This window comes from Euphorbia lathyris, chromosome 9 (genome assembly GCF_963576675.1).
Source record: "Euphorbia lathyris chromosome 9, ddEupLath1.1, whole genome shotgun sequence".
NCBI lineage: Eukaryota > Viridiplantae > Streptophyta > Magnoliopsida > Malpighiales > Euphorbiaceae > Euphorbia > Euphorbia lathyris.
Window position 1 is genome coordinate 42,404,643 of NC_088918.1, and position 72,089 is coordinate 42,476,731.

At 35.2% G+C, this 72,089-nt stretch overlaps 1 protein-coding gene across 2 annotated transcripts; it reads right to left on the reverse strand.

Moving 5' to 3' along the window:
* Positions 1-31,223: 31,223 nt before the first annotated feature.
* Positions 31,224-41,717, reverse strand: LOC136206744 (phospholipid-transporting ATPase 1-like). Of its 2 annotated transcripts, none has more exons than XM_065997891.1 (10): positions 41,255-41,717; positions 40,753-40,936; positions 38,692-40,680; positions 37,154-37,487; positions 36,233-36,983; positions 35,980-36,103; positions 35,530-35,749; positions 32,279-32,737; positions 31,896-32,184; positions 31,224-31,712 (listed from the first exon to the last, which is right to left on the reverse strand). In XM_065997891.1, exons 3-9 carry the CDS (start codon positions 40,472-40,474, stop codon positions 31,983-31,985), a joined length of 3,873 nt encoding a protein of 1,290 aa, XP_065853963.1. In that variant the 5' UTR covers positions 40,475-40,680; positions 40,753-40,936; positions 41,255-41,717; the 3' UTR covers positions 31,224-31,712; positions 31,896-31,982. The 2 variants fall into 2 exon arrangements, with proteins under 2 accessions (XP_065853963.1, XP_065853962.1); XM_065997890.1 differs by having other exon boundaries at positions 40,753-40,987.
* Between the last annotated feature and the right edge of the window lie 30,372 nt (positions 41,718-72,089).

Below are 72,089 nucleotides of genomic sequence, written 5' to 3' on the forward strand. Positions count from 1 at the left end.
AAACCCTAGTTAGATAGAATTAGGTTACCTATTAAGAGTTATATTCGGAATAATACTCTTGTTATTATTATCTATAATTATATCTAAATATATAAAGATAATATTAACTTATTTAATAGGATAATAATTAAAAGCAATTTAATCTCAATAAACCTTATAACTTAATTATCATATATATATAAATTTTAATTTTCTGAAAACAAAGTATTTGGAAAAATTAAAACAGAAAATACACATGACGGGGACGAAAACTGGTTCGTCCCTGTCGCGGATCTCATCCGCGACGATGGGCGGCATCACTGCCAAAGAGGCAGCAAGCCGCGCAAGTCGAATTGGGACAGCAGCTCAAAAGAGTTGATGTCCAACATGATGGGATTCGAACCCTGAACCCTTCCATCTACACTCCACCATACTTACCACTGAGACAATTGTTTCTCTTGTACATTATATCACGCGCGCTGCTTAATATACCATTATGCTAGTAGCTTCTATTGTTTAATTTTTTTTGAAAGGACTATTATTTAATATTTGACACATGCACTTATTAATATCGATTAAATATGCATAATAATGAATTATTAATAAAAAAGAAATGTGCATAATAGTAAATTATTAATAGAAAAAAAATCAAAAAACGTGCTCCAATTTCTTATTTATTTAATTCCTTTATATTTTTATAATTTATGTTATATAAGAAAATATATTTTTTAAAACATATGTTAGAACATATATTTTAACTTTTAAAACATGAACTATGAAGTTTAGAACGTACGACATATTTTTTAGAATATACGTTATGTTTTTTAGAACATGTGTTATGTTTTTTCGAACATGAGTTAATTATATTATAGAACAAATAAAAAAAACGATCCAGATATCTACTGATTTTTTTAGAACATTATACTTAATTTTTGGAACACAAACTATAAACTTTAGAACATACGTTATGTTATTTAGAACATATGTTATGTTATTTAGAATATGAGTTATAAATTATATTATAGAACAAATGCAAAAATGGTCCATATATTTACTGATTTTTTTTAAACATTATACTTAATTTTTAGAACATAAATTATAAAGTTTAGAACATATGTAACAATATTTAGAACATCGTCCTTAACATTTTAAAACATAAATTATAAAAATATAGAGAAATTAAATATAAGAAATTAGAGCATGTTGTTTGATTTTTTTTTCTATTAATAATTTATTATTATGCACATTTAATCGATATTAATAAGTGCATGTTGTTGGTCCCGTATAACGTGACAAGGTTAGTTCCAATGGGGGATAGGAACTATTTAAAATTTTGTCCGTTAAGGCTGACTTCTTTTCTTTAAGAAAATGTTTACACAGCGGCGCTAAGTAGTTTTAAGACACAAGCTTAGTCAACTGGTGACTAAGTTTGTTTCTTTCCTTGAGTCAGGAGATAGCACTTAAGTCTATTCCTGAACTCAGCTTCTTAGTGCACTCAACTCAGCGTGAGTTCGTTACTTAGTCAGTTTTATAGCAAGCAATATATAAAGGAGTTTAAAGGTTAGAAATATGTTACTCAGCAGACATATCCTAGTTCGGCCTCTCCGCCTACATCCAGTCTCCGGAACTCGTTCCGAGCTTTTTGAATCCTCTACTGAGCTCTTTAAAGGTGGAGCACGAAACCTTTTACAACAGAAGCTGAGTATACAAGAGTACCTTCCTCTATTCCTTTACTCACTCTTATAACTACCGCTGAGTACTATAACCGAGTACTCAGCTTCTCCTTTCTATTCTTCTAGAAATGTTAAGTGTTTGTCCTAAACAACAATTGCTAAGACACTTTAGATGAATGAAATCACTCTAGACTTTTACACAATGATTGGAATTGGTGTAAGATTTGCTTTGCTTTTCTCACAGAACTTCAAGTATGAATTTGGTCAGCGTTTCGACTTGATTGAAGATCTGCATAGAATGAAGCATTTGAAAGGCCTATTTATAGTGACACTTCAAGCACCGGTGATTTCGAATTTCGAAATAACCGTTGGAGGCTAACGGCTTCCTATCGCTTTCACTCTGGACGTGCTCAGTGTCGTTGGCCAATGAGATTCTTGTATCTTTTGTCTACGGCAGTGCTCAGCAGCTTTTCGCCAGATGAACAGAATGTTTCGACATTTATAGTAAAGTCTTCCAGACAGCTTCCTGCGTCTTCTGAGCTTTACCCAAAGTAGAAATACTTTGTCTCTAAGTTGATTCCGTTCTGCCACTGACTTGTACTTCTTGTCGTTTAACTCAGCAGCTTCATCTTGAAGCAATTGATAGAAGGCTTCTCGATCCTTCTTCATGCTGAGCTAGCGATTTGCTTAGAACGACTGCGTTTTGTCTTCCTGGGCCGTGAGGTCTTGATCTGTTGACTTGGGCTTGACTTCCTCTTATGGGCCTTTAGGCTTTTTATCTTAATGTCTTATAAATCAATTAACTCAACATTGGACAAACACATTAGTGTGAATAAATCAAAGCATTTAAATTTAATGTGTTAGAATATTTTTATCATTCACATAAATAATTTTGTCAAATCAAAATCATGTGGAAAGGTGTTTCAACAAACTCCCCCATTTTGATGTTGGTAAAAATATTCGGTAAGGAACTCAGTGTTGAGCTCCCCCATGATAGTTGACCTTGTTTTTCTCAAGATACTCCCCCGTAAGGGTTGAGCTACTGACTTAGTTTTACTTTAAACATTTCAAGGTTTAATCAAGTAAGTCTAAGGTCAGTTTTCAGAAATAGGTCAGCTCATGGAACATATTCTTGTTAAATCAGTTAAGATGAGCAGAAGATTTAGATATCAGAGTACGCTGAGTATATCTTTGTTCAATGAGTTTTAGTTAGGAGGACATATAAAAGAGGTCAACTTATAGATCAACATAGCAGACAATCATGAAGCAATGTAGGCACATAACACAGTTGATTTGATGAAGATACGTTAAATGTTTAGTAAATTTGAAAAAGGTAGATGCATGCATAGCTTTGAATTGATGGTCAGCACAACAAAATATATTAGCCTACATCTAGCAATTCTAGTCAAGCTATTTTTTCTTGTAGTTGATGTGGGCAGAATGCTCTTTGGCTTTTCCCTTTTGTTTCTGCTGACTTCCAGATGCTTCTCCTGTATGTTGAGTTCTACCAGCTTGTTCTTTCTCCCCCGTTTTGCCAGCATCAGGGAGAGGAGGAATAAAGGTGTCGTTGAGGGTAGCACGAGTTAACCGTATAGAGAATGCATTAAGCTTGCGCGTGCTTTCATTTATACCATCAAAAACAGGAACACCATCATCCAAGACAGAACGGGAACCCTGACCGAGGCACTAAGCATACTCAGAATGTATTCTTGAGATTTCCCAACCCAGGTGATACTGTCAGTCAGCATGGCAAAAGCTTGATGAAACATTTTAAGCAGAGCCGAGTCATAATACTGACGTTGAGCATTCGAATGACGCACATGTTTGAAGATGGATTGGGAGTTTTGCAGAAGCTCATTTGTTTTGAGTTGGTCAGTTTCCATCTCTTCCTTACTCAAGTTGAGTAGACGGACAACCTCACTAATTTGCTCAATGGAGCATTGGGAGGTGGAAGAGAGTTGCTCGTTGGTTCTGGCTTGCTCAGAGTGAAGCTGGTTGAAGAGTTGATGAACTTCAGCAGAAGTTGCATACATGGAGTTCGCAGCTGACATGTTTTGAAGTTGATCCTAGAGAGAGTTCATGTGACTGACCATTGTCAGCTGGAGTTTGGCCAACTTTACTATTGATTCCTGCTTGGGCTGTTGAGACTGGAGTGATGTCATGACACTCAGAAGATCCTTAAGACCTTTGATTTCTGTGAGAAGCTGAGTGACAGAGGAAAGTTGAGTTGGCTCAACAGGAACTGACCCAGCGCCGTCGACATTGGTTTGATGGAGGTCCTGGAGGAGAGCTTGAGCTGAGTCAATGATTCTTCGACCAAACTCAGTAGCGTGCAAGTAGTTGTAGGATCCATCAATGTTTGGCCCAAATGCCGGAATATGAGTGGAACCGGATAGAGGAGGTGTTTGGTTCATTTCATTATTGGAAGTGCCAGCAAGATCAGCGGCTGGACTTGAGTTCAGATTGCCAGCAGAAGCTGACTGGTTGATATTCTGCACTTGAGGATATGGAAGAGGATGATCAGCAGAATTATCTACTTGCTCAGAGTCAGGCTGAAGCTGACTGGTTTGAGGAGGTTGAGGTGTTTCAGCACTGACCTGAGCAGGTGTTTCCTTTGCTATCTCAGTATGTTGAGGAGCAGGAACTTCGAGGATTTGCTCGGTATTATCTTGGCTTAGAGTAGCAATTGAGTCGGCATGTTCCTTTGGTTGAGAAACAGAGGCTTGCTTTTCCTGGTGCTCTCTTGGAGGAGACTCAGTGGGATTGGAGAAGAACTTAAACTGCATATCAGAGAGATCAGTGATCGGATCCCATAGTGGTGAGTCATCCATAAGATCAATCACTGGGGATTTATGAGCCATCTTTTTAAGTCTCCTTAATCTCTTAGTCTTTTGAGGAGAGGGGTCAGCAGGAATGGACTCAATTGAGTTAGTAGGTGAAGTTTCCCCTTGATCAGCATGATCCTTTGCTGTTTGCTCAGCTTCTTCTTCAACCAGCTCAGTGTTGGTTGGTTCATGTTGCTCAACATCTGCTGTCTCATGTTGCTCAACATCTACTGTCTCCTCAGTATCAAACTGACCACCCAATTCTTCTTCATCTTGGTCAGTGGGGTTTTTCTCAAGATCAATGCCCTGACTTCACACAAAATGAGAGTCTTCAGAGATTACGACGTCAAGTGGAGGTGCATTGATAGGACTTAACCCAGAAGAGATCTTCTTCTTCTTTCTCAGTGGTTGCTCAGGAGTGTCCTCTTTTTCTTCTTCTTCCTCAGGCTCAGCTTGCCTTTTGAGGTTTTCTGCTGACTTAGGTCCAAACTGACCTTGTGCAACTTGAGGCTTTGTTCCTTTGGACACAAACCGAAGCTTTTTCGGTGGAGCGTCAGCGTCCTTGGAAGGGCTTTGAACAGCTTTCCTCTTTCTGTCCTGCTTGTCAGCTTGAGCTTTCCTCTTTTTCTTTCCTTCTCTGGTCTGCATCCCGTCTGTTTCCTGAATAGCGGCCCCTTTTCCTTTCTTAGGGACAATGGGTTGATCGTAGACCAAGCCGAATAGTGCAGCTGCAGTAATTTCAGTCCCCAAGACATTAATTTCCTCAACCAAATTCACCTTGTGATCTTTGAGGATTCTGGTAATAAGGGAGCCTAACCTAAGGGTTCTAGTACTCCTTTGAAAACCACCGATTAAAAAGACTGGCATGTTGATCGGCTGGTAGGTCAGCATGTGCCAGATGAAGCACGCTCGAAGTTCGACGCTGAGGAAGTGGAGTTGACCTTTGGAAAGAGGAAGTTGGTCAGTAGTAATGAGCCATCTTTTGATTCTGACCCATGGAGGTGCTCGAGATTTCCCTGACATGACCGACAGGTTTGCAAAACTCAGCGGGATAATCAATTTTATCTTGGTCACCTGATTTTCTAAGTTGAGCTCCTTCGGTTTTCAGCTTTAGCAGTTTGGCAAGGTAAGGAGGGTTGATGAAGATATCTTTGCCTTGAACCTTGGTGACCATGTAGTCCTGGTTATCATCAGCGGCTCTTAGGTTAGTGTAGAAATCCTTCACTAACTCAGGGTAAGTGGCTTCTCGAGTCGAGAACAACTCGGTCCAGCCGTTCTTTGAGATCCACTCACAGAAGGGTTGCTCAGCTTCCACAAATCCCTTCGAGAACCAGCGGGAGTGGTCAACTTTATATCCCCTTACACTGTTGTATATAAGGGAGTAGGTGCATTCCATCAGTTTCTTTCCCTTGTCCTTTTGTTTCTTTGACGATGTAGCTTGGTCAGCCTGGGTTTTCTTGCTCGGGGTCGTGACCTTAGAATGGTCACGCTGACCAGGTTCTTGAGACTTCATGGGAGTCTCGCTATATTCCTGCTGAGCAGGAGATGGAGGGATTTCATCGGAGTGGTTATCGTCGTAACCGGCACCGGAGACGTTCTGAGAATCGTTAGACATGATCCTTAGAGAAATTTGAGAAGTTTGGGAATTTTAGAAAAGAGAGGATTTGAATACCAGAAATTTCTGAGCGTAAAGAGGTACAAGTGGGAATTCGTCCACTATTTATAGAGGTGTCGAGTTGATCTGAAGCATTGAGGTGGCCGTTTGACCTCGAGATACTCAACCGACAAGGATTCTGGCATTTATGACACAATCGGCGCATGTATTTTCTAATTATTGCGCTTACATCATCCTAGGTGGCTATTTAATTCGCGTGTTTAGCATTAATTTGTGCAACGGATCTTTTACTCAGTGTTGAGAATTCTAAACGTATAATGTTCTGAGTAGTCAGTTCTACGCAAAGGAATTATTCGTATGCTTAGTAACTCAGCTTAAGATAACCGCTCAGCGTGTATATCTACTCAGTATGTAATAGACATTGATTTAGCATAAATCACTCAGCATGGTAATCAACTCAGCATGCATATATCACATATTATACTTGGAATTTATTGAAGAGGATTAAACATACCAATGGCTTCTCTAAGTATGTTGAATTGCTCACGAGCCAGTGGCTTTGTGAAGATATCAGCAAGCTGCTCATCCGTTGGGACATAGGTCAGCTTTATCTATCCCTTGAGTATATGATCTCTGATGAAGTGATGTCTTATGCTGACGTGCTTCATCCTGCTGTGCTGGATTGGGTTCTTTGATAGGTCAATGGCACTCTTGTTGTCACATTTGACTTCAATTGTTTTAGTCTGAACGCCATAATCTTCTAGCTGTTGCTTAATCCAAAGGACTTGAGCAACACAGCTTCTAGTAGCAATGTACTCAGCTTCAGTGGTTGACAGGGATACTGACGACTGCTTCTTACTGAAGCAAGACACAAGACAGCTTCCAAGGAAGTGACATCCTCCTGAGTTACTCTTTCGTTCAAGCTTGTCTCGTCCGTAGTCAGCGTCAGTGTATCCAATGAGTGTGAAATCATAAGTATTGGGATACCATAAACCTGCATTCACTGAGCCTTGCAAATATCTAAGGATTCTTTTTACAGCTATGTAATGAGATTCCTTAGGGTTAGATTGATATCTAGCACAATAACATACTGAGAACTGAATGTCCGGCCTACTAGCAGTTAAGTAGAGTAGAGAGCCAATCATACCTCGGTACAGTTTGCTGTCTACTGACTTACCATTTTCGTCAGCGCAGAGGACATTGTCAATGCCCATAGGGGTAGATATTGGCTTGGAGTTTTCAAGTTCATACTTCTTCAATATCTCCTTAGCATACTTAGTTTGACTGATGAAGATGCCATTTTTCCCTTGTTTGATTTGAAGTCCAAGGAAGAAGTTGAGTTCTCCCATCATTGACATTTCAAACTCAGTCTGCATCTGCTTACTAAATTCCTTGCACATGGACTCATTAGTGGCACCAAAAATAATGTCATCAACATATATCTGAGCCAGTAGGGTATCTTTACCCTTCCTCTTAATGAATAAGGTTGTATCAGATTTACCTCTGACATAATTTCTAGTCAGCAGGAAACTAGTCAGCCTCTCATACCAAGCACGTGGTGCTTGCTTGAGACCATACAGAGCCTTTTTGAGTTTATAAACGTGGTTTGGGAACTTGGGATCCTCAAACCCTGGAGGCTGATTAACATAGACTTCCTCGTTTATAACTCCATTAAGGAATGCACTCTTAACATCCATTTGAAATAATTTAAAGTTCATATAACTTGCATATGCACATAAAATTCTTATAGCCTCTAGCCTTGCCACTAGGGCGAAGGTCTCACCGTAGTCAATACCTTCTTGCTGACTATAGCACTGAGCTACAAGTCTTGCTTTGTTCCTGACCACGTTCCCTTGTTCATCCAGCTTGTTGTGGAAGACCCATCTTGTTCCTATGGTCTTCTGGCTTCTTGGATTTGGCACTAAGTCCCACACTTCATTTCTTCTGAACTAATCAAGTTCTTCTTGCATTGCACTCATCCAGAACTCATCGTGCTCAGCTTCAGCGAAGTTCTTTGGTTCCTGAACTGAGATGAATGCTACGTTGCTGAGGTATCTCCTGAGTTGATTTCTTGTCATCAGCGTGTTTTCAGCAGCATCAAGAATGGCACTCTCTGAGTGTCCTCTTGGTATTCTGATCTCTTTTGGTAGAGTGATGTCTTGAGCTGGTTGTGTTTCAACAATCTCTGCAGGTATAGATTGGTCAGTAAAAACAATTTGAGTTTCGCTTTTACCTTTGGTCAGCCCTTGAGGTAGTGACTCAGCGGCTGTTTCTTGGTCAGTGGGTGCTGAGTATGGATCATCCTCAGTCAGCTGCTTGTCTTTTCCTATAGGGTTAGTTTCATCGAACTCAACGTGTACTGACTCTTCTAAGACCTGAGTTCGTTTATAGAAAACTCTATATGCTTTGATGTTTGTTGAGTAGCCTAAAAAGATAGCTTCATCAGCTTTTGAATCAAACTTAGCAAGGCTGTCTTTAGTATTTAGAATAAAACATTTATAGCCGAAGGCATGAAAATATCCAATGTTGGGTTTTTGTCCTTTCCAAAGTTCGTAGGGAGTCTTCTTTAATATGGGTCTGACTAGAGCCCTATTAAGTATGTAGCAAGCTGTGTTGACAGCTTCTCCCCAAAAGTACTTTGGAAGCCTATGCTCACTCAGCATTGTCCTAGCTATTTCAACCAAGGTTCTGTTTTTCCTTTCAACTACCCCATTCTGTTGAGGCGTCCTAGGAGCAGAAAAGTTATGGTCAATGCCGCTGGCTTCACAGAATTCAACAAACTATTGGTTTTTGAATTCTCCACCATTATCACTTCGGATGTGAGCTAACTTTAGGTCTTTATCATTTTCAAGTTTTCTTACTAGTGTTGAAAATGTCTCAAAGGTTTCATCCTTGCTACTCAGCAAGATGATCCAAGTGTACCGAGAAAAGTCATCTACAATGACCAAGGAAAATCTCCTACCACCCAAGCTCAGCGGCTGGACTGGTCCGAAGAGATCCAAGTGTAGCAACTCAAGTGGACGCTTGGTTGAGACAATGTTTTTACTATGAAAAGATGTTTTAGTTTGTTTTCCAGCCTGACAAGCATTGCATAATTGATCCTTTTCGAACTTAAGTTCTGGCAGTCCCTCAACTAATTGCTTTCTTGCTAATTTGGCCAGGAGGTCCATGCTTACATGACCAAGTCTCCTGTGCCATAGCTAAGAATTTTCTTCCTTTGACACTAAGCATACATTTTTCGAAAATTTCTTTTCCAAATTCAGCATAAAGACATTATCAATACGAGGGGCAGTTAAAATCAATTCATTTGTTTCTCCCTCGAGTATTTTACATCCAGTGTCATCAAATATAACTTTTCTCCCATTATCACATAGCTGAGCTACGCTGAGTAAGTTATATTTAAGTCCACTGACTAGGGAGACAGACTCAATAGTAGGATTACCACCAACGGTTCCTGACCCTACTATCTTACCATTTTTGTTGTCTTCGAAACTTACGCTTCCACCTCGTTTACGCACAAGTGTGATGAACTGAGTTTCATCACCAGTCATATGCCTCGAGCATGCACTGTCAATGTACCACATATTTGACTTCTCAGCGCACCTCAGGCTTACCTGCAATATAGCTAGTTATCTTTAGGTACCCAAGTCTTTTTGGGTCCTTGTTTGTTAGGCTCAGCAGGTAAAGCATCATATTTAATCTTATGACGACACACTTGGACAGTGTGTCCATTTTTCCCACAGAAGTCACAACTGACCTTCCGTTTAGGATATCTCACTGACTGGTCAGCACCCCAGTGCTGAGCATGTCAGCACACCTTTGTGGTGTGTCCCTTCTTCCCATAGAAGTCACACTGGACATTCCACTGAGGATTCCATCTCTGCTGACGAGTACTTCGGTACTGAGTGTTCAGAGGAATATTTCTTTTATTTGGAATCTTGAGTTGATTCTGAATAGATGTGATGTCCTTTCTCAGTTTCTTAGAATCTGATTGGACCTCTGAGACAAACGTGTGCATAGTTTCTACGTTGCTATGCAAAGTTGAGTTGTCTTGGAGGAGATATCGAAGGTCACTCAGTTTGACCTCTTCAATCTCGTCACATCATCTGCTGGGTGCTCTAACCTTCTTGTTACACTTTTTGATAAGTGTGTAGAGGTCACTCAGGGCATTTATCATTTCATTTCTGAGCAGGGGTAATGATATTACCTCAGTTGAGTGTGCCTCATCATCAGATGCAACGGAGGGGTCAGCATGCTCAGAAACACAAGGCTCAGCAAGCTCATCTGCCATGAAGCAGATCTTTGCTGACTCAGTGGCATCAGCTCCTGATGATGATGACTCATCACTATCACTCCAGGTTGCCACCATTGCCTTCTTGCTGTTCCTCTTTTCCTTCTTTAAGGTAGGACAGCTTGATTTGATATGGCCAGTTTGATGACATTCAAAGCATGTGATTGGCTTTGAGATATCCTTCTTGTACTTGCTGTCGCTGGACTCAGCTTTGTACTTGTCAAACTTCTTGTAAGGCTTCTTTGAATACTTATCATTCTTTCTGAACAGCCTTTTCATTTTTCTAGTGAACATGGCCATCTCTTCATCGTCTGTTGAGCTCCCGTCAGTGGAGTCAGCTTTCATGACAAAAGACTTTTGCTTCTTGTCCTCAGACTTCTCCTTCACCTCAAAATTCTTCATTGAGATCTCATGGGTCAGCAGAGATCCAATGAGTTCATCATACTTGTAGGTGGTCAAGTCTTGAGCTTCCTCAACAGCTGTTTTCTTGGCTTGCCAGTTTTTGGGAAGGCTCCTCAGTATCTTCTTGACTTGCTCTTCCTCAGTAAAGATCTTGCCAAGTCTTTTGAGCTCGTTGATTATGTTTGTGAATCTTGAGTTCATTTCAGAGATTCCTTCATCATCATTCATTTCAAACAGCTCGTACAACCTCATGTGCTGGTTCACCTTGGACTCCTTAACTTTGTTGGTTCCTTCATAGGTGACCTCCAGTTTCTTCCAGATTTCCTACGTTGACTCACAACCTGCAGCATCTAACGCACAGTGAAGCATGTTTATAGCCGAAGCATGATTTTGTAGCTTCTTGAGGTCATCTTCTGTCCACTTAACCTCAGCTTTGACAACCGTTTGGCCGTCAACAGTTTCAACAGGAACAAATGGGTCTTGGACTATAGAAAGCCATGCACTCATATTTGTTGCCTGAATGAAATTTTTCATTTTGTTCTTCCAAAAGGTGTAGTTAGACCCGAAGAACAGAGGAGGCCGAGTAATGGACAGTCCCTCAGGAAGAATCTGAGTTGTCTGATTTCCTGGGAGGAAACGAGTGCTGTTCTCAGCCATTGTGGGGATCAGCTCAAGATAGTTATATCTTGCTCATTGAGCTTTTAAGCTCTGATACCACTTGTTTCGACATTTATAGTAAAGTCTTCCAGACAGCTTCCTGCGTCTTCTGAGCTTTACCCAAAATAGAAATACTTTGTCTCTAAGTTGATTCCGTTCTGCCGCTGACTTGTACTTCTTGTCGTTTAACTCAGCAACTTCATCTTGAAGCAATTGATAGAAGGCTTCTCGATCCTTCTTCATACTGAGCTAGCGATTTTCTTAGAACGACTGCATTTTGTCTTCCTAGGCCGTGAGGTCTAGATCTGTTGACTTGGGTTTGACTTCCTCTTATGGGCCTTTAGGCTTTTTTATCTTAATGTCTTATAAATCAATTAACTCAACATTGAACAAACACATTAGTGTGAATAAATCAAAGCATTTAAATTTAATGTGTTAGAATATTTTTATCATTCACATAAATAATTTTGTCAAATCAAAATCATGTGGAAAGGTGTTTCAACACATGCGTCAAATATTAAACAATAGAAGCTACAAGGGCAGTAGTGTATTAAGCACCGCGCGACATAATACATAATCAGTGGTAAGTAGTGTGGAGTGTAAATGAAGGGTCCAAGGTTTGAATCCCCTCATCAGCAGCAGCGATTTTTGTTGATTTTTATACTCAAAACGACGTAGTTTTGAGTGTCCTCACCATAAGAAAGTGTCCTCACCTAAAAAAGGGTTCTCACAAGAGCCATCTTATATATATATATATATATATATATATATATATATATATATATATATATATATAAACTATTTTAATTTTAAAACAAATTAAAACTCTTTTAACTTAATTCGTTTATATCAAATTAGAACTCTAATTCTAATTTACATAAAACTCTTATATATAAATCTATAAACTGATTTATAATTTATATATAGTTATTAATAAATATATATCCATAATTAATCGATTCTAACCGTTTCGTTTAAATCGTTTAACAAAATCAAATTTTCAAAGATTAATCTAATTAACTCTTTTAACGATTCAAACTGTTAAACCCTTAATCCACAAAAACACGTATATCACATATACAACCATTGTTTTAATCAACCGTTTAATTCTACAAACCCCTTTGTTAATTAACCGAATCATAAAACATCTTAATCTCATCTTAACCATTTATCCTTAGATTAATTAACCAAATCAAATTTATTAATTAACCTAACAATAAATCTATTCAATCTGATTGAAAACCCTTTTATTTACATATATGAAATAACAGATTTAACGCAGGCTCTGATACCACTGAAGGAAAATAGGCAAACGTATGACAACGGAAATATAAAATTTTTACCTATTTCCTTTTTTCAAGATCCGTTAATTGTTATTTCATATAAGGAGGGATTGAACATAAATACCTTTATGACGATCAATCTACCGTTGCAAACGAAGTGCCCACAAATTCAAAAAGAGATGGAAACTGTCAACCAATCTGTCCCTACCCGAACAGACCTTCTAGACCTCCGAACGACAATCCCAACGGTCGTGACGATCCGACAGTTCAAACTCCGGGAATCCGCAAAATCGTGAACTGACCCGATGTGGGAGTAGCAAAACGAATTTCTCCTTTTGTATGTCTTTTCTACTTTCATGAACATAACAAAACATATAAGTAAATGATTAGAACTCAACCAAGTAATAGCAATCAAGATAGATTGCCTCTAATTAATCAACACAAGATCAAGGAGAAAGAGGAAGAGATAAAATCAATTGAATGGAAGCAATCGGTGGAATTCCGTCCTCTACTGTAGGGGTCGAAAATCTTAGCCTGCGGGAGAGACAACGGTTGGCCGAAATTTGCAATGGGAGGGTATATATAACCTCTTGTATCTAAACCCTAGTTAGATAGAATTAGGTTACCTATTAAGAGTTATATTCGGAATAATACTCTTGTTATTATTATCTATAATTATCTAAATATATAAAGATAATATTAACTTATTTAATAGGATAATAATTAGAAGCAATTTAATCTCAATAAGCCTTCTAACTTAATTATCCTATAATTAATTTAATCCACAATCATAATCTAATTAAAATTGTCGAAGTTAAATTAATTCCCACATGTGTCCCAACACATGAATTTCGCCCCCTCCATATATAGGCCTTAGTGGACTAAGTTGGGCTTCCATCAATTAATTAACATCCATTCATCTTTTGGGTTCCAAGTCTTATGTGTGACCCATTAGGTTCTTATTGCTTCTAGCCGTATATAACCATTAAATTAATTTCTCAAAATTACATTCAATCTTTGTATAACGAAATGAGTGCGCGAACTGTGATTGGCATATCCGAAACATTCCCCCAGAGCTATAAGAAGATAGGTTGATTCCGTCATTGACCTTTTCGTATTAGTTACAGTATAATTCGATCTCCTTTATCAACTACATCCTTGAACAAAATCTTATGACTATGGATTATGTCAAGTCACATATAGCGAGACGTTCGTTTTACTTGTATAGGCCGAGTTAACTCCAATTAGATAGGTTAAGTGAAATCTCCATTTCAAGTCTTAAGCTATCACCTTGTAAGGATTTAGAGTCAAGTCTTCCACAAGCGATCCTTGGACATATCTCCCATTTATCAGGAGTGACAAATGCTCAATCCAATGTTAACTATCCTGCAATTACTTTCTGTGATACCCAACGTCTGCCGTACACACCCTAGAGTCATCCCTGTTATGGATCGTGTTACAACAGTATCAAAGCATCACATTCCATAATCCAGAATCACTAATTAACATTCTTTTGAGTCTGAGGATTACTTATACCTATTAATACCAATGAGATGAACAGGTGACAAGGATAAATCTATCCATCCTGTTATCTCAAGTTGGGTCCCCAATCCTAATGAACTCTTTCACCGGATTCATGTAACTGTCCAGATATCTGCATATCTGAAGCTTATGAGATCGGCTCTCTGTCTCGACAGAAAACATTATTACATGCAAGTCTCAACAGTATTATGTCAATCTCTATTCAAAACATATTACTTGACTTGGGGTGGTTTTAAGTTTATTAGTTTATTATAATGTTTTGTCTCACTTCATGCTTGTATGAACACTTTATAATCACTTTAAATAAACTTAGGGATTTCCTTTTATTTAGACTTATTTAGTTCTTAAAAGTAATTGCCTTTATAGAGTTATGAAACCATATCTTATTAAAACAAATGACATAAAGAAAAATTCATTTACATCTTGCTTATATCCTAGAACAATTGTCTATAGGACACTAAACCCCAACATCTTATACCTACAAGCTATACTGCTAGAACTGATTGAGTATATGTATGTGTGTGTGTATGAAGCATGTTTATGTTTTATGTTCTATTTAGGAAGCTAGAACTGATTGAGTATGTGTGTGAATGTTCATTGGGAATGTAGCTGATTAGTTACATGTATGATGTTGTTGTGGGTGATGCTGCTGAGATAGGTTTACAATATATCTTCCACTTGGCTTGTTATCTGATTGAAACCATTCAGAATGGTGATGAGTTTTCGATGCTATCAGCATATATGAACTTGTGGTTAGAGCAGCGCAAACTTCATTATCGTGCTCACTTGTCAACGAGTATAATCCAAGTGGCAAGTATATTGTAAATGGTTATGTATATGCATTGCTATTAACTGCTTGCTTGAATACCTTAACCATGCATGAAGTGATTGGTATGTGAGTTATATTTCTATGAAATGATTGGTATGAACTGATTGGTTAGATAGAACTATTTAGAAAGCTAGAACTCATGGGAACACTCTTATACCTACGAGCTATACTGCTAGAACTGATTGAGTATGTGCATGTGTATAAATCATGTTGGCTTGTTTTATGTTATGTTTAAGAAGCTAGACTGATTGAGTATGTGTATGAATGTTCATTGGGCATGTAGCTGATTAGACATAGTCTAACAATATGAATGTTCATTGTGATATGGGAATACTCTTATGTTCCTTTTCACTTGGCTTGTTAACATACAAAAAAAGCATTGAGCATGATGATAGGTTTATGATGCATTCAGCACAAAGAGAGTCCCGTATGGTGACAACATCATAAACCTTATTACCAAGTTCATTGTTCAACGAGTACAATCCAAGTGGGAGGAACATTGTAAAAGGGTCAATTTAGGCTACTTGCATGTTCTGATATGCCTTGCAAATGATAAGATGTCTTTTGATATGACTTTAATATACATATACATACGAACTGAATAGCAAGCTCTACGTTATATTACAAAAGGGGGGATGAGTGTTGCCTTTCAGTTATAATTGAAGTTCCAAAGCTCCTTTACTATCTGATAATAAAGGAAATTTGGAATTTGAAGGAGAACCACATTTGGAGCTCACATTGCCTTTCGATTCTCCTTCAAATTCGAAATCTCCTTTCTCTTAGTCAAGATAGTTTAGGAAATTTGGAGCCCCTCATATCCACATTGTATACTCCTCAGTCCATCTCCAGGCGAGCACATCATACTCTTCCCTGTTGCTGAGGTATTGCTCAGCAACTGCTTCTTGCCCAGGAAATGGCGCCTCAATGTGGGGTTGTAGTAGTAGATCATATATGTGCCACAGTAGCTACAAAATGCAATAGAATAATTAGATCACAAACATGATTAAGTGTTTATCAAATGAAATAAATAAATGGTGGCATATCTATACCGTGGTAGTGGGAAAGGGAGGGTGAGTAAGGAGACGGGGAAGATGAATCATCCTCTGAGGAGCCACGTTAAGATGATAGATCTTATTCCAGAAGCGAAACTGAGAATAAAAAGAGACATTGATTAGTGTATGTGTATACAATGTCATGTAGGTTCGTATATCTTTAGGAGATAAGTTAATATTACTATTGGAGGTCTGTTTGGGAAATCCGGAGGGTATCTGATTCTGATTTCAAATACACCCCTTTCATATCGGGTGTATTGTGGGCCTTTTATTCTGATCGACCATTTGAAGAAGTTATCATCCAGAGGACCTGTTATCATCCAAGATAAGAAGAATCATTATAAGTAGATAGAAGAAACTAGGAAGAGTTGAAGAACAACATATGGATTGACATACCATCGATGGCCAGAAGCCACCCTGGACTCTCCATGTACAGTTTCTCCATCTCAGCAATTACCTGTTGTTGAACAAGCACAAGGTGATCCATTATACAATGTAAGTTTTCTGGGTTGAATGTATGGACACTGAACAATTGTGATGCTTATTATTTATAGTGATATGAAAGTGGTGGCTAAGTGAAAGGTCGTGAAAGGGGAAATGTCTTTAATTAGTGCGGTTAGGGTTATGTGTAATGATGCTAGTGTATTAATGACCTGCATTGGGTTTTGCAAATATCAAGACTTTGGGATTATATGCCTAATAATGACTCCAAGATATGAATACATCAATTGATCGATTTGTTTGGATATGTATTGGTTATTTTTTTTAGTTTTAATTCAGAAATGTATGTGTACAAATGTACACAGATTATGAGTATTGGTATCCAATAAAATTAAAACCATTGATATACAGAATTTCATGTTCATAATTGAGTATGTTTTATTATTCAGGTAAAAACTAGAAATTTATACGAAGAAGAAGACAAAAAGTGACATTTTAATTTTAAAAAATGCCATCTAAAGAACAATAAAAAGATATTAAAATAAACGAATCTGTCATCTGAAAATAAATCCTTTGACATTATTGATTAAGACCTATGCCATCTAAAATAAGCTATAACGGCAGAAATTATTATACGAACTGTCATCGCAAATTCAATATGCCAATTTCCCACACGTCAACTTGACGGTTTTAATTATTAATATGTCATGTGATGACATTAAAGGTGATGGTAATAATAAATAAGTTGCATCGTAACAAAGATTAATATGACAGTACGCAAATAGGATAATGTCATTTGTCGTATCTTCACATGACAAAACCTAACCGTCGTCTGAAGGGAAAACAGACGACAGCGAGCTCCGTGACAGATTTATATCTCGCGGGGCGGCGGTTTTTAACCGTCGTCTGAAGGGGGGTTTTGGCGTAGTGTTTATTTCAGTTTCTTCTGTTTCACCGTCTTTTGATTTTAATGATTGAAGTAATTGATTTTAATTCTTATATTTATATGTGATTAATTTATTAATACAAACACATATATGTATAGAAATTATTGTTAAGAACACAACTCTGGTTTATTACCTCATTTTAGCCAAATAGTGACAAAAAGAATTAGAGGTATATCATTCCCTTTTTGGAACTGAAACAAACAGAAAATTTATGGTCATTATGTTTCTTTCTCCTTGTTTCCCTTTCTTGATTTCATTATGTTACCTCTGCGTGAACCAAACACCCCTTTAGTGATTTGAGGAGAGACTACAAGTTTCTTAGAGTTGGTTTTTAACTCAAACTTCTCAAAATTTCACTTAAGAATCCAACAAACGAGTCTTTTGAAGATGCTTTTACTTATCGAGAAAAGTCAATTATCCAATTATACTTAAAAATGACCTATTAATAGGACTTTTCAACTTGTTAAAATTGACCTATTGGTCTCTAAAATTCCGATGACAGAGTGAGATGAAATTTTGGACAAGTTAATGTGTGTACACTTTAAACAAGTTCAATACGACAATAGATTACTATAATAAAGTTTAGGAGCAAATACACCACCTAAAAAAGTTGATAGATTTAATTGGTTAACTTAACCAAGTTCAATGGTAACTAAGACGTTTTTAAAGTATAGAATGACATTTGACTTTTTAGGACAATCACTAAAAGTATTTCTAATAGATTCTTTACTAAATTCTTAAGTTGAATTTTGAGGAGTTTGTAGCAAATATAAATTTTCAAGAAATTCTTAGTTCCTCCTCAAATCAATAAGATTCTTCTTTTCCTACCGATGAGTATCTCTTCACTAATTGTTTTATTTTTTATTAATAATTTATTATTGAAAGTCTATCTTCTTCTCCTATTAGTACACATAATATTGAATAATAATTTTAATAATATAAATATAAAATGTGTATGAGGAATATTATTAGAGATGACACGTGTATTAAGTAATTAAAAGCAAATTATATATTAACAAAAAAAACCCCACCAAACCTCTTCTTCTTCCTTTTTCTTTCCTTTGTTTCTCTATCCAAGTTTTCTACCTTGTTGATCTAATTTGAGGAGGACGAATGAAGTTTGTCTTCCTTCTTCCTCCTTTCACCGGGTTAGGTTTCTGTATTTTTTATTTTTGCTATTTTCTTCTTTGTTCATATATTTTTTCAGATCTTTTATCTGTCTGAATTGTATCTGCTCTCTACTATTCTATTGTTTATACATTTTTTGGATTTAGCAAGAGCGGAAACGGTTTATCTTATCCGTGGATTAATAAATCTACGTGGTTGCAACAAAAGAAATGATTCAGATCCAAATGTTCGAGATGGTCTAAATGATGAAATTTGGATTGCAGGTGCTTTTCTACATATTTGAATTTACAAGAAGTATAAATTTTATTGTTGTTTTGTGTTTTTTTATATATTTTATGGTGTTCTTTGCTTTTTGTAGTCATTTTTATCCATACGTGGATTTAATATTTGCTTTAACTTTTATGATGTTTCATTCCTTACTTTTTGCTTATTGTATTTCTTCTTATTTCATCTAATGAAGATACAAGTGTTTCCCTCAAAAAAAATTATATATATTATTTGTTTTAAAGTTTATATATATTGTATATATTATTTTTAAAAAGAAGATTCAAAATCTCTCACAAATGCTCTAAAAATATATTAAGCTATATAAATAAATTTGTCTAGTGGACGATGATGATATGCCCCACATCTATACTATATATAATTACGGAAGCAGAGAGAAATGAGAAGAAGTGTTTTAGAGGGTTTTTTGATGAGTTGTCAACGTAGTAAAAAATCAGATTAAAAATATTTAATTAATTAAAAATAAATATTTAATTAATTAAAAATAACAAATTTATATTTATAATATATTAAATAATTACTAGCCTATTAATTAAAATAATAAAAGAAAGCAAGAGTTACGGGAAGATGAAAAAACACAAAGCAAAGGAAATCCAAAAGTCACAAATAAACTTCTATATAAAGCATGATAGATAGTATTCCACCATTATATTCATTGGTCACGATAAATAATATTGTATTTCTGAAGGTAAATATTCGATTTTTTTTCACATGTTGTAGTTATTTTGTTCTTAATTATGTTGTTGTTTTATTTTTATTATAGTTGTTATGGTTTCATCTTTCAGATTCATTTCTATTGTTACCCAGGTTCTATACCTCTCGCTATCTTATCCATGTTTTCTTTTTTATTTGTCTTTTTTTTTTCCAAACTGATAGCTTCAATTGAAGAAATCTGACAGAAATAGAAGATGCATGAACAACTAAAACCGAAAAACAAAAAAGTGTAAAAAATTATAAGAAATTCTTATGTTTCTCAAGGTAATTATTCGATTTTTTTTCATATGTTGTAGTTATTTTTGTTCTCAATTGTGTTGTTGTTTTCTTTTTATTAAACAACAGTTGTTATAGTTTCATTTTTCAGAGATGAAATTCCATTTCTGTCGTTACCCAGGTTCCATACCTCTCGCTACCTTATCCATGTTTTCTTTTTTATTTGTCTTTTTTTTTCAAAATGACTAAAATAAAGATTTTGTAAATTTGTATTCTTTTTTAGTATATGTTGCTAGGTGTTATCGTTTCGATTGCTAACTCTTAACTAAAATTTAGATTTTCGGCTTTATATGAACTCAATTTTTGGGATTCTCAATTGTGCTGTTGTTTTATTTTTATTAAACAATTGTTGTTATAGTTTCATCTTTCAGAGATGAAATTCCATTTCTGTCGTTATCCAGATTCCATACCTCTCGCTACCTTATCCATGTTTCTTTTTTATTTATTTATTTTTCAAAATGACTAAAATAAAGATTTTATATATTTGCATTCTTTTTTAGTATATGTTCCTAGGTGTTATCGTTTTGATTGTTAACTCTAACTAAAATTTAGATTTTCGGCTTTTTATGAACTCAATTTTTAGTTTTAATTAAAGTTAGATTAATTTTTCTAATTCGGAACATGTTGAAATCCACTCATTTTTTTAGTTTGAGTTTAGCTAATTGATATGGATTGTATTTTTTTATTTTTATGCATATTGGTACAAATAGATATAAAGTTTCACACGATAGTTGTTCATTGAAGTTTGAGACATATTAAATAAAATATTAAAGAGATATTGGAATAGTATACTTACAATGAAGTTTATTTCAATATAAATTATGTTATATTATTATTATTATTAGTATTATTATTATTATCAAGAAATTATTTTTTCCCAATTTTCTAGACAAGGAGACTGTAAGCGTCTAATACGCTTGATAAGATGTTTATTCTTGAACAATGTGGATTATGCTAGATACGAATTCAAAATCAAGGTAAATAAAAATAAATTTTGATGCTCAAAATCCTAAAAATGTACATTAATTATGGATATTGAGATAATTGCTTTTGCAACATTGGCTTATATAATTTTTAACTATTATATTATGGTTCGTACAAAATTGTTAGTATTTCAAGAGTTTTTAACAGATGAAAATGAAATATGATCATAGGACAAATTATTGAAAAATATTAATTAAGAAAATATTATTATTTGAATCTCTTCAAATTCTCAAATGTTGAGCATAATGATTCTAATTAATATAATTAATTTCACATATTAATTATAAAACGTTTTTTTGTACTGAGTGGTTACAATTGCAATTTAATTCTATTTAACTAAAATTAATTTATGGACTTAATACTTCATTAAGAAAAAATAAAATGTTTAATTAATGGGCAAAAAATATTTTCACTCTCCTCTTTATACGCTTATGTCTCGACATTCTCTCTTATTTTCAAAAAAAAAACCCCGAGAGGAAGATGGTTCTCTCCTAATTATCTTTTTCGTCCCTTCATTTTTTTTTCAATTCTTTTGTTTTTTTTTTCTTACTTACATAATTCAAGAATATATAATTATTAGAAAACATTAATGAAGTCAAATAAGTGATATCTGCGAGTATGGCTGTTATTCTATATAGTGAAAGAATGAAGAACAAATTGATCGAATGTCTTGATGAGATATTACGAGATGAAAATAGGAGAAATCATCATCTTAAACTGATTCAATTAGATATATTGGGTTATTGTAGCAGAATAAATAATTGAATTTGAATACTTGGTGATCATGAAATTCCATCAACCAAAATAATTATCATCAAGATAAATTTGTGACTAATTCTTACGAATTTTATTTTTTTATATGTAACATATTGAACTGATAAAGTTTCTTCATATGCAACATTAGAAAAATATTGATTGTAATAGTTTATAGAATAATATATTGATGTTGCATCCATTTTAACATAGATTGTAATTCTTTTGTATCGTAGATATAATATTTAATTTTAATTGTAGTTTAATTCAATTTTTGTTTAACCTATATTGTAATTCTTTTGTATCGTAAATATAATATTTCATTTTAATTATAGTTTAATTCAATTTTTGGTTTTTTATTATATTCTAATATATTTCTTAATTAATCTGCTATTTTATTATTATTGTTTCACAGAATATTTGGAATATGAAAATGTATTAAAATTCCTAAAAAGTACAAATCATTGAATTTTGTAAAAATAAATAAATCATTCATCTTTAGTTAAAATTCTATAAAAAAGTAGTCAATTATTTTTAAAATTAATTTAATTTGAATTATCATTATAAAATATATATTAATTTCAAATATACATAATATAAATTTTTTTCATACCATGATATAAAATTATTTAAAAGTAAATATGTCAATTTATTTATTTATCTAAATTATATAAAAGTTTCATACCCCGTGCATCGCACGGGTTTTCGACTAGTTTCTTATAAACTGCAATTACAAATACAATTTTAATAAAGGCTTAATACATCATTTACCCCTCAACTTGTAAAAAAAAAAAGTTTGATTGACTTCTTGAACTTTTAAAGTGTCACAATAGTTTTTCTCAACTTGCATAAAATATTTAGTTAGCCCTCTAAACCAGGGCCGGCTCTAGGGGGAGGCCACCTAGGCAGCCGCTTATGGCCTTCGATTTACGGGGCCTCCGATCGGAATTTTTTTCAAATCTGATAATTATTAAAATTGCAATGGTTAAAAATATGTAGACTTGGATATATAACAAAATGTATTGCTAGGCTGAATGGTAAAGGCATAGTGGAGCTATTTGTGATGGTGTGAGTTTGATTCTCAAAACTATATGTTTTGGTTCTCATTTTCCATTTTATTTTATTCCTGATTTTCTTAATAATAAGAAGAACATATTTCTTATTAGTATATAAAGTTCTTTTCTCTTTATTTTTCATATGTTTTGTTTTTAATATTATTATTATATAATTTTAATAAATTTTTTTCCTTAAACCAAAATGTTCAATCTAAAATGACTAATATATATTGATTTACTTGTTACAATATATTTTAGGAATTTTCACTAATTTACTCATACTATTGAGTTAATTACATATAAAAGTTAATAACATAACAACTTGTATCGACAATTTTTTTATGGTGAGTATTTTTACAAAATCAAAATGAAAATTATAATTTAGTAGGACAACAATTTATAAGAAGGTCAGAATATTTATGGACTACCGCAAAACGTTATGGACCACCACAAATCATTTTTTATCCTTAAAAATAATATATATTTTTTTGGGCTTATGTGGAATGAGCTCGGTATTCGAGTTTTATGACGTGATTTAATAAAAAATAATTTTTTAATATAACATATTGAGTTAACTATATAACAACATGTACTGATCAAATTTTTTATGCTCAATATTTTTACAAATTCAAAATGAAAATTATAATCTAGTAGGATAATAAAGCATAAAAATGCTCAAATGTTTATGGATCGTCCCTGAACATAGACCATGAGTGTGATCGCCTAGGACTTGAGCCAAAATGGTCTCAAATTGTTTTTTACTGTGTATATAGTAATTTTTTTAAATAACCAAATAATATGATATTTTAGATCTAAAATATGTCCAAAATTCTATTTTGAATTTTTAAGTACAATTTTTTTTTATTAAGGGTTTTTTTTATCTTTTTTTTTCATCTAGCCCCATAAAAAAATCAGGACCGGCCCTGCTCTAAACTTACGCAAAATATAATGAATTGAACACTCGGTTGCAAAAAAAAAAGTAAGTTACATACGGGAGATGTATTGCACGAGTCTTAAAAAAAGTAAAACGACCAAAATCGGGGTATGCAATTCTAATATTAGAGAAGACAATTTTTATAATTGAGCAAGTAATAACTTCATTTTTAATTTATTTTGAATTACGTAATAACATTATAAGATGCGTGGAATACATCTTCCGCATTTAACTTACTTTTTTACGACCGATTGATCAATTGATTACATTTTACGCAAGTTCAGAGAGCCAATCAAGCTTTTTGGACAAGTTCATGGGGCAAATGATATATTAAGCCTTTAAAATATATACCAGAATTGCCCTAATTACATTTTGGCTTATCCTGGGCGGAAACAGAGGGGGCGAGTCTGTCACCATGAGAACCATTCCTAATTCGGTTTCCTGACTGTTAGAATTACCTTTATCATGAATGATTTTGGTCTCTTGTTTTAGATCAATTAAGATTCAGAATGGTCTATTAACTCATTAAGTTTGTATTTAATTATAAAATCCAACTTTAATATATGATACCGATAAATTTTCCAAAATTTATTCAAAACGTCTCTATCTTAATTTTCAAGAAATTTTACAATGGTATATAAAAATTGATCATGACCCATTCAGATAATAACATGTATATACATGAAAAAAAAAAAAGAAGAAAAATAGGTTAATATTTTGTCAAAAGTATAATTCATCATTCACATTAATTGAAATTTCACCAATTTTAATAGATCGTGAGCTAAATATTATCAAATAATAAGTAAAAAAGAGACTAATATTTTGGACAAACCAAAAGAAATGTTATCAAATAATAATAAGTTAGAGAATAGAATAAGGATCAACATTTTGGATATATCAAGAGTCTGAATTCTTTTACACTTAGTCCAAAATAGATTGGTTGTCTAAATTTTAATGGTATCTCGTTAGTTTTTTTAATTGTTTAAAGTGGTATCATTAACTTCGGAAGAAAATATGTTGTCTCCATTTCAGTGTCCCCTTATATGTCTCTTTCACAAGAAGTGGTATCTTTTAATCATATTAGTCTCTTTGGCTCATAAAATATATTATTTTAATTAAAAATGATCATTTCTTATGAAAGGGACATGGAAGGAGACACCGAAACGGAATATCAGATTTTCTCCCATTAAGTTCGTATGCTAGGTGGAATAAAAATAATTTGGACTAATTAAAAGACATGACACTTAAACAAGTCTAAAAGAGTATTTCTCTTCATCAAAAAAAAAAAAAAGAGTATTTCTCCAAAAAAGTCATTAAAAATAAATTTATAGGATAAATCACGGTAAGTAAAAGTCATGTAGTTTTATATTTTTTTCTTTCTAAATCGGTATTTATAGTAAAAAAATTTATTTTTTTAAATTTAATTGATAATAACCAAAAATAAAAAATTTTAAAATTTAAAGTTGTCTAGTATCATATTTATTATAGAACCACGTTTTTTATAAAGTCATCAGTTTTGAAGTTTTCTTTTTTTAAACATCAACCTTATCTCTCATAAAAAACAATACTTTAATAATCCCAAACCTAAAAAGTTGAAAAATTGAAGTCGCTTAAAATATTATTTAATTTTTAAAATTTTTTACTTTGAATTTGTAAACGGTCAAATTTAGAAAAATAAAAATTTTAACAACTATATCGATCTGCAAAAACTGTAAGACTACAGAGTTTTATTTGAAATTATCCTTTAAATCAATTAAAGGAGATAGTTTTAAAATAAGGCAAAAAATATCCTGAGGCCCCTGATCTTTCATTGTTTGGTGCATTAAGCCGTCGATCTTTTATTTAGACACATTAAGTCTCTGATCTTTCATCATTTGGTGCATAAAGCCCTCGATCTTTCATTTAGACACATTGAGCCCTTGATCTTTCATATATGGGTGTATTAGGCCCTTTTGTAAATCAATTAATATATAGGTTTATTAAGGGCATGTTTGGTTAGGTTTATATAACTGCATCGTTTCGCATTTTCTCTGGACACTGCAACATTTTGGAGCTTTTCACGAAAAGCTCTTTTCATGAACAGTTGTTTGTAATTACTTGTTATTGATAAAATTACCCTTCTTATTTTCATAAAATGTGCTTCAATTTTAACATTATTTTTATTTTTAGAACATAATTATCGAAAAACAAGGTTTTATTGTGTTCAATAAATTTTTTATTTTTTATTTAAATTATTTTTATTAATTTGTATAATATATTTTTTATTTTAGAATTTGTTATTTTTAGAACATCATTTGTTGTCACACCAAACATGCCCTTAATAAACCTATATATTAATTGATTTATGAAAGGATCTAATACACCCATATATAAAAGATCAAGGGCTCAATGTGTCTAAATGAAAGATCGAGGGCTTAATGTACTAAATGGTGAAAGATCATGGGCTCAATGTGTCTAAATAAAAGATTGAGAGCTTAATGCACAAAACAATGAAAGATCAGGGGCCTCAAGATGCTTTTTGCCTTAAAATAATAATTGAAGTTTGGATAAGCATGAGTAGGTAGTGATGGTGTGTGTGCATGTACCATGTTTCTTACCATGAAGAGCAACGCGTTATCAACGTAGTTGTAATCCAATAATCATAAGATTTCCAGGTGGCACTTATATGATGTTTGATTTCTGTTGTAGTTAATTATTACTAACTATATGGGATTATTTAGACTCATTAATGCAAGTACTAAAAAGGATCATTTAATTAAATAACCAATTAAATTCTTGGTCATATGCAATACAATATACACTCACACTTATTCTTATAATTATTTATCATATTCTAAGAGAGTGTTCATATTTACTGGTCTTCTTGTTAGATTTGATAATTGTGTTGACCAAATCTAGATTTGAAATTCGCTCCATTCATTTTTATCACAAATTCAAATTAACATTTGGTATTTATATGAACATATCTACCATTCTACGTACAAATATAAATTTCTCACTTTATGTTAACATAACAAAATGAACATGAATTAAGTATGGATGTGTAGCATGAAAATTGCATACACAACTTATACTCATGAAAGACCATGAGCAATAATCATTAACTGGACGAGCCCATGATGATGGAGTTTGTCCCAATATGCTCATTAGACACCGGTCAATTCTGAACTCTCTACCGGATACTGAATTACTGGTAGAACATAAGTGTTGACTTATTGTAACAATATATTGTCTTTCTATATCAAAATTGCAACCTAATGATAATTTTACGGTCAATCAAAAAACCTTATGCCCCATAATGCATTATAAATATAGCTACCATGATGGAAGAAATGATTCATCCATCCATCTAATAAACTGAAATCAACTTTAAGCAAAATGAGCATGCGATATTATCAGAATCAGTATACATAATGATCTATATCTGATTTGACTCTGATATATTATATGTATGTGAGTTTTATTCTATGTGAATAACACATGAGCTTATCGTCTGGTTTTCTAAAGATTCAATACAAAATATTTGCATATCTGTTTATTACCTCAAATATGAATACATATCTAAATTTACACATACTTGAGAACACCAAAATAATGTATAATAGTTTGAACACTATTTGAGACTAAAATTGTCTCCTTTAACCATAAAGGCATCACCTAGCTTTGAGTATCTCAAAAAGAAAAATAGATTTGCTCCCACTAAATCTAGAATATACACAATTATCAACCAAATTCGTCTCAAAATCAAACGAGAACTTAGTGAAATTTGTGATCATAACAAGTTTTCAATGCCATTATAATTTTAAAGAATCTTTCAATGAAACTAGAAAGAAAGTCTCACTCCAGCACCAAACTGTCCAGTATCAGCAAATACCGAAGCGTCAACGTTGCACTTGACAAACCCCGAACGAGGAGCCTCCCATCGTGCGAAATTTCCAGGCACATGAATTTCACTAATCCGCCTTGAAAGTACCTGCGATGCCTTCCAATCCTGCACTAAACACTTAGCTTTCCTTACCCCATGTCCATTCATGTGCTGTCCCTTCTGCTGTCCCTTCATGTCCATTCCATAAAAGCTGATTCTTGTTATCCCATATACCCCATAAAATTGGAACACGCCAACCTGCCATCTCAATTGATTCAGAAATTAATATATCAAAAGCCCACTCTTCGATCCATTCCCAACTAACCCCTGGGACCAGAAGGCCCGCAGCCTGCCAACAAGAAACAACAAAACCACACCATGCAAATAGATGTTAGGCGTGTTCGATGTCAGTAAGACAAATAACACACTCAACAGGGATCGGAATATGCCTTTACGCGAGTCTGATACGCAATGGTAACAACTTTGCACAAAAACGCCACATAAACATGCGCAACTTAGGGGGCACGTTCAACGACCAAATTTGGTTCCATCCCGGCTACTGCACCAAATGAGATCGTGCCGATTCAAGACATTGATATGCAGATTTAGCAGTGTAGGTACCATCAGTAGTGAAATGCCACAACAAAGAATCATCATGATTTGATAAAGGAACAGTCATATTTAAGATAATCTCCCTATCTCCCGGACTAAACCAAGCCGCAATCCTCCCTTTATCCCAAAGTCGAGTGCCCGGAACAAAAAAGATCAGCAACAGCAGCATCCCGATTCCCCTTAAATGCCAAAAACTCCACATGTCTCCTATTATCCAAAACAAGCTATGGATCATTCTGAAATCATTGGCATAAGGTTGGCGAAAACCAAAAAACGTTTCATCGAAGTAAAAGAAAATATCAATGAATCAATCATGAGTTGCTCTGATATCACTTGTTGTAATTACTTATTGAAATTCGATCCACAAACCACAAGATCCTAAACTCATGTAATCCATCAAGATCTAAAGCGGAAGCGTACTTGAATCCATGGCGCAACAGATTGAAGAGAATCAGAGACACCTTAAGTTAATTGGTCTTCCAGGGCTAGAAGCAACTAGCACATCTACACTTGATGGATGAGACTGTAGATAGTGAAAACCTAATTGTTGTAATTATTATTCTGCTCATCATAGAATTAGTATAATTACAACTAAGTATCTATACATAAATAAGCTCATACCCGTTATATATGGTTTAGATCTATAAATTAATTTAGACCACTTAATGAACTAATATATATGATAGCCCATAATTTATTATATTATACATGTAAAACCTATATTATGGATTTTAATCCAACAATGTTAGGATCGAACTTATCTTCTAATCTACTATTTAGGAAGGAATCCCTTGAACTCCTCATTATATAAGTAAAACCTATGAAGCACGGACACTTCCCCAGGGCCGCTGTGGCCGAGTCGGACTCGAGGACACGGCGGCGATATGGCCGGAGCATCGGACACGGATGGGACACGGCTGGGACACGACGAATTTTTACTTACTGCTAATACACAATGCGATTTAGGTCTTCTTCTCTCCTGCGATTGTCGATTTGCTTTGTCTTCATCATCTGCAATTGCAATTCCTTTTGAAATCGATTCCTTCTCCTCCAGTTTCTTTTGAAATCGATTCCTTCTCCTCCAGTTTCTTTTGAATTCGACTTCTTCTCTTCATGTTTCTTTTGATTCCGATTTCTTCTCCTCTTGTTTCTTTTGCTTCCGATTTCTTCTCCTCTTGTTTCTTTTGCTTTCGATTTCTTCTCTTTCAATTTCTTTTTTAGGGATACCGAATTCTTTTTAGGGGATTCTGATTTCTTCTGTTTCAATAACTATTTTGGGGATTCTGATGAATCTATGAAGCACGGACACTTCCCCGGGGTCGCTGTGGCCGAGTCGGACTCGTCGAACTCGGGGACACGACGGCGACATGGTCGGAGCATCGGACACGGATGGGACACGGGGGGACACGACTGGGACACGGTGAATTTTTACTTACTGCTAATACACGATGCGATTTAGGTCTTCTTCTCTCCTGCGATTGTCGATGTAGGTCTTCTTCTCCTGCGATGCGATTTAGGTCTTCTTCTCTCCTGCGATTGTCGATTTGCTTTGTCTTCATCATTTACAATTGTGATTCCTTTTGAAATCGATTCCTTCTCCTCCAGTTTCTTTTGAATTCGACTTCTTCTCTTCCTGTTTCTTTTGATTCCAATTTCTTCTCCTCTTGTTTCTTTTGCTTCCGATTTCTTCTCTTTCAATTTCTTTTTTAGGGATACCGATTTCTTTTTAGGGGATTCTGATTTCTTCTGTTTCTATAACTATTTTGGGGATTCTGATGAATTAATGATTGTTTATGGATTAGAGAATGACTTATTTGTGATTTAGTAAGTTTTTTTATATATTTTTATATCTAATATATATAATTTGTCGTGTCCCCGCCGCACCCGTGTCTCATATTTTCTAAAAATGTCGTTTGCCGTGTCCGCACGTGTGTCAGTGCTTCATATAGTAAAACATGTTACTATAGAATCCTAATCAACAGCGACGGGGCCAGGGGCAGAGGGGGTCGGTCGACCGTCCGGTCCCTCCAAAAAACCCCCATACAGGTTTTCCTCCCAAACATCGCTAGGGTTTGCCATAGCTAGAGCCCCTCCAGCTATGGCGACTGCATTTACAAAAGATGGGATATATGCTATCTTCTGATTATTATTTTAATCTACTGCAGCAAAAAATAACGTTTTATACTGCGGAAGGTTAAAAAAAATAATAGATGGAAAGAAAAAAAAAAAAGGCCTTTTTCGTCTAGTAAGAACCTCAAAAACATTTTTATGAATGTCATTTTTTCTTTTTTAACCTTCTCTTTCTCTCTCTTTAAAAAAAATGGAGAAAGCAAAGGCATGGTAACTCAACCAATTTTAGGGAATATTCACCAAATATCCCCTATATTTTTCTTCACAAATTTACTCACCCAACCTTTTTCTTTTTCACTCTCAAGTAAGTTTTCTATTTTCCTTTTTATTATTTATTTTATTTCTAGGTTTCATTTTATGATTTTTAAATTAGGGTTTTTTCGAGGAATTTCTAGTTTGGAGTTTTATTTAGAGATTTTTAATATGTTGTTTTGCTTAAAGATTCTAATTTAGTAATTCTAATTAATGTAGAATTTCTAATTTAGAGTTTAATTTAGAAGTTTTTAATCTAGGGTCTAATTTAGGAATTTCTAATTTACTTTATGATTTATTTACAATGATTTACTTTAATTTAGTTTATTAATTTCTAATTTGGGAATTTTTAATTTAGTTTATTTATTTATTTACTTGAATTATGATCTACTTTAATTTATTAATTTAATTATGTTTGTTTTTATTTTATTTAAGGATATGATGCATAATTTTTTTTTTTTAAATGATTGACAAGGGTCAAAATATTGAATCTTCATCAAATAGTGAGAAGAAACAATGTGGAAATTTCAGACGATAATATTATTTCTGATCCCAGAAATAGAAAGCAAATTGTTATGCATGATAATACCATACAAAACGAATTAAGGAGGTGTTACTTATTAAAAGGTCTCTATCAATAAAAGGACATATATTTCCTCGACTAATTTTTCTAGAGTTCAAATTTTTCTAGAGTTCAAAGGAGTTTGCAAACAAGTAGGTTTGATATGTTTCCGTTGTTAGAGTACAATGTATCAATTGATGATGATGCTTTTTGTTTGTATTACTACCCCTCTTAGTTGTTTTGTCCCTCTTGAGAAAGAATACATCAATGAAGACAATTTAAAAAAAAAAAAAGAAAGCCCGATCCTCTGCAATGCATACAACTATTTATCATATACTCATTTTCTTTCCCTCCACATCTAAATTCTCAAGTCAGTCAGCTATCTGATATTGAAACCAACACTATATTATAATTAATATATCAACATTTACTCAAATCCCACCTTTTGGAGCTCTCACTATTCCAACCTTTTCTTTACACCATTTCTTTCACTCCTCCCATGGCTAAATCTTGCAGATGAGTTCCGATAGCCTCTTTTATATCCTCAACATGGTTTTGCTGCCGTCTCTCTCTTTTCTAACCATTTGTTTGGCATGTTGTCACAAATATTGCTTTGCTTAACATACCTGAAACAACATTTTGGTATCATAAGCACAAACCAACACACTTTTGCACATGCAAACCTCAAATATATATGCTTGCTGTCATATCAATTTCAATAAGTGAACAATGAATCCCCAAAGCCACTATAAATATTGACATCAGTTACTAAAGAGGAGGATAATATGAAGATCAAACATTTCACTTACATTTGAGTATCAACAGCATGCCATGGGAAAGCTATGTGATGGGTACTTGAGCTATATATGTGTGTCTACAAGGGGGTAATATACAAGTCAGCTAGAACGTCCATCAGGTACAGACCTCAAACTATTAGGTCCTCTTTTCAGAAACTCAGCTTCTCTAGCTATCAGGATATCTGATGGCCAAAAACTTTGTTGTACAACTTTGAAAAGAAAGCGAGGAAGCAATGCAATGAATATTATGAGCAATATGGTGAGCCAATAGGTCGGTGATGTAGACACATGATATATAGTCCTGCACAAATTATATGTCCTATTAGTCAATCATACAAGGACCAAATTAATATCAAAACTGAAATTGTCCATCAAAAAAAATCAGTGATACTGACCCATAGTTGGGAAAGACAGGTATAGAATCCAATATCACCACGCAAGCAAATGTAATAACCACCGATCCCCAAACAGCAACATGAGTAATGAATACCCAGCGCTGGACATCCATTGCCAAGTGCATATTAACAAGGATAACAACAGCTATAGTCCACAAACTGCCCAAACTCCATATATCAATTGTGCTCTCTTTATAAGTAAAAACAGGTATAGCAAAAAGCGCTACACTCTGCCACAATGTGTCAGCCATTGTGATCCAAAACAGCTGCATGTTGTAGGCCTCCTGCCTATGCCCAGCACCATACAGCTTTGGATATTGTAGTAGTGTCCGATGGCTTAAATCCTTATCCAGAATACCAACAACTATGGTAGGGATAGAAGTATAGATAACAGAATAGAAAACACTACTCCAATCAGTCAATGCTGAAGTCGTCGAAAAATCTGTGCATAATATGTACCTATTGAGACAGACAGACGAAAACATAACAAAATTTAGAAAATAAAACTTTGAGTATGATACAATTTCTCAAACAGGACAGAATCAAAATCACAACACTGACACACTATATGCAATGCCAAGGGAAAAAGCTAGGATACAAGTACAATTTTACCCCCTTGAAATTGTACTTGAAGACAATTTGATCCAATTTACGTTTGGGCCAAGTTATCCTACAACTTCAAACCATGACATGTATGCACATTCGAAGAATTGAATTTTTACAAGTACAAATAAGGCAAATGCTTGAAAAATTGCAAGTTATACGTTAATTTGTATCACATTGTCCCTCGAGTACAAGTTGAGGGGCTATTCCGCTTTTGTATGGAAAATGCTGAAAGTAACCCGAACAGAATATTTCAGGAAGAGAAAAGCAGCCAACATCCACTCCTAACATAGACTTGCTACCAATTCCATAAATCGAATATGCCATAATCGCATCATGATATTTACCACCAATTGAAAATTTCCAGCAATATTAACAAGTAAATCTCTGGGCAAGCCATTTAACAGTAAAAGGAAAGGGGAAAGAGTTTGGATAAGTAAACAAGGTTTAGAGTTCAGGGTTGCTGAATATTGCCAAAATATCTTGATAACAGGAAAGAATTAACGAATATTACATAATCCAACCATGAGATGATATATCATTCCCCATAGACCATGGCTATAGTTGCTTTAGGTTCAACTAGAATCATGTTTGATTCCTTGAAAAATGAAGACAACATGAAATGTAGCCACAAAATTTCAAATTAAATATGCCATCAAAAGGCGCAGCTACCTGCGACATGCCTTGGGCCCTAGACCTAGAGGGTTGTAAATTGGGTGGGGCAGGCTCGGATGGAGAATAGTCCCCCCGACCCCAACTATTTCAGGGGAATCCCCATCCCCGTATATGAATCCGGGAAAAATATTTCCTCACCCCACCCTTCAGGGATCCCTGTGGGGATTTTATGTTCTTATTTTTTATTTTAAATACTAATAAAAATTAAATTTATATAAAATAAAATATCAAATTAATAAAAGATAACTGTAATAGTTTGATATTTTAGAAAATACATATAATATGTATAAATTTTTTAACTATGTTATAATTAGATTTATCAAGTACAAAAATTAATATAAATATTTCAAAAATATATATAATTTTATTAATAATTTCGTGGATCGGAGCCCTGCGGGGTGGAGAGGACATTCCCCATCCCCCATCCCCCATCCCCACCCCGTGGGGAATTTTTTTCAAGGATTCCCCGTCACCATCAGAGCGGATAACCAGCAGGAAAGGTTTCCCAACACCGTTGACAACCTTAGACCTAGAGCACCTGCAATGCATTAGAAAGGTACTCCCTCCATTTCAAAATAATTGTCACATTTCATCAAATTTTCTTATTTCATATTATTTGTCAAAGTTCATTTTTCAAGGCACATTTTTCCTATTTCACCCTTATTAATGACTTTAGTATTAATTATACTTTTTGTGATTTTATGTTTTCAATGTATAAAGAGTGGTTCAATTTAATGAGTAGCACAAAAAAATGAGAATTATTAATAAAGAGAGATAAAGGGTATTTTAGTCCATGTTCCATAAATTTAATGCAAATCAATCATTTCCTTAATATGTGTGATTTGGTCAAATGTGACAATTATTTTGAAATGGAGGGAGTAATATACAACTTACAAGGATACAAATTATTCCTTGAGGTAACTGCCTATTGCAAGGTTGAATGCACAAGACGGAAATGCCTTACTAGCATATTCCTAATCTGCATAATCTCATGCCAACATGCAGATAAGTCACTAACTATGGTTATTTCATGGAAGTTGCCAGAATCGTACTAGAATACACCCCCTAAAATCACCTAGTATCTCTTTTCACATAACAATTTTGTTTCCTCCCTCATCATCCTCGGCATTCCTGTTTCATTTCCCTAATTTGAACAACTATTGAGACTACCTATTTTTACTGATAAAGAATGTGTGTTCAGAGAATATAATTGATTACCATATCTTTTCACCATGAACCACTGAACAAAATCAGGTCAACTCGATTCTTTGTTTATGCAAAGTTTCCGTTTTCATTCTCTGCAAAGTGAACTATTTTGATCACCAAAATGCCAATTTGTTCTCATACATCGGCTGTTGTAGTAATGTTTAGTATATTTATTTGCAAAATCCTTGCTCTGCTTTATTTGATTGGCATTTGAATTTTAAACTTTGGTACACATGATGCTGATATTTGCAAAATTTTCTCTTGTGATTGCTCAATTATAATTTTTTGGGATAAGGCAACTTTTTGCCCCCAGCAGTTTTGGGAATAGGCAAATATAACATTAACATACAAAAATGTGCAATATTACCTTCATGGTAACAAATTGTAGCTCAATATTACCCTTTTCAAGTAACCCATGAAAATTACTGATAGATCAAAATTTATTAGTAATTAACAACAGATTTACAATGAGATCCCTTGAAAGAGAGAAACTTGAGCTACGAACTGACCATGACCGTAATATTTACACCTTTTAGTACGCCAGGGGGGGATATTGCTCAACCCGAAGAATGCCGCAAGCAAAACCAAATCTTATCCCTAAATTCTTTCAGTAAATTCTATATATCTGCAGCCTGACCCTCTAAAGACACATGCCTGCACCTTCTGCTAAAGCTACAGGACCCCCTTTTGTCACTTCCTCTTTCAATGACAAAATATGATATAATTGAACACCATAACAACATCACAGGCCAAGGACTCAGACATACCAGAACAGCATTAACACGAATACAGCATTGCGGTAGAAGTTGTAAAGAACCAAATAACCAATACGTTGATAATTCCAGTGTCCATGCACCAAAAGTAATCTTTTCAGAAATTGAAACTGTCCCATAGCAAAATCAGATGCCATAACTGCTTGACGCCCTTCCTGACCACATATTCCAACACCAACATCCGCCATTTGGATCATTGAAACATCATTAGCCCCTATTAAAATGTCAATGGTCAGAAGCAAGTAGAATGAGAGCATTTATCCTATCAGCAGTAATTTGTTGGAGCTTTCATAATTAAAATACCAACATTAAAAGAAAAAATATCAAAAATATTTGTCCATGCATATCAAATCATTAAACTCAACTGAGCACTAGAATGCTAAATAATGCTGAACAGAATAGGGGAAAAAAATGAAAGAATAACAAAGATGAAACCGCACTCACCATCACCTATGGCTAGAGTCATATCATCTGTGCGGCTCTTGATTAGATCAACAACTCCTGCCTTCTGCAATGGTGCAACCCGACAGCACAGCACAACCCTACAGGAAGTTGCTAGGTCGAAAAGCTGCAGAAGGATAAAAGAGTTGCCAAGTCAATAGTTAAGATAATAGATGTTACTAGTCAAAGAAATTTTAAAATACGAATTCCAATCTACAAATGACTAATAGGTCAGTCGTTGGACAGAGATGCTCACTTCTGATTCCAGTTCTTTCTCCAAAATGTACACCAAACTATTTCCATCAATTATAAGTGCCAGTGGTACTTTTGCTAGTCCTTCTTTCTTCCCTTCAGGTACAAGGTTCTCAAATTCAATATTCCTGCGTTTTAGATTGTGCTTTCCTATACAAGATGACATCACACCAAATTTGGCCTTAGCATCAGCCAAAAGTTTTCTGCATTCAATCTCTGAATTGCCATTTATAATTATTTGCTCCATATCTATTGTGAGGAGTTTGCAGGAAAGGCCAATTGAAATTGCTGTCTCCTGCTTATCTCCAGTCAGAACCCAGACCTTGATCCCTGCTTGCCGGAGAGACTCAATAGCTTCTGGTACACCATCTTGCAGTTTGTCTTCAATTCCAGTAGCTCCACGTAGATTCAAATCACGTTCTATAAGAGCTGCAGTTTGACGCAGTTTTAAAGCTCTGTCTGTCAAAGATGTGCTTGCATCATCAAACCTGCATTGCCACTGCTCAAGCTCTGCCTCCTTGAGATCTCTTACTGCCACCACCAGCGTACGAAGACCTTGTGATGAATATTCAGTTAAATGACATTGGGTGGCATGTGTTACAAGATCATCTTTCCCATTGTCTTTTGCTAAAATACTAAACATGGAAGTATCAGCACCTTTCACCAACACCTTCACAGTATTGTTGGGAAATCTGATAACAACAGACATTCTTTTCCGTATGCTATCAAATTCATGCATACCAAGCACATCAAACCTAATCACCAAAAGAGAACAACAACATCATCAGCTTTAATAATTAAGGTGTAATCAAGTGCCAAAAAGTATTTAGGTTCTTCTTTTGGTTACTCAACTGCAAGGAAATCATGTACAAGATTAGAACATATGACTGTTCAAAGAAATGGATGAAAAACAAAGAACTTTTACCTTAATTTCTCACCACTAACATCAACTACTATATGCCCAGATGTTCGTTCAAAGAGAGTATATCCATAAGCAGAGGCTGCAGCAACTAGAGCTTGCTCATCAGGAGATTCACCTTGATAATCAATAGTTTCTATGCCCTCCCGGTAATAGCTCTCCGTGCAACTCGAAGACCTATCACAAGTACGAATAGGGATAACAGTGTTGCAAGCAGCCAGCGCAAGAAAAAACTCATGTGCAGCAATCCTTTCATCATCAACTAAGTCCATGTGCAACAATTGCATGAGTTTGGAATCTACAGCTATTGTAGAGTTAAGCTTGCACGATCTCTGCACGGCTGAAACAGGAAAACAACCAAGAGCTTATTAAAAGAAAAACATGACAATACAGGAAAAAATGAAGATATGACAAAATAGTAATTTCATGAAAGACAATCATGCATTTAAGTAAAATTACGATCATGATAGAACAAACCAAAATATAATTTAAATAAAAGAAGCATGAAGGTCCAATGACCAATCTGAAGTCAACACCACTTGAAAGCCTATTGAGTTATTGCTTAATGGTACAAAACAATCTACTTTCCAAATTCTGTGAACTTCATGTAAATTGTATCATCCTACTGTGATCAATGAAAAAGAACCAACTCACTAAGGTCTCACTAAAAAAAAGACGTTAAACACATGAACTCCACATGTAGAAAATGACAAAATAGGGTGTTGAAAACACCTCCACTATGAACCCAATCCAGCAGTTATGTAATTCACTAATTCATACCAAGCCCTAATACTCCTAAATTTGAATTGATGAGTTACCATACTCTTAATCCAACTCTATGAAATGTAACATTGCATAGTCACAAGTATGGCACGTGACAAAAGAGCAGAGAAGAGAGGAAAAATCAGGCATGGAAAAAAATGTTGCATTTTTCCAGCAAGGCAATACCATTTTCTTTATTGGACTAGATAAAATTGCCAAAAAAAAAAGCATTTCTAACAACCTTTGGACCAAGTGAGTTTCACTAAAGAAGCAGATTGGGTCCAGACACCATTAAGGCCTTTCCATGAAAAAGTTTACACCATAATTCTGATGGGAAGACAAAGGAAGTCGGCTTTATATTAATCTTATGCTATATTTAAACACATAAAACAAGAGCTAAAACCCATTTCATTATGTTCATAAGATCACAAATTTAGAAGAAAAAAAACAAATAAAATCCTGCAACATTGCAGCATGCAGGAAAAAAAGTTGAGCCTAAAGATAAACAGGCCTGTCCCTATTGCATGGCATCGTATTACTAATAGTTCATAAATATGCACAAAAATGTTAATTCAAATACCAAAATTAATTTCTAAAACAACTAAGGAAAATATATAACAAAAGAAAAAATAAATAATTGCTAGAATGCAGAAATATAGATAGAAAGGTAACTGATTACAAAGGGAGAGACCACAAGTTTTTGCAGCACATGATTGACAAAGTAAAAATTGGAACATATCTAGCACAATATGATAATAATCAAATGGCAACTGGTCATATACCTGCAATGTTATCTTCCTGAAACTGATCCAAGAAACCTCCATAACTCTTCCCATATATACTTGCACACTTGAATTCCATTTTGTTCTCAGTAAGTGTCCCTGTTTTGTCTGAAAAAATATAGCGTACCTGACCTAAATCCTCATTTATATTCAAAGATCTACACTGAAACCTTGAGCCAGAACTAGTGTCATACATATGTCTATCTCCAATCATAAAGTAGGATTGTCCCAAACGAACCAACTCCATTGTAATATACAGAGATATTGGAATCATTATCTGAAACACAATGATAGAGCTCAAAAAAGAGAAGAAAATCTCCATGGGTATCCCATAATATCTGTATTTCTTTCCATAATCCTTTCCATGATTGAAATATATCTTCCTGTAATAGGGCAATGTATCAAGCTGATCCTTGTAGCGAGTGAGCCAAAGGCCCATTCCGATAGCTACAACTAGACACATTATGAAAAGAAAAATAGAGAGCCATAGTGTTTCACGGTTCATGTAACTTTCCAGTCTGCTTCTCTTGGATGGAGATGCTGCACTATTTAACATTGCTTTTGTTTCCTGTCCAGCATATACCACAACACCAATTATCCAATCAGTGTTCTTTAGCTGACAACCTCTCAAAACAATGTTTGATTGGCTGAGGGAAAATTTATGCCCATTGAATTCCATGTTGGCAGTGAACTCGTAAATGTTCCTATTAGGTTGTTCACATCTAATCAATCCTGAAATTGTACACTCCTCGAGTACTGCAGAGGATGTTTCCTGTCTTGCATACCTGGTCTTTAAGTTGGACTCACCATCCAAATTCATTGTTTGTATGTAAGCAACGCCACTAGGATCACTTGTTCCTAATAAAACCATGTCACAAGGAATAGTATCGTTAGCATAGATCTTCACCACTTCACCAGCTCGTATCTTTTTCCATTTTTTTGGTTGGAATTGACCAGATTGTAGCACTAGAGCCTCTCGGTTATTCTCATTACGGTCTGATCTGTGCCTTCTCCAATCCTCATAGCCATCTTTAATAGCTGTGACACAAAGCACAAACAAGAGAGGAAAAAGAGATACAGTTCTACCAAACACTGCAAGAGGAGGAAGCTGATTGAGAGCCGCAATAGCCAGAAAATACAAGTAAGCAACACGATGGAACTGAATAAAAAGATTTTTTGGCAAGAAGGTTATCAGTGTATACTTGCTTGTTCGAATCTCATTCCCTGTAAACTCATACTTGTCATTGGTTCTTCTAGGATCACTAATGTAAATGAACCTAGCATCTTCTTCGCATAAGACATTATCATCAAACTGCACACTTTTGTGACGGTTCCTCCCCTGAGGCTTGCCCGATTTATCATGAAGCAAAGATGAACCCCGAGAAATTTCAAAACTAGAAGAATTGGTGTTATTATTGTTGATCTCTGGCAGTTCCATTGCGCCCCACGGTACCAGGGGTATACTCTCCTGTGTGGGGCATTCCAAAGAAACCTCCTCAAGGAACTGAGATTCTAAAGAATCAAATTGCGCTGCTTTGGTGGAAGTGGCATCTTCTCCGATTGATGTTTGACTACAAAACTTGGTGTTTCCAACAGAGAGGACTTTGTCACCCTTCCCCAAATACTCTAAGCCAAAGTTATTGCTTTGAGTGTCATCAATTATGGATGAATTAAAGGAATCATTGCGGCATAGACAGCCCAAGGAGTCAAATCTTTGAGAGTGGGTAGGCGGTGACAGTGAAGAAGGATCTGATGTGTGCAGCAAGGGCTGGCCAGAAGTCATAAACTAGCTTCCAGTGACCCCATTGGAGAATAATGTAACCACAATTAACAAAGATTTGCCGCCTGGAGCAAATCTCCAACAGATTCTACCCCAGGCAAAATGAGACAATTGAAGTGATGTTATATTCCCTAGCCCAAAATTAACTCCTCACTGCGGGGGGAAAGCACATTCTTCTGCTACCTTGAGGATTTAACCAGCTTCAAAATCTGTTCAGCCATGTACAAACATCAATACATGTATACTCAAAAATAGAAAAATGGTCGGTCAGTATTTCTTACCCAGAAATCAAAATGCAGGTCCACAGCAAGTCCAACGCAGTCAATTGCAAGGAACACCTAGAAAAGATGCAGAAATGGGCGGAAGACAGCCCTCAACCACAGAAGCTCACGGAATTGGGAAAATGCAGAAGAAAGGTAAAACTTTGAAAAACCTCGATTCAATCAAATAAATGTAGACGGACGCCTGATCGATCCAATACAGCAAACTATTAACAACAAATGCACGACGGATCCCCTAAACATAAAAACAGAAAAGACAAGTACGAATCAATGCACTGTCCCATGCTAAAAACAAAATCAGAATCCTTTTCATAAATCTTGCAGAACCACAATGACAACAATTATAATCAAATTTCCAAAAATACCAGTTATATAAACTAAAATGCGCTTAATTAACGAAAACTAGCCTACCCTAATCTAAGCCTGGCATAATACAAGAAGGATTAGATATATTGATTGAACAATTAGAGATGCATAGATGAAAAATAAAAGGAAAAGGTACCAGATAGTGAGGAAGAAACGAAGCAAAGAGATGGGTTATCGTCTCGGGATTAGGGAAATGAAGGTGATTGATATAAATGCACTGAAAACGAAATAATGGCAAAATGGCAGAGAGAAACAGTGACTCAGGTAGATCAGATCTCAGACAGAGCAGTGGTGATTAGTTTAAAAAATCAATAAATAAAAAGCAATGATGGGGTGGGGGTAGGGATCGGCTTTGTTCATGTGATTTGCAGAAACGGAGATGAAGGGAGTGAGATGAAAAAAGAAATATGTATTGGGGGGAAAAAAGAAAAAAGAAAAAAAAGGAGAAGGGGTTGATCGTGGCACAGAGAACGAGGAAATCGCAGCAAAGACAAGAGAAAGAGAAAAAGGGACGAGTGGTAAACCACAATTCTTGGCTACCGACTTCTTGTATCGTCTCTGGCACTTTTCTTCTTCACACTCCTTTCCTCTACTTCTTCGTTTCTTTACCCTTCTTAAATATCACTTTCATTTCATGTGTATAACTCTATCCCTCCAAATAACATCAATTTTATCTCATTTAACACAACAAAAAAAAATGTTTTAAAAAAAAACAATGCATTTAAAATCAATTTTTGGGCTTCCCGAATGCATATAGCTTCCCTGCACAAAGGTAAGGAATCACCCCGCACAAATTTGAAAAAAGCTCCACAAAACTTATCGTTGCAGTTCCGTAGCACCGCCTCTAAACCCAGCAGATCTGACCACGAGATAATAGAGACTTTCACATTCAGTTTAAAGCGAACCGGATGAGACCGTAATCAGTGAATCGCACCCTGGGCAGACCCTACCCCACCTAGAACAATCTGGGCACATATATTCATCCCCTTTGATTGAGCATCCTGCCACTCCTTCAACCCAATGAACGCTAGACGAAAACAAAAATCTGCAAAATTCCTTGAATTATTCCAAATAGAATTGTTTCTATTCAGCCACATATTTCGCAAGAATGAATTCCAACCAATCTTTAAAGCAAAGGAAATCGTCACCCAACACTGTACCCAAACCAGACATGTTCCAAACAGACTGAGCGTGAATGCAATATCTAAACATATGTAAAATATATTCAAAATCTAAATTTCAGATAGCATAAACAGGATTGACAGCCACACGTTCCTCCGTAAGCACAGCAATTGTAGGCAAAACATTTCTACAAGCACGCCAAAGCATATTACGCACCTTAGGGGGGAATTTCAAGCTCCACATCTTCTTCCACATACTATTACCAACCAGTTGGGTCCCATTACATAACCATTTGTAAGCACTCTTCACAAAAAAAGAACCATCCTGGATGCCTATGGTTCACTCACTTTAGATTTCGAAAGCTTGAGAAAGCTTGAAAGTCTCGGGTTAGGTCACGCTAAGGAGCGGATGGATAGAAGCTTGACTTGCGGTTTCAGTAAAGGACTCAAAGTCTAGACTGGAATTTCTCTAAACTTCAAAACCAAATGTCTTAAATGCAATTACTAGAAAGCGGCAAACTAAGAATACGGTTTTGATCTTCCTTGTTGAAGACATCTCTCATGACTTCTTCATCCCATCTTCTACAGTTAACTTCAAAAAGAGATGAAACTTTTGCATCTGCAATTTCTTGAGGAAGAATCATAGATGGTTTCCCTTCAATTCCACCAATCAACCAAGGATCATAATCGATACTAATATCTTCACCACTTCCAACCCTTCTCATACAACCTTAATCAGTAAATCTTTCGCTTAAAAGATACCACTCTAAACAAAACTTGGGTTATTACCTTTAACTGCTTCCAAAAAAAAACTACAATTTTTAAAGTATTTAGCCTTAAAAATGTGTGAAACCAAAGAATTGGGTTGAACCACAAACCTCCATCCCTGCTTACCTAACATAGCTAGATTGAATTCACGCAACCTTTTAAAGCCCAAGCCAGCCATCTCTTTAACATCACAAAGCTTATCCCAACTGAGCCATCTTATGCATTTTCCTTTATTACACCACCAAAAGCCATTTAGCATATGCTCAATTTCAAGACAAAGACAGTTAGGAAGCAAGAAAACATTCATAGCGAAATTAGGAATAGCTTGGAATATCTCTTTGCCTGGACGGGAAAGGAGATTGGAATGCCATGAATTAATACGGTTCCACACTCGATCCTTTATGAATTGAAGAACCTCTATTTTACTGCGCCCCACCAAAGAGGGAAGACCGAGATATCTTCCTTGATTTTGAGTCTCCACAGCACCAAGTACCCCACATACTCCACTTTTTCTCATCATGTTGTAAATTCCGGTTAAACAAGATAGCTGGCTTCTGATAATTTACGGTTTGGCCTGAGGCAAGTTCATACTCCTGCAAAACCTTCCGGACAACTTCACATTCCTCTAAATTAGCCCGAAAAAATAAATCGCAATCATCTGCGGAAAACAGATGAATGACAATAGGAGCCCCCGACATCACACTATAACCATGCCAAAAACCATGTCTTTCCTTCGCTCGAATCAGTGCGCTCAGCCCCTCTGCACAAATAATAAAGATATAAGATGAAAGTGGACCACCTTGGCGAATTTCACAATAAGGAATTATAGGCCAAGCTCTTGACCATCAACTACAATATAATAATTAACTGTTCCTAGGAAGCGCATAATCAAATCCACCCTACGACCACTAAAGCCAAATCTGCTTAACACTACTCTAACATACCCGCATTCCAAACGATCGTACGCCGTACTCATGTTTATCTTCAAATCAGCAAAACGATCCTTCCTCTTAGTTGTTCGAAGAAAATGCGTTGTTTCAAAGGCTATTAGGATATTATCAATGATCAACCGGTCAAAAACAAACGCACTTTGAGACTCAGAGATGAGCAAATCTAGTAAAGGCTTCATTCTATTTGCAATTATCTTATATAGAACATCGCAGAGGGAGATCAGACGAAAATCGCCTATAGTTTCTGGTTGCTCCTTCTTAGGGATAAGCACTTGTATTATTCAAACCCAACGGCAAAGAACTAGTGGCAAAAAATTCCCTACAAACTTTGACAACGTCCACCCCCACCAACGAACAAAACGAATGGAAAAACCTTGGATTCATCCCATCTGGCCCCGGAGCCTTATCGGGATGCATACTAAACACGACCCTTTTGACCACATCAACAGACACCTAATAGCTCTGCATTTTGATCAATAGAGATACAAGAATGAATACAATCTAGAATTTCGACAAAGAAAGTATTTGAAGATTGAAATAAAAAAGCGAAGTAATCCACCTTCACATCTCCAATACCACTATCCTAATCGCACCTGTAACGCCCGTAAATAAATAAATATATATATATATATATATTAATTATATGCAACTAAATTCATGCATGATATTGTATGTTTTAACATATTATATATTAGGTATAATTTGTTTAAGTAAATATATATATATATATATATATATATATATATTAATTATATTATATATTTATCTTTTTACCTTTTTAAAACTTATTTTGGGAGGAGCAGTTATATGCCCTAAAAAAACAAAAATTGTATGTTCTTTTGAAAAGTGTGGCGGCCGAACCTCCCAATACTCCAGGTTTGCAAATCCTTTAACAAATCACTTTGTTTTTTATTTAATTTGAGTATGGATCATTGGGTATTAACAATTATATATATAATTATCAATAGATTTTTATCTTTAATGGGTAGAATCTTTTCACCTTAAATTGTCTCTGTTGAAAGAGTATTTGATTTACCAATTTGACATGTTTGTTTCCATTTGTTTATTCCTTTACAATATTCTTTTGAAAGATGAGTTCTTCTCCACTCATAACCAATTAATTCCATCTTTTTTTTTTTGGTAGGAAAATTAATTAATTCCATCTTTTGATATTGAGTTTTGTATTCTGGTCTCGAAAATTGTTTTTCTAACATAGAACAAATACCTTTTATTTCTACAGTTATCACATTTACACTTAAGCGTATTATCAGGTGGAAATTAAAATGATAATTGGACCATGATACTAGTATGACATAAATAAATAATGTCAGTAGATGTAGCTTTTTATAAATGTTTAACTCTGAGCGCATAAATATTTTAGTACCCGACGATCAAGCAGAGGTTAGGCTAGAAGAATTAGCTGGATAGTTAAACTTGCAATTGGTAGAGGTAAGTGGTTAATTAAATATATAGTATGTGTGCTTGTATGTTTGGGTGTTATACTTAACTTCATGTATTAATTGCTTATTGATTCGATTTATATGTTTGACGTATACTTGATTTATTTATGGCGACTTTGGTGGCGTGAATGAATTGAATTTGACATCGATGGTTGTGAGGATATGAATAGATTCTAGATCGAGACTTATTAGTGATCGAATGGAAATTGATTATGGTATATTGGATAAATTTTGCATAGTAAGAAAAATTGGAAAATTATGAGAATACGAGCTTATCTAGGATAGTATATTCAATGGTTGTGACTAAATTGAGAAAATTGACTAGTATGATCATGTGAAATATTGACACCGGGTATTTGTTACGATAGGGTGTCAGGTATCGGGTATTTGTTACGATAGGGTACCTAAAGGTATATCATTGGGGTACCGAGTATTTGTTACGATAGGATACACCCGTGATATAGATATTATGGTCATGCAACCATTGAGTATTACTAGACTAGGATAAGCAGTGCCCTTAAATTAACTGACTATTAAATTGTAAATTGATAAACCTGTTGTTTGACAACCTATAAACTAAAGGCACGAAGCTATTGTATGCGCATGTGATTGCACTGTATATTTAAATAACTATTTTACTGAGTCGGCAGTTCACCCCTTGCCACCACCACTTTTCAGGAATTTAAGGATTTATGATGTTTGTTTGGGTCGGTCGGCGCGTGGAATCGTCATTTACAAAATTATAATTTGATTAGTTTATTATCATTTTTTTTGCTTAGGATTTTCGGATGTTAATCTAAGATTGTTAGAATTTTGGTGTATACCTAGACGTTGTGAAGGTATATCAGTGTTGACAATATGAACAAGGACTCTCAATTCATATTATGTATTTATTTATTCTGGTAATTGACAGATAAACTTATGCCATATTAATTTGCAAATGATTATTTTAATATCATTTTAAATCTTCACTTAGATATGTTTGAATTGTGGTTTTGTCATATTATATACAGGACCAAACGATTTTAATTATAGTGGAAATCAAGTTTTCATTTTTTTTATATAAGTATTTTGTTTAACTTTTATAACATTGTCACTTATTTATATATATATATATATATATATATATAAATTATGGCTTGACAAAAAAAAAGAGTGTTACATTTAGTGGTATCAGAGCGTGTTGACGTTCTTAGGGACAGTTATGTGAAATTATCTATTTACGTTATTAGGGATGATTATGTGAAATTATTTGTTGAACTGTGCATTAATGCTATATATGATACATCGTAGGACCATGTCATCCAGAGGTAGAACACATACTGACCGAGCGTCTAGTGAGGATTCTGTTGGGTCCCAACATTTCATCATTTGCACCTCCAAATTCTAGTGATGGTTCTAGGTCTTCAAATGTACCGGGAGCTGTGATGAGTGTAAAATGTGTATAATATTTTGTAACAATTTTGGGAATAACCGAACAATAATGCAACATATCGTTCTCATAATACATTGTTTTCGCAGATTGTTTGTGATAATGCAGCTGCCTGTTCGGTAGCAGAATCCACACGGTGAACAAGCAGGAAAGGAGTGCGGACAAGCGAATAATAAGGAAGAGAACAAGAACTCATGGGAACAATTTGTACCCGAAGAACTTGATCAATCATCCTTAAATCATTGGAGACCTTTTCGGAAGAAGAATTAATGCTGGAGGCAGAACAACCATCTCTCACAGAAGAAATCATCAAGCATGGGCGGACTGCTGTGTTGCAAACTGTTTCTGACTGTCAGAACAGTCTGCCAGACCATATCTTCTTTATTTTATTATATCTTGAACAATGATTTCTGAACAATTTCGGGCTATTTAAGGAGCCCTCATTTTGTATGTTAGGCATTCAGATTTTCGGATCTAAAGCCTTGCTGTGAAACTTTGTTTTATGTGTTTTAATATATTGTTGTTTTGTTTTATCTCATTCAATCATGAGTGAGTAATTTACTAAACAGGTATGCAGCGGAGCAGAAATAGGTAAACAGGGCAGGTTAATTCCTCTCTAAACTCATTAAGTGCATATGGCTTGGCTGTTCAATGAGTAATTAACGATAAATAGGAGTAGCTAACCTGTTTTTAAGCTGAGCAATCATGAGGAGACTCTCTTTACAAAGCTGAACTTTCATTGAACACATTTAATTATGACACGGAGACGTAATTAATTAAATGTTAAGGGTTTGTTCTAACTAAATGTTTTCCTGTTCTTAAAGCTTAAGAATACATTAATCTCAATGAGACTTATTTTAATTATTTTTAAAGAACGTTGGGAACAAGGGACACCTGACTCATCCGATTTTCGTGAAAGATACTTTAAGCCAAAGCTGTTCCCACCTAATGAACAAGGATAGGAATGCCTGTTCTAAAACCGTTTTGTGTATGTTGTATACCTATTTAAGGAGCCCTCATTTTGTATGTTAGGCATTCAGATTTTCGGATCTGAAGCCTTGTTGTGAAACTTTGTTTTATGTGTTTTAATATATTGTTGTTTTCTTCATTGTTGTTTTGTTTTATCTCATTCAATCATGAGTGAGTAATTTACTAAACAGGTATGCAGCGGAGCAGAAACAGGTAAACAGGGCAGGTTAATTCCTCTCTAAACTCATTAAGTGTGTATGGCTTGGCTGTTCAATGAGTAATTAACGATAAATAGGAGTAGATAACCTATTTTTAAGCTAAGCCATCACGAGGAGACTCTCTTTGCAAAGCTGAACTTTCATTAAACACGTTTAATTATGACACGGAGACGTAATTAATTAAATGTTAAAGGTTTTAGTTATTCTAACTAAATGCTTTCATGTTCTTAAAGCTTAAGAATACATTAATCTCAAGGAGACTTATTTTAATTATTTTTAAAGAACGTTGGGAACAAGGGACACCTGACTCAACCGATTTTCATGAAAGATACTTTAAGCCAAAGCTGTTCCCACCTAATGAACAATGATAGGAATGCCTGTTCTAAAACCGTTTTGTGTATGATGTATACCTGTTACTTTCTCATCTGAATTTCAATTAAACTCTTTGATTATTTTACGTTTCATATTATAACAACCCACATTCAAATCAACTTAAACTTTTGGTTACTTTTTGGCTATACATACTTTTATGAGAGTAAGATTGTGCTTTTTCTATACTCGTGGAGACGATATCTACTTATCATTTTATTACTTGGACCTAGTGCACTTGCTAGGGTAACAAGTTTTTGGCGCCGTTGCCGGGGATAGGAAAGCCAAACATTTCTCTCTAAAAGTGTATATTAGTCGGTTTAACCTGTTTGTTCTAGTGTGCAGGGGGCTACTTGAACTATTCGCTTGTTCTTAGCGTATTCGAAGAACAGGTGCCCCACTTATTCCTTTTGATCCTGAAATAGAAGCAACTCTCAGACGAAGAAATGCTATCAGGAGAATAAGAACAAGGCAAAGGCTGGCGGAACCAAATCAGCCCAGAATAGAGCAACACTCTGAAGCTGAAAGGCAACCGGAGGGACCTCAACCAGAACAACCGGAGAACAGGGAGGAACAACAAGGAGACAACATAGATGAAGAAGACCAGTGTATTGTCCCCCCACTCATGATGAAGGAATACTCAAAGCATTCAACAGAGGGCTGTTAAGCCCAAAATATACCTAAAATATCATCAATAATTACATCAATATTGCTACGAAATTATGCTATTTATAACTGTTTAGAAAGCTTTTGCTCTCGAATATGTTTCTTTCTTGTAAGGTACGTAAATATTTGGTAAAATCCAAATAGGAACGAAAAGAGCTCAAAAATAGAAGAAAAACCCTACAAAAGGAGTCAAAAACGACAAAGATCAATTACACCAAAACGAGGACAAAGACGAAGTCAGAAACATAGAAAAATAAAAATTCTCAGCAGAGAATCCAAAATTCTCGGTAGAGAATTTGGGGCCGCGACAGGGAATTTCAAATTCTCGGTCGCGACACGCCCTTTCGTCCGAAGGCTGAAAAATCACTTCCTCATTCTCGGCAAGAGCAGAAATTCTGCCAAGTACAATGAACACATGTTAAAATCCAAGAAACGCGTTCGTTCGGGTGGATAAAGACGTCTCTTCACAACGGACACGACTCTCCACAACGGACACGACTCTCCACAACGGACACGACACTTCAATCATGACTCTTCAACATCTATAAATAAAGAGTTGATTGAGAGTTGAAAAATGAATAATGAGAGAGTTAGAAGAGGAGATTAGTGCAGAGTGTATGCAAAAACTCTGACTCAGAAATGAGTCAGAGATTAGAAGTTCATTTCTGTAAAAAGCAATATGCTGTACACACATTGTTTATTCAATAATAACAAGTTTAGTAGCGTTTAGACATTGTTCCAGTTTAGTTTTCATTTTGGTAGTAGACCGACCCAGTCTCTATTACGAAGATTCAACGAGAAGATTGAGTAGAGGATCCGCCCCTGAGCCTGACAAACTCTAACGAAACCCAAGGAAAAGATTGATCAACCCGTTCACTTGCAAGTCGTCGAATGTTTCCATGCTCCATGTTCTCTGTAAACTTGTATCAATTTATATTTCATCTAATAAAGTTCGTTCTATTCGATAGATTTTTATGCAGCACTTATGGTAACCAATCCACTAAAGTGACTGCTGGTGTTTTCATTAAAACGTATTTAATCCAAAATCTTTACAAGGAAACTTTGTTGAACACTTAGGCAAATTATTATCTCGAAAGAGTTTTAATTTGATTAAGGGCAACTATCCCGAAAGGGTTTTGTCATGTTCAAAGCCAATTAATTAGAGGTTCCGTCATTTATTTCATCTTTATAATTCGTACAAAGTTTAAAGTTGTTTTCTTTGCTTAATGCAAACAAATACATCTGTTTACTTTTCTAAAAAGTTCTAAAAGTTCATATCTTGCAAATTCATTCTTAAATCAGAATATTTTCTAACGTTTTCATAATCTAACCTAATTCTCATTCTAGCAATTTCAAAACCAAAACTGATTAAACGATTTTTCCATATTATAAACCTAAAAGTAAATTTAGGCGATTATAAATAAGTTTTGTTAAAAAACGTTCCCTGTGGGATTGATATCTTTTATTACTACAAGCGTATACTGTGCACTTGCGAAAATCGCTCAACAAGTTTTTGGCGCCGTTGCCGGGGAACGCCAAATTTTTAACAAAAATTTATGTTTTTTTCGTGTTTTATTTCGCACCTTGGTTTATAATATATGTATTTATTTATTTTTATAGTTTTTTATTTTGAGGATGGTCACTAGGACTAAATCCTCGTTGTTATTTAACGTTTGCAATTAGATGTTTGCAGATAAAAAATTCAAGTTTTTTCAAAGATAACTTGGAGATTTGATTATCAATGAAATTCACAGAATGAGTCTACAGAAAAGAAATTAAGCATGCAGTTACATCAGAAGGAAAAGAAAATTTTATGAAACAGGATGTCAGACGTGACAGATGATTTTTCCAGAAAATTTACCTCTTCCCAAACACATTTACCTCTTTTCTATACACTTAGTCCTTCACCAAAATATCATATCTCTTTGTTAAGAAGATATTAATTCCTACACTAAACCCAAATAATTTCCTTTTTATCATTTCCTTAAAACACCTACATTTATCTCTCTAAGAAATAGCCGATCAACTCTTCTCAGACAGATATATCAGAAGTAGGATGAAATTATCTTATCCGCCAGGAAGGAATTGTATACTTTTAATTTAGTTTTGAAAGTTTCAGTTTATGTGCGTAGTTTTTGTTCGAGGCCTGAACCAGAAGTTCGGACATTCAATCGAAATCACTAGATCCTTAAATTGAGAAAACGCTAAAAAAAAACAGAAAGGCGCTAAAAAAATGCTAGTAAAAAAAAAATTTATTGTTCCAGGTAAGTTACATGGACAAGACCATTATTTAAAACCGGTCTAAGTAATTGATTCTGTCCATGATTTAGATTCTCCTTGGGAATTCTTAAGGATTATCACATTTTTATTTTTTAGTTTTTCATATTTTAATTTCCTACATTTCGTTTTTGTTTAGTTTATATTTTAAAAGTTACACAAAATTTAAGTTTCTATTTATATAGAGTTCATTGAAATTTCTACTGTGACTTTTGTTTGATGTTTGAAAATTTCTGAACTTACTGAGAATGTGAATTCTCAATAGAGAATTCAGGATTTTTAAAATTTCAAGGGAAAGGAAGAAATTTTTTTTTCTGAACTTACCGAGAATCGAAATTCTCTGCCGAGAATTTAAAATTCTCGGTAACTTCAGCGAGATTTAAAGAAAAAAAAAACTCTGCCGCGACCACGAATCGCCATTCACGGTCGCGACACGGGCGTTTATCAGACCTTTATCTTTTCTTTCTTCTTCAGTTCATGCACCATTTCGAAAAATTAAGCTTCTTCATGTTCAAATGGTGTGAATTTACACCTTTTTAATCCCAACAGACACCTTGAATTGTCCTGGATTGATTATAAAGTAATTGACAAAGTTCAGACTTCTGTTCTTACATTTTTTATTCATCTCTATCAGACAGAATCTGATTTCTCTTTATTTCATCCTAACATCATTATAAATAATTAGAGAAGATCAGATTTCCATACTTTTTCATCTCTTTCAAACAAAATCTGATATTCTTCTCCAATTATTCAAACCTTTCAAAAAGTTCCAGAGACTTTTTCCTTTTCTCAAAAGCATGATTTCCAAGCATAAATCTTCCAAAAAGATTACTGCTGCACGCAACAAGCGTCCTGATTTTTCAGAATGCTATGATGCACCATTTCCCATTTACATACATACTGAAGAACTAAGATATTATAAAACTATTTGTTGTATATAGTTTGTATAGGTTTGATTTGTGTTTGTTCTTTCTGTAACTTGTATATATGTCTTCTAATTTTATTAAACTATCAAGTTTGATTATTTGATTCTTTTTGCTTAAACATACGTTAACCATACAAGTTATACGAATACATCTGAATCTAAGTTTAAATGAAATAGTTTAACTTTTAATCTGAATCCAAGTTTAAATGAAACAGTATAACTTTTACAATGACTCTATAATTATTTTGAATCTGTATCCATTTCAGAAATATTTCTGAACATCTGACTTTTTCATATATATTACACGCTCATAAATTATAAATCATTAATAACTATTTCATGAACGTTCATTTTATATGATAATTCTAAGTTTTGTTCTGTATATAGGTTTTTCAATTTTGATAACATATCAACTTTGATTCTTTGGTTCTTTTTGATTCATATGTGTTAACTATGCAAATTATTTGAATGAATCTGTATATATGTCCATATGGAACAGTATCACCTTCACCATGAATTTGTCTATAATGTTAAAATGAATCTGTATGTCATTTCATTATTTTGCATAAGTTTCAATGTTTCAGATTTAATATGAATCAGTGATTAATAATTTGATTTGTTTAATTTTCATATGTTTTTGTATATAGGTTTGTTTCTAATCTTTCTTGTACATATGTTAATATTCATTTATGTAAATATGTGTTATGCAATACGAATTCCAATTCATTTCATACTTTAATCTTATGTTCTGGTTTATGATTGTTAAAATTTATACACTATTAGCACATGAATCTGTTCATATATATATCTTAAATGCTAATAAGTTATAATCATTATTAACTATTGAACATAATAGTGAATTTTCATTTTTAATTAAATCACCAAGTTTACTTTTTATTTGTTGATTCATTTATGTTAATCATGATAATTATTTAACATATATCCGTATGCACTTATCAAAATGAAATAGTATATCTTTTCAATGAATCTGTTTATCATGTTTAACTACTTCTGTGTTAATTTGATTATTTCACATACATTGCCAATACCTAAACTTTACTATGATTAAATGATTACTCGTATTTAAGAGTTGATATACATTCACTATTTATTTATTTACCTTTTAAAAGATTAATTTCCATTCAAATGCTTGTTCATTCAACTTATGTGAATTAATGAACATTGGTTCTACAAGAACTCTAATTAGGAATTTAATGTCTCATTACTAAAAATTTAATAAGGATAAACCTTTGGTTTTCCTTGCATTTAATGTTATTTATTTTAGTTTTTGAGTGCAGGTACAGTTTATATTACGTTCAGGACACAATTAATCAACAAAATTGCACAAACCAAGTCCAAATGCACAAAATCAGGCACTTTTGACCAATTCTCTACCGAGAATTAAAAATTCTCGGTAAGTCCAGCGAAAACAGGCCGAATTTAGGGCAATTTGTTCTCTGAAATTCGCATGCCGCGACCGCGGCTAAGCATTCTCGGTCGCGACCCGCGCCCTGTAGGACGAGTATAGGCACAAATTTATCCCATTTTGCAACCTTTTCCTATTTTTACATTAACTCCTAAACACCTAAATTCATACCTATATATACCTATCCCTTACACAAACTTTACATCACCTCCTATTTTTCCAAATAACACAATCCAAACTCTTCCCAGTACAATTAATTCCACACCATATCACCTTTACCTTTTACCAAATTTTTACCTACCCAAAATTCATCTTTCCCAAACCCCACCTCCATATCCTAACCCTTTTTACACACAATGCCTAAACATCAGCAGGTTACTAACCAGGTTTCCTCTACATCTAATAATTGTTTGCATGTTGAATATGGATCCGTTTAGCATTATTTCAGATAGGGTTAGGCACGTGGTACATGCACTATTATGGACATAGTGCATAGTGAAACAGACGTTATTGTATTGGTTACTCTTTCCTATTCTAAAGCGAATGAGCGGATTACATTTAGGGATTTAGGTTAATTTTATGAAGTTCGGGATGACGCGATGAATACATGGTTTGGATATCATACAAAATGATTTATTGTTAAGCCATCAATTTTCAAACCAATCCGGTTTGGACATATTTTGCCTAGTTTAGATGAATTTACTTCCAAGTACACTTTTAGCAAGCTCATTAAGGATAATAGTCATTTCTATTTTCAATAACTTTTTATCCTATTTTCTTTTTGGGCATATTAAAAAGGGTAAAGGATTTGAAGTCAAGATTTATTTGTTTATTCTGGATTACATCTTCAAGGATTTCGTGTCCTTTTGATTATGGGTATTGTTTTGGATGGTACGAGTATTATGGAATTCGATGTTGGTACATCAAGTTCACATGGTAATAGTATTTAAGAGGATAGTAATGCAAAGACACATTTTTGTGAGGATGACGATATGCATTATGATGATGAAGAAGAAGGTGAGAAAGATGAGCATGTTGATGCCTAAACACAAGCGCAAGGGGTTGTTGATGATGAGCACAATGTTAATGATCAAGTTAATTTTCAACAAAGTTTGAACCAAATGAATTTGCGGTTAAATGCTATTATGGAGAATATTCAAGAGAAGAGTTCATGATTAAACGCGGTGGCTGCCAATTATCCATACTTTGCGGAGCGAACACACGTCACCACGACGCCGATTGTTATCATTTTTCCATCGTCAAAACGTTATGACCACACCATCTCCACCGGGTTCACCACCTCAAGAATAGGTTGTTTTCTTTCATTTTATTTCTATCTTGTTATAATTTGGTACAATTTTATTTTTCCTATGTTTGGTACATTTTCTCTTTTTAATTTTATGTTGAATGTTTAATTTGCTACTATTTCCATCTTTGTTTCGTATGCCTTATTTCGTATTTATTTTTTTTATGTTTTCTCCATTATTTTTGCACCAATGAGGACATGGTCCAATTTAAGTGTGGGAGGAGATATTGCATATATCATTTTGTTTTTAGTACGAATAAATGCAACGAGCAATTTTTAAGCAATATTTATAAATGCAACACTTATTTTATGCAAATGCAACATATATTGCAACACAATTTATTTAAACATTATTTTATATACCATATATTTTTATATGTTTAAAATATTTTTAACTTATGATTATTTTTAGGTTATCATTATCGTTAGAAATAATATTTCTATATGGGCAACATTATTTTTCAAATTTTTCACAAATCTCCGATACGATTTTAAGTAAATTGTCTCGAGTGAATGTATTTAAATAACAAAAATTCTTTATTTCAATCTCTATTTTATATCATGAAATTCATGATACAATAAATCTTATTTTAAGTTTTCAATTAGATTTATAGGCATTAAATTGAACTAACAATTTTTAGCTCGGTTTGATTTCGTCTTACATTAACACCAATTGAAGTTTTTTAGGAAACTTTAGCCATAATACATGTTGAATTTTAAGTCAATATAGGATGAATGTGCTATCTTTCTTTTTCCCAATTTTAATTTTAAATTCATATTAATTAATCAATTAGTTGAATTCTTAACTTTTGGCCACGATTGAGACCAACCTTATCACAATCGAGGTATGAAAGGGAAGAAAATTAAGTACCGTTTACTTTTGGCCACGGTTGCGACCACCCTTATCACAATCGAGGTATGGAATGAACGATAAAAATAATAATAATAATAATAAGCGTGTATAAGTTTAAAGTAACGATCGCGTCCACCCATGGCATGGTCGGTACCTCTTAAGTAAACACAAAGCAATAAAATACGTATAAGGTTACGGTTGAAACCACCCTTATTTCGGACGTAACCAAGCAAATAAAATCAAGTACTTATTCATTTCAATATATCTCATATATTAGTTTAGGTTTGGGAAAGGAAATTTTGTGCTTTGAAATGCCTTGAGACGAAAGACTCAATAACATGCGTGCTTATATCGTCCCGAATGCTTCAATTCAAAATTGGAAATACAAGACGAGTGATATATCGTATATTATACTGAGTTAGTTTGATATTTTGCGTATAAATTTGCCATGCGAAGCTAGTCTTTTCGGCTTAACTAATTCAAAAGGTAATACAGAGATATATGTTTTATTTTCATAAAGAGATTAGTTAAAGAATAAATTCAGAGAAATTTTGCTCGGGACTAGCAAAAGATTAAGTGTGGAGATTTGTTAAGCCCAAAATATACCTAAAATATCATCAATAATTACATCAATATTGCTACGAATTTATGCTATTTATAACTGTTTAGAAAGCTTTTACTCTCGAATATGTTTCTTTCTTGTAAGGTACGTAAATATTTGGTAAAATCCAAATAGGAACGAAAAGAGCTCAAAAATAGAAGAAAAACCCTACAAAAGGAGTCAAAAACGACAAAGATCAATTACACCAAAACGAGGACAAAGACGAAGTCAGAAACATAGAAAAATGCAGATTCTCAGCAGAGAATCCAAAATTCTCGGTAGAGAATTTGGGGCCGCGACAGGGAATTTCAAATTCTCAGTCGCGACACGCCCTTTCGTCCGAAGGCTGAAAAATCACTTCCTCATTCTCGGTAAGAGCAGAAATTCTGCCAAGTACAATGAACACATGTTAAAATCCAAGAAACGCGTTCGTTCGGGTGGATAAAGACGTCTCTTCACAACGGACACGACTCTCCACAACGGACACGACACTTCAATCATGACTCTTCAACATCTATAAATAAAGAGTTGATTGAGAGTTGAAAAATGAATAATGAGAGAGTTAGAAGAGGAGATTAGTGCAGAGTTTATGCAAAAACTCTGACTCAGAAATGAGTCAGAGATTAGAAGTTCATTTTTGTAAAAAGCAATATGCTGTACACACATTGTTTATTCAATAATAACAAGTTTAGTAGTGTTTAGACATTGTTCCAGTTTAGTTTTCATTTTGGTAGTAGACCGACCCAGTCTCTATTACGAAGATTCAACGAGAAGATTGAGTAGAGGATCCGCCCCTGAGCCTGACAAACTCTAATGAAACCCAAGGAAAGGATTGATCAACCCATTCACTTGCAAGCCGTCGAATGTTTCCATGCTCCATGTTCTCTGTAAACTTGTATCAATTTATATTTCATCTAATAAAGTCCGTTCTATTCGATAGATTTTTATGCAGCACTTATGGTAACCAATCCACTAAAGTGACTGCTGGTGTTTTCATTAAAACGTATTTAATCCAAAATCTTTACAAGGAAACTTTGTTGAACACTTAGGCAAATTATTATCTCGAAAGAGTTTTAATTTGATTAAGGGCAACTATCCCGAAAGGGTTTTGTCATGTTCAAAGCCAATTAATTAGAGGTTCCGTAAGTGCACGGTGTACGCTTGTAGTAATAAAAGATATCGATCCCACATGGTAACTATCCCGAATGCTTAATTTTTGTTAAGCCCAAAATATACCTAAAATATCATCAATAATTACATCAATATTGCTACGAATTTATGCTATTTATAACTGTTTAGAAAGCTTTTACTCTCGAATATGTTTCTTTCTTGTAAGGTACGTAAATATTTGGTAAAATCCAAATAGGAGTAAAAAGAGCTCAAAAATAGAAGAAAAGCCCTACAAAAGGAGTCGAAGACGATGAAAATTAATAACGCCAAGTCGAGGACACGAACGAGAGCGAAGAAGTGAAAAATGCTCCGTGCCGCGACCGCGTTCCCCACTATTCACGATCGCGACACGTGTCCCTCAGCCTCTCCTTCCCTTCGTCTGAAGTACAATTGATGCTCCCCCATTCTCGGTAGAGAATTTAATATTCTCGGTACGAGCAGGAGATTTTAGAAGTCTAGTTACACACTTTCGTTTTCGACGAAACGCGATCGTTCGGGTGGATAAAGACGTCCTTTCGCAGCGGACACGATCCTTCACAACGGACACGACACTTCAATCAAGACTCTTCAACATCTATAAATAAAGAGTTGATGGAGAGTTGAAATATAGTGTGTTATACGTGTAGAAGAAAGAGATTAGTGTAGAATTTATGCAGAAATAAAACAACCTTCACATGTCCTTACGGAACATTTGCATATAGAAGAATGTCCTTTGGTCTATGTAACGCACCTGCAACATATCAACGTTGTATGACTGCAATTTTTAATGATTTCATTGAAGATATCATGGAAGTTTTTATGGACGATTTTTCAGTTTATGGAGATTCTTTTGATTCATGCCTAGAAAACTTGGATAAAGTTTTGTCTAGGTGTGAAGAAACAAATTTGGTATTAAACTGGGAAAAATGTCATTTCATGGTTGACGAAGGAATTGTTTTAGGTCACAAAATATCTGAAAAATGATTAGAAGTAGATAGAGCAAAAACCTCAGTAATAGAAAAATTACCCCCTCCAACTACTGTTAAGGGAGTAAGATCATTCTTAGGACATGCTGGTTTTTACAGAAGATTTATTAAAAAATTTCTGTAATTTCCAAACCACTTACTAATTTACTCATGAAAGATTCAACCTTTGATTTTAATGAAGAATGCGTTAAAGCGTTCGAAACATTGAAAACAGCTTTAGTCAGTGCACCTGTTATTGCTAAACCTGATTGGGATCTACCATTTGAAATTATGTGTGATGCAAGTGATTTAGCTGTCGGATGTATTTTAGGTCAAAGGAAAGATAAGAAACTTCATGTCATTTACTATGCAAGTCACACACTGTCTGGTGCACAATTAAACTACACCACAACTGAGAAAGAAATGTTAGCCGTAGTTTTTGCATGTGACAAGTTTAGGTCATATTTATTAGGTTCAAAAGTTATTATTTATACTGATCATGCAGCATTAAGATATTTATTTGCTAAGAAGGATGCAAAACCACGTCTAATTAGATGGGTTTTATTGTTGCAAGAATTTGATATAGAAATAAAAGACAAAAAGGGAGTTGAAAACCTTGTCGCCGATCATCTATCGAGACTTGAAGATGAAAACGGTCCTATAGGTGAAACTACCGGTATACGAGATGATTTCCCTGATGAACACCTCTATCAAATAAAAAGTGTCATGTCACCATGGTATGCAGATATTGCTAATTATCTTGCAGCCAATATTGTTCAGGAAGGATTAGATTTCCAACAAAAGAAGAAATTTTTCTTCGATATTAAACAATATTCTTGGGAAGATCCCTTTTTGTTCAAGACTTGTGGTGACGGGATAATTAGGAGATGTGTTGGTGAAAATGAATACGAATCCATAATATCGGAATGCCATTCTAGTTCTTATGGAGGACATAATGGAGTTAACAAGACAGCTGCTAGAATATTTAAAAGCGGTTTCTTTTGGCCTACGATGTTTAAGGACGTCCGTTCATTTATTACTCGTTGTGATAAGTGCCAAAGAACAGGAAATCTAGGAAGGAAAGATGAGATGCCCCTCACAACCATATTAGAAGTTGAAGTCTTCGATATGTGGGGAATAGATTTCATGGGACCTTTTCCCCCTTCCAATAGAAAAACTTACATATTAGTTGCCGTCGATTATGTTTCGAAGTGGGTTGAAGCAATTGCAACCCCAACGAACGATTCTAAAGTTGTCGTTAATTTTCTTGACGATATATTCTGTAGATTTGGTTGTCCAAGAGTTATCGTTAGTGATGGCGGTACTCATTTTATAAACAAGAGTTTTGAAACGCTTATGAAAAAATATGCAGTACGCCACCGCGTATCAACGCCGTACCATCCTCAGTCAAATGGTCAGGCGGAGATATCAAACAGAGAACTCAAATGGATTCTCGAAAAAACAGTTTCATCTTCTAGAAAAGATTGGTCTTCTAAACTCAATAATGCGCTATGGGCATACCGTACTGCATTTAAAACACCAATAGGAATGACTCCGTACCGCTTAGTGTATGGGAAGGCATGTCATTTGCTAGTCGAATTAGAACACAAAGCCTATTGGGCTATTAGAGAACTAAACTTTGATTTACGACAAGCAGGTAAGAAACGTTTGCTCAATTTGAATGAGTTAGATGAGTTACGTCATCTATCTTACGAAAATGCAAAGATTTATAAAGAAAAAGTGAAAAAATGGCACGATGCCAAAATTAAAGTTAAACACTTTAATGTTGGGGATAAAGTGCTGTTATTTAATTCACGACTTCGTTTATTTCCAGGAAAACTTAAGTCCAGATGGATAGGACCATATTTAGTCGTCAAAACATTCGATTATGTTTCTTTAGAACTGGAAGGTCCTACCGGAGTTCGATTCAAAGTTAATGGTAATCGATGTAAAATCTATTACGAAAATATTTCCCAACTAGGAATTGAGTTCGTAACAAGATTGTCTGACGTATAAATTACTCAGTTTTTCTTACACAGTTTATTTTGTTTTATTGTTTTTATATTTTTTTTCATTTATTTTATTTTATTTTGTTATATTTTATTTTATTTTTTTCAAAATGCCATTTTTATGATTAGATGACTTTATGTTATGATTTAAATGCATAAAATATTTCTATTTCATGATTTTAGATTTAATTTTTAGGAAATTAAGATGAATTTGAAGTTTCAGGCAATTCTCTGCCGCGAATTTAGAATTCCCTGCCGAGAATCCTCCTTTTTAGAATAGTCCAAATAGGTTAGGATTTCTCTGTTCATACCGAGAATTTTAAATTCTCTACCGTGAATCGGGAGGTAGCTTAGACGCCTGATTTTCGCAAGGAAATCAGCGTGTCGCAACCGCGGCTTTGCCATTCGCGGTCGCGACACGCGTGTTTCCTGCACTATCAGGTCTGCAACACTCTAACCCTTTCGACGAACCTCTTGGCAAATGAAACATTAAGTTTCTTCATTTCCAAAAGGTGCAATTTATACCTTTTCATAATAAAACGATACCTCTTTTCATTTAAACTCTTATAAATTAATCCTAGAGGATTCAAGTTCTGTTACAATTCTTTTCATCTTTGTCAGAACTCTGATTTTCTTCGCAAACACCATTCTTAACTAAAGTAACACAAACTTTGCACCATGCCTACCAAGAACAAACCATCTAGGCACAATACTGCCTCAATCAACAAACGCCCAGACTTATCCAAACGATATGGGGCGCCTTTTCCTATCTTCAGTCACGATGAAGGTAGGCATTATTGGAATCACCGTTACAAATTCTTCACCGGAATGTTGTATATGGATGAATTTCTTAATAGCCAATTAGGCATTTCTGATGACATGAGCCACTATATGGAGCGCCTAGGGTGGACAAAATTCGTCCAAATGCGATTTCCAATAATAGGCGACTGGATACTCGAATTCTTCTGTACCGTGCGTTTTACTAATAAACGACGAGTACGTCTCAGTTTTCGTCGAGAAGGCGAAATCTTCACTTTCGGCTATCCTGAGTTGCATGCTTGGTTTGGTTTTCCCCCGAGGGATACAATCAAACGTCATCCTGGACGAGACATGACATCCTCGGACATTTGGAGAATGCTCACTGGATTCTGGTGATTCAATTCAAAACTCGCCTATAATCACTCTTTTCGCTCCAACTCCATGCTGTATTTACACAAATTTCTGTGTCACAGTTTATTCGGGCGCACATTCAGTAGTGTGGTCCGTGACACAGATTTGTATGTTCTTAGAGATATATTCCAGGGAAATGCAGTGGATTCTTCCAAAATTCTGATGGAAGGACTTGTCGCCGCTTCTCGATCCAAAGATAAGAAGATTGGGTTCGGCAATATAATCTATGGAATAATTCTCGGTTCAAAGGGTACTATTGATATCCCCTGGAGTGATGATGAATTCTTCCCGACAATTGACTATGAATTTCTCGAGCACGAAGGACTTGTGAAACGTGTCTTTCGAGCATGGCCTAAATTTTTGTCTGCACCAGAACGTGAAACTTTCGTGCAGTTTCAAATTGATCGTATTAAGGCCAGAAATATCCCGTTAGATAGGGATAAATATGTAGAATAGTTTATGTTTTTCATTTTATTTTTTGTATATATTTTGTTTTGTATTAATTATTAGTTTGTTTTCATTACTTGTACGTATGTTAAAATAATAAAGATCTTATTTCATTCAATTCTTAATTTTTATCCATTTGATCCATTATCTATACTTAGCATATTTCATATGAGTAATTTCTAATTTTTCTTACTCAAATTAAGATAAAAAGGATTCACTTGAACTAATATGGTTTTCTATTTTTCCACACGTATATCTACATTTTATTTATAACTCAATTTCTTTTTAATGCATTAGGTTTTCATTTAATCAATTCAATTCATGTATTAAATATGCTTTACCATGCACTTATTATGCATTTAATATGGTTCTCTTAACTTATATGCATAAATGAACATTTAAGTTCCATTAATTCTTCATAATCAATTTATTATACTTTAATTTAATTTATTAAGTTTCAACCTTTGGTTTTCTTTGGAATTAATGACATTTATTTAAGTTTTAAGTGCAGGAACACTAAATATTAAGTTCAGGAACCATTTCCTCAACAAAATTGCACAAACCATGTCAAAAGGCACCAAAATAGGCCATTTTTACTAATTCTCTACCGAGAATTTATTAATTCTCGGTATGAGCAGCAACTTTGGCAGAATTTCAGGGCGAAAAGTGCCTGAACATCGCGTGCCGCGGCCGCGGCTTTGCCATTCGCGGTCACGACACGCGTATAAATTGCCCTTTTCAATCCGATTTTGCCACCAAATTTTGCCTATTCCTATTCCTATTCTACCTATTCACCTACCTATACAACCCTATATAAACCTACCTCTTACACAAACCTCACATCACCTCTATTTTTACCCAATCCCTTACTCTAAACTCTTCCCCAAAAATCTAATTTTACTCTTCCCAATTTATTCACTCCAATTTCTATCCTCTTTTCTCTTTCAATCACTTCCAATTCAAAACCCCAACCTCATCTTCAAGCTTTACTTTTTCTCTCAAATTCTTCTTCTTCTTCTTCTTCTTCTTCTTCTTCTTCTCACACCCTAAAAACACAAAACACCATCACTATGGTTCGAACTAAGCGTGTTGGTAACAAGCCCGCTGTTACGGAAGCTAATCGCCTTCGGGTTCAATGCGGAGCTTATTTTGACATCTATTCGGAGGAAGAAGCCGCTCGTTTCAAACATTTTTCTCAAGCCGACCGCCAATTTGTGGATATGCACTTCTTAGACTTCCATTCGGTAAGAGCATTAAATTTCTCTACTCGAATTGATGCCTTTATTGAAGCTTTGGGTTGGCAAGAATTCATTAATATGCGTTTCCCGCGTATTAATGAATATGTAGTGGAATTTTTGGTCACTTTGACCATGAACAAGAAGAAAACTTCAATTTCTTTTAGGAATAATGGTATCCCTTACACCATTGACTATGAAGTAATGGGCAATATGTTTGGTTTCTCTACTTCTGATTTTTATGATAAGCCTAAGGATTTTGATAATGATGCGGTTTGGCAAATTCTTTCGGACCAAGACTATTTTAATTCGAAAAACACTTCAAGCAAGTTGATTAAGGACAATTGTGTGTTCTTCTTTCATAAGTATTTGAGTTTCTCCTTGTTTGGTCGTGTTGAGAGTTCTAAGGTTCAGGTTCGGGATTTGTATGTTTTGGATAGTTTGCTTAAAGGCTTGAGGATTGATAGCATTGGTATTTTATTTGATAATTTGTTCCGTGCGAATATATCATTTTGTTTTTAGTACGAATAAATGCAACGAGCAATTTTTAAGCAATATTTATAAATGCAACACTTATTTTATGCAAATGCAACATATATTGCAACACAATTTATTTAAACATTATTTTATATACCATATATTTTTATATGTTTAAAATATTTTTAACTTATGATTATTTTTAGGTTATCATTATCGTTAGAAATAATATTTCTATATGGGCAACATTATTTTTCAAATTTTTCACAAATCTCCGATACGATTTTAAGTAAATTGTCTCGAGTGAATGTATTTAAATAACAAAAATTCTTTATTTCAATCTCTATTTTATATCATGAAATTCATGATACAATAAATCTTATTTTAAGTTTTCAATTAGATTTATAGGCATTAAATTGAACTAACAATTTTTAGCTCGGTTTGATTTCGTCTTACATTAACACCAATTGAAGTTTTTTAGGAAACTTTAGCCATAATACATGTTGAATTTTAAGTCAATATAGGATGAATGTGCTATCTTTCTTTTTCCCAATTTTAATTTTAAATTCATATTAATTAATCAATTAGTTGAATTCTTAACTTTTGGCCACGATTGAGACCAACCTTATCACAATCGAGGTATGAAAGGGAAGAAAATTAAGTACCATTTACTTTTGGCCACGGTTGCGACCACCCTTATCACAATCGAGGTATGGAAGGAACGATAAAATAATAATAATAATAATAATAAGCGTGTATAAGTTTAAAGTAACGATCGCGTCCACCCATGGCATGGTCGGTACCTCTTAAGCAAACACAAAGCAATAAAATACGTATAAGGTTACGATTGAAACCACCCTTATTTCGGGCGTAACCAAGCAAATAAAATCAAGTACTTATTCATTTCAATATATCTCATATATTAGTTTAAGTTTGGGAAAGGAAATTTTGTGCTTTGAAATGCCTTGAGACGAAAGACTCAATAACATGCGTGCTTATATCGTTCCGAATGCTTCAATTCAAAATTGGAAATACAAGACGAGTGATATATCGTATATTATACTGAGTTAGTTTGATATTTTGCGTATAAATTTGCCATGCGAAGCTAGTCTTTTCGGCTTAACTAATTCAAAAGGTAATACAGAGATATATGTTTTATTTTCATAAAGAGATTAGTTAAAGAATAAATTCAGAGAAATTTTGCTCGGGACTAGCAAAAGATTAAGTGTGGAGATTTGTTAAGCCCAAAATATACCTAAAATATCATCAATAATTACATCAATATTGCTACGAATTTATGCTATTTATAACTGTTTAGAAAGCTTTTACTCTCGAATATGTTTCTTTCTTGTAAGGTACGTAAATATTTGGTAAAATCCAAATAGGAACGAAAAGAGCTCAAAAATAGAAGAAAAACCCTACAAAAGGAGTCAAAAACGACAAAGATCAATTACACCAAAACGAGGACAAAGACGAAGTCAGAAACATAGAAAAATGCAGATTCTCAGCAGAGAATCCAAAATTCTCGGTAGAGAATTTGGGGCCGCGACAGGGAATTTCAAATTCTCAGTCGCGACACGCCCTTTCGTCCGAAGGCTGAAAAATCACTTCCTCATTCTCGGCAGAGAATTTCCATTCTCGGTAAGAGCAGAAATTCTGCCAAGTACAATGAACACATGTTAAAATCCAAGAAACGCGTTCGTTCGGGTGGATAAAGACGTCTCTTCACAACGGACACGACTCTCCACAACGGACACGACACTTCAATCATGACTCTTCAACATCTATAAATAAAGAGTTGATTGAGAGTTGAAAAATGAATAATGAGAGAGTTAGAAGAGGAGATTAGTGCAGAGTTTATGCAAAAACTCTGACTCAGAAATGAGTCAGAGATTAGAAGTTCATTTCTGTAAAAAGCAATATGCTGTACACACATTGTTTATTCAATAATAACAAGTTTAGTAGCGTTTAGACATTGTTCCAGTTTAGTTTTCATTTTGGTAGTAGACCGACCCAGTCTCTATTACGAAGATTCAACGAGAAGATTGAGTAGAGGATCCGCCCCTGAGCCTGACAAACTCTAACGAAACCCAAGGAAAGGATTGATCAACCCGTTCACTTGCAAGCCGTCGAATGTTTCCATGCTCCATGTTCTCTGTAAACTTGTATTAATTTATATTTCATCTAATAAAGTCTGTTCTATTCGATAGATTTTTATGCAGCACTTATGGTAACCAATCCACTAAAGTGACTGCTGGTGTTTTCATTAAAACGTATTTAATCCAAAATCTTTACAAGGAAACTTTGTTGAACACTTAGGCAAATTATTATCTCGAAAGAGTTTTAATTTGATTAAGGGCAACTATCCCGAAAGGGTTTTGTCATGTTCAAAGCCAATTAATTAGAGGTTCCGTCATTTATTTCATCTTTATAATTCGTACAAAGTTTAAAGTTGTTTTCTTTGCTTATGCAAACAAATACATCTGTTTACTTTTCTAAAAAGTTCTAAAAGTTCCTATCTTGCAAATTCATTCTTAAATCAGAATATTTTCTAACGTTTTCATAATCTAACCTAATTCTCATTCTAGCAATTTCAAAACCAAAACCGATTAAACGATTTTTCCATATTATAAACCTAAAAGTAAATTTAGGCGATTATAAATAAGTTTTGTTAAAAAACGTTCCATGTGGGATCGATATCTTTTATTACTACAAGCGTATACCGTGCACTTGCGGAAATCGCTCAACAAGGGCCATTCATCCTGCATAGTAATTCCTGAGGAAGGCAACAATCTCTTCGAGGTGAAAGCCTTCATGATCCAGATGCTCCAAACAGTTGTTCAGTTTGGAGGATTACCAAATGAAGACCCAAATTCTCACATCCAGGACTTTGCCACAATGTGCAACACCTTCAGAACCAACAGAGAAGTCTCAGACGATGTCATCCGACTCAAACTGTTTTTCTTTTCCTTAAGAGACAAAGCCAAAAGCTGGATGAAGAGTCTTCAGTCAGGTTCTATAAGTACTTGGGATGCAATGGCAAATGCGTTCCTCACCAAATATTTTCCACCACGGCAAGCCATCAAGCTACGAAATGCCGTATCTCACTTCTCACAATAAGAAGATGAGTCATTGTCTGAAGCCTGAGAACGATACAAAGATCTGTTGCGGAAAGTTCCGAACCACAAAATCCCCTTGTGGATGCAAATCCAAACTTTCTATCACGGTCTTACCAATGTGCACAAAATACAACTCGAATCAGTGGCCAATGGGGATCCTGAGGAACTTGAGCCAGAAGCACTGTATGAATTGATCGAAAGATTGGTCAACACCAGTTACAAATAGCACTCTGTCCGAGAAGATGGAAGAAGGGAAGCTAATTCACCTGTAGCAGACGAAGTGTCCAAACTCACCACCCAGGTTGAACTCCTAAGCAGACAACTCACAAGGCTGAGCGCAGCTCCAGTTAATAATGTGCAAGTTGTTCAATGTGACTTCTACGAAGGAAATCATCGATCAGCTGATTGTTTGTGCAACCAACCTAGTCCAAATCAAGAATAATGTGATTTTGCAGGTACAAATCAGAGACCACTCAATCCCTATTCAAACACCTACAATCCTGCCTGGAGAAATCATCCAAATTTCGGTTGGAGCCAGCAACCGGACAAACAACCAAATCAATAGTACCAGACCAATAAGAACAATCATGGCGGATACCAAACGAACAACCAACCAAGGGAGGATAAGAAATTAGAAGACATGCTGATGCAATTCATGCAGCAAACGCAAAACTCTTTCAAGAACATGGAGACACAGATCCATCAGCTCACCAACATAGTCATACCCAAGAACAAAGGAGTCCTTCCGAGCAAAACATAGGTGAACCCTAAGGAGGAAGTCCAAGCTATTACACTAAGAAGTGGTACAGAACTACCAGATCGAGCCATGAAATCACTCCCTACCACCTCTAAGTCGCAACTAGACGCAGTAGAACAAGAAGGGGCCAAGGAACAAACTTCGATCCAGGAGAACAAACTTGGGAATCAGGATGAACATGCGTATCTGCCACACATCCCGTATCCAGAAAGGCTCAAGAAGCAACAAATGGACAAGCAATTCGGAAAATTCCTAGAAGTGTTCAAGAAACTACATCAACATTCTGTTTGCTGAAGCATTAGCCCAAATGCCCATGTATGAATTTTTTTTTGAAGGAACTGCTTCAGAACAAGAAGAAGTTGGAGAACGTGGTGCTGGTGCAGTTAAATCGAGATTGTTCGTCCATCTTGCAGAACAAGGAACCTCTACCGCAGAAATTAAAAGATCCAGTGAGTTTTTCTATTCCTTGTTCCATTGGAAATCTTAACATTGATAATGCATTATGTAACTTAAGTGCAAGCATAAACCTGATGCCCTATTCAATATACAAACAGTTAGGATTAGGGGAACCCCAACCTACCAAAATGTCCATTCAATTAGCTGATAGAACAATCAAGTACCCAATTGGGATCATGGAAGACGTCCTTGTCAAAGTTGATAAATTCATTTTACCTGTGGATTTTATCATCATGGACATGGACGAGGATGTATATGTACCAATCATTCTAGGGAGACCCTTCCTAGCCACTAGCAGGGCCTTAATTGACATCCAAAACGGACAGTTAATTCTAAAAATACACGACCAAAAAGTGGTATTCAAAATGAATGAGGCCATGAAACACCCTCCATCTAGTGATGATGCCTGCTATTTTATGGATTCTGTTGATGAGCAAATCTTTTTGCAGGAACACTTACACTCTAAATAGGAGGAAGCAGAAGGATTCGAAGAAGACACGGTGACTCATTCCGTCATGTTTGCAACCCGACGACCTCTTTTTGAACCTCTAAACAATACACCGACAACAGTGATGAAACCATCCATAGAAGAACCACCCATGCTCGAATTCAAACCACTCCCATCTCACCTTGAATATGCATTCCTGAATCCTCTAGATAAACTACCTGTTATCATCTCCTCCGCACTGACACCCGAACAAAAAGAACAACTACTGACCATACTTCGCCAAAACAAGGAGGCCTTGACATGGAAGATTTCTGATATCAAAGGAATCAGTCCAGCGGTATGCATTCATCGCATATTGATGGAAGAAGTTCACAGAGCTTCAGCACAACCACAGAGGCGTCTAAACCCAAACATGAAGGAGGTGGTGAAGGCAGAAGTAATTAAGTTACTGGATGCAGGAATAATCTATCCCATATCAGATAGTGTGTGGACGAGCCTGGTACAAGTTGTTCCCAAGAAGGGAGGCATGTCTGTCATCACGAACGAGCGGAACGAACTAATCCCAACCAGAATAGTCACAGGCTGGAGAGTATGCATAGATTACCGGAAGCTAAGTGAAGCAACTAGGAAAGATCATTTCCCTTTACCCTTCATCGATCAAATGCTGGAAAGATTATCGGGATAGGCATTCTATTGCTTTCTTGATGGCTACTCAGGATACAACCAGATCGCAGTACACCCACTTGATCAGGAAAAGACCACCTTCACCTGCCCGTTCGGGACTTATGCATATCGGAGAATGCCATTCGGATTGTGCAACGCCCTAGCTACATTTCAAAGGTGTATGATGGCTATCTTTCATGATATGATCGAGAGAACAGTCGAGATATTCATGGATGATTTTTCGGTGTACGGAGAAACATTCATAAGCTGTTTGAACAATCTTGAGGCTGTTCTAAAACGCTGCAAGGAGACCAATCTTGTTCTCAACTAGGAAAAATGCCACTTTATGGTAAATGGAGGAATAGTCCTGGGACACAGAATCTCAGAACAAGGACTCGAGGTTGATCGTGCAAAGGTAGAAGTCATCGAAAAGTTGCCTGTTCCCGCTTCAGTCAAGGATGTGCGTAGTTTCTTGGGACATGCCGGCTTCTATCGGAGGTTCATCAAGGACTTCTCCAAGATTGCACTATCGTTATCTGCCCTACTCCACAAAGATGCTGAGTTCAAGATCACGGAAAGATGCAAACAAGCATTCGAACAATTAAAGAAGAAGCTGACAGAGGCTCCTATCCTGGTTGCGCCCAACTGGGAGCTACCCTTTGAACTAATGTGTGATGCAAGCGATACTTGCATTGGAGCTGTTCTGGGATAGTGGATTGACAAACACTTCAAACCTATATACTACGCAAGCAAGACTCTTACCGAGACTCAGCAGAATTATACCGTAACAGAGAAAGAACTGCTTGCCGTTGTATATGCTTTCGATAAATTTCGATCGTACCTTGTTCTTGCCAAAGTCATTGTTTTCACAGATCATTCTGCACTGAAGTACCTCCTTTCAAAGCAAGATGACAAGCCACGACTCATCAGATGGATTCTGCTACTTCAAGAATTCGATTTGGATATTCGAGACAAAAAGGGAGCAGAGAACCTTGCCGCAGATCATTTGTCCAAATTAGAGTCGAACAAGCATAAAGAACAACATGACATCAAGGAAACGTTCCCGGGCGAGCAGTTGTGCAGCATTCATGTCAGGAGCACTCCATGGTTTGCAGACATAGCCAACTACTTGGTTCGAAAGATCATTCCGCACCAACTGACATACAATCAACGAAAGAAGTTTTTCTCGGATGTAAAATACTACCTATGGGAAGAACCATTCTTATTCAGAATTTGTGCAGACCAAATTGTCAAAAGATGTGTGTCACAGGAAGAAGGCATGCTAATCCTCAACCACTGCCACAATAGGGAAGCAGGAGGACATTTCGTTGCCAATCAAACTGCCGCAAAGGTATTAGAGGCAGGTTTTTACTGGCCAACTCTGTTTAAGGATGCTCACGGGTTTGTATCATGTTGTGACGAATGCCAACGAATAGGTAACATCTCGTCACGAAATGCCATGCCTCTGCAGAACATTATGGTATGTGAAATTTTTGATATTTGGGGAATCGATTTCATGGGCCGTTCCCAACGTCTTATGGGAACAAGTACATACTTGTGGCCGTAGACTATGTGAGCAAATGGGTAGAAGTCATAGCCATCCCGAAAAATGATGCCCGAGTTGTTATCAAATTTTTGAAACAATTGTTCTCACGCTTTGGAGTACCTAGAGTAGTCATAAGTGACCAAGGCACCCACTTTTATAACTCACGATTTGAAAGGATTTTAGGGAAATACGGTGTCACCCATAGGATAGCCACCCCATACCATCCGCAAATAAGCGGACAGGTAGAAATCTCGAACAGGGAAATAAAACGTATCCTAGAGAAGACTGTAGGTTATTCCCGTAGAGAATGGGCGAACAAGCTGGACAATGCCCTTTGGGCTTATTGAACAGCTTTTAAAACATCAATAGACATGTCACCCTATAGGCTTCTCTTCGGTAAAGTATGCCATCTGCCCGTCGAATTAGAACACAAAGCCCTGTGGGCTTTGAAATTCCTGAATTTCGACGAACAAGCTATAGGAGACCATAGGAAGCTGTAGTTGAGTGAGATGGATGAATTCCGCTTGTTCTCATACGAAAATGCCCTCATATACAAGGAAAAAACCAAATGTTGGCATGACCAACACATTCAAACAAAAACCTTTGTGCCGGGTCAAAGGGTATTCCTTGACAATTCCCGTCTCAAACTGTTCCCCGAAAACTCAAGTCTAGGTGGTCTGGGCCTTTCACAGTCACTCAAGTGTTCCCTCATGGGGCGATTGAAATCTCCAACGCAGCACAGGAAATGTTCAAAGTAAATGGGCAAAGGCTTAAGCTCTACCTTGCCCCGGAGAACAACCATACGGAAAATCTCCGTATCTTAGAAGCCTCTTGAACAAGCAGCCTCACTGGTGTCCTCTCCAAACACCAATTGGAGAACAACGTGTCCGTTTATGTTTTGTTGTGTTAATGTGCTAGTTTTTCTTTCTTTTTCTTTCTTTTTTTTCCATTATACTAACAATAAATGAAGATATCGCGTGCAGAGCAGCCAATTGACATGCAGGTGACATAAAGACCATTTTGCCCTCCAAAATCGGAAAGAACCAATCAGTGCAAGGGGCAAGGAGGATAAAGAGAGCCGGAACAGTTATGACAGAAACTGCCCACTCCCCTCTTTCTTCACGAAACCTTTCGACTTACACTCCATCTACCTATTAAATACCCACATTTCCGGTGCTCTATCACCATA

Coding starts and splice junctions, on each gene's coding strand:
- LOC136206744 (XM_065997891.1), bottom strand. CDS start 40,474: ATGACTTCTGGCCAGCCCTTGCTGCACACATCAGATCCTTCTTCACTG. Junction 36,984..37,153: donor GTTAGTGGTGAGAAATTAAG/GTAAAAGTTCTT, acceptor TTTGGTGATTAG/GTTTGATGTGCTTGGTATGC. Junction 36,104..36,232: donor AGAAAGAACTGGAATCAGAA/GTGAGCATCTCT, acceptor ATCCTTCTGCAG/CTTTTCGACCTAGCAACTTC.